This window comes from Diabrotica virgifera, chromosome 3 (genome assembly GCF_917563875.1).
Source record: "Diabrotica virgifera virgifera chromosome 3, PGI_DIABVI_V3a".
NCBI classification, from domain to species: domain Eukaryota; kingdom Metazoa; phylum Arthropoda; class Insecta; order Coleoptera; family Chrysomelidae; genus Diabrotica; species Diabrotica virgifera.
In genome coordinates, this window is record NC_065445.1 from 181,866,203 (window position 1) to 181,938,291 (window position 72,089).

The following is a 72,089-nucleotide window of genomic DNA, read 5'->3' on the forward strand; positions in this document are numbered from 1 at the left end:
GTGAATATTGAATCTGTAATTCATGAGTCATTTGGATGTGGTCAAGAATGTTTGGCTGTATTTTTTTATATAAAGCGTGCATATGATACAATTTTGAGATCAGGTATCATAAGAATCCTGTCAAGTTGGTCAATTAAAGGAAATATTATTAAGTTTATTAATAATTTTTTATATAGGTGAAACTTCAAAGTTCGAATAGACAACTTTCTTTCAGACTCTAAAATCCAATTAAACGGTATTCCTCAAGGGTCTACTCTTATGTTGCACTTTTCCTTATTGCCATCAATGACATCGCTAAGTCACTTAGCCCATTAGTCAAAGCCCGTCTATTTGCTGATGATCTTGTTATATTCTGTCGTGGTAAAAATATATCAACAATGACGACCCATATACAGCAAGCCATTTACAAACTAGAGAACTGGTCGAATACTACTGGCCTAGAATTTTCACCCACTAAAACGAAAGCAATGATCTTCAGTAAAACTCCAAAGAAACACATAAAACCACCGAAACTCTACCTAAAAAATTTACCAATAAAGTATTCAGAATCGATTAACTTCTTGGGAGTAAAACTGGATAGCCGACTATCTTGGCAAGACCACATTTACTCTCTCCGTCTGTCAGTTCAAAACGGCCTTAACTTAATGAAAAGTATCTCTCATAAACAATGAGGTGCCGATTTCCAAACTCTTATGACTGTATGCAAAACTCTAATTCGTTCAAAACTAGATTATGCTGGTGTTGCCTACAACTCAGCCAAAGGTTCACTATTGAAAGCGCTAGACACAGTTCATAATTCAGCAATTAGAATTGCACTGGGAGCACACTACACAAGCTCAGTTGAGGGTATGTATGTTGAATCAGGCGAACCATCCCTTCAACTCAGGAGAGAATACCTTAGCCTCATGTATGCCTCAAGAGTATCAACTAACCCACATGTACCTGTTATAAAACACATTTACAGATATATTTCCATCGACATTTAATTGTGGGAAAAGATTGGATCCTCCGTTTTATCATCGAGAGCAACGTTACAAAGCTTAACAACACACTAAGACACAATAATTCCACCCACTTACAATATTTTTAAAGTCAGCCAACACATGTTACCATGGACAATTGCTCTCCCTGTTTGTTAATACCAACCTATCTGCATTCAAGAAATGTGACACACCAGCAAAAATCTTCAATAAGAAATTATTAGAGATATTAAATGGTTTTAATGATCACATCCATATTTTTACCGATGCATCCAGATCTGCAAATGGAGTAGGAGCGGCATTCACAACAGATAACTATAACAATTCCTACCAGCTCCCTCCCCAAACCTCCATATTCTCAGCTGAACTCTTTGCTATCCTCCAGTCATTAACGTTTGTTAACACACATGACATCAAATTCTCAATAATCATTAGCGATTCCCGAAGTGCATTAACAGCCTTAAAGCAAGTAGGTATATCCCAAACATCCTGTCCTGCTTTTAATTAAGGCGGAACTCTTGATATGCCAACAAATCAAAGATTAGTTCAGTTCCTCTGGGTACCTTCACATTGCGAGATAAGTGGAAATGATAAAGCTGACACATTAGCAAAAAATGCGAGTGAGAATCCGTTAACAGACATCATAACTACTTGCGTTCATACTGATCTAAAGCAATATTTTAAGAACAAGGTCATGACAAAATGGCAAACAAATTAGAACAAATCAAACTCTACATTAATAACAATTAAACAAAGTATATTCCCGTCGAAACATCCTACAAATAGAAGAGACTAAGTGCTCATGTCCAGATTGCGACTAGGTCATACGAAGATCACCCACGACTTTAGAATAGAAATATGCTTTATTGTCACTGAAATTTTTACAATTTTATGGACAAAGCTTCCATACAGTTAAAAGAAAAATAATATCAACAACAAATATATGTCGGTTCGCTAAACTCAGACGCAACTGGCTAGATATTTTAGTCGATAATTTTTTTGTTTTTTGCCAATTTTGCATACTAACTATTTAGTGATTATTAACTATTTAGTAATTATTTTTTGTCAATTTTACTAAAATTGGCGATGATATAGAATATATGACAAGGAAATTAATAGAGGAGTACAAAAAAGGTGGTTTGGAAATAAACATAAAGAAGACCGAATATATGTGTATCGGTGGGACACAGCAGGACCTTACACTGGGGAATGGCGAAATTATTAAACATTGCGACGCATATAAATACCTTGGTATGACCATCACACAAGAAGGAAGCGTAGACCGGACGATAGAAGAAAGAAACAACCAGGGAAGAAAAGCAATTACCCTTCTCAATAGCATCCTCTGGGACCAGTCAATATCAAACAACAACAAACATAGAATATACAATACAATTGTTAAGAGTATAATCACTTACAGCAGTGAAGTATGGCAAATAAAAGAAAGATACAAGAGAAAACTTGAAGCAACAGAAATGGATTTCTGGAGGCGCTCAGCAGGAAAATCAAGATTAGAAAGGGTAACCAACAACAGAATTAGGGAAATAATGAATTTGAAACACACAATAGTAGATGACATTAGTACCAAACAGCTTAGATGGTATGGACACGTACAAAGAATGTCCGAAGAACGACTCCCGAAACAAATCCTAACGTGGACCCCTCATGGTAGACGAAAAAGAGGAAGACCCCGCCTGAGTTGGAGAGAAGGCATAAATCGAGAAATGAGAGAAAGAGAATTGGATGAAGACCTTTGGATGGACCGAAGTGAATGGCGACTAGGCATCGGAAGACGTAGGAGAACGTTTTAAAACCGATATATATATATATATATATATATATATATATATATATATATATATATATATATATATATATATATATACTAAAATTGGCAAAACTACCGACTGAAATATCTAGAAAGTTACGTCTGAGTTTAGCGAACAGACATAACAACTACAATTTACTAAAATTAGATAAATCGTCAATATACAGTAAATGAGATATAAAACCAAAGACAAAAACAATTAATTGCAAAATATATATAAATTGCAAATTGAACATATAGGTGTTAAAGTCCTCTATTCTAAATAAATTTTTTTGTTTCTACATAGAATTATAACTGCTGCTTAGGCTGTTCCGAAATTATCAAATTTTAAGAATGTTGATCTCCGGTACCGGCTGGCGGTTTTTTGTAATGGGTAACCTATAAACCTTCAATTTCAAATTTCAGCCTAAAATGTTAACCCTAACCCTTGTCTCAAGCCCCCAAACAAATTTTTTGGGTTTTTTTTTAAAGATATTTAATTATTTTTCTCTTCTCTGTTTTGATCTCCCCGGCTGTTGTATGGTTATGGGTAGCCTATAAACAATGGATTTCAAATTTCAGCCAAATTGTTAACCCTAACACTTGTCCCAAGCCCCGCAAAAAAAAATTTGGGTTTTCTAAAAATTTTTAATTATTTTTATTCTATAACTTTTTGTAAGAAAACACACAAGTAAACTCAGTTTTAAATATTATTTTGACATTATATACCTATGTTTAGAAAAAAATCATAGACCGTGATAACAAGTTTAATATGGGGATAAAAATAGAATATCTAAATATTTCGGCATTTCTCAAGATATCTTGAGTCATCATCATCAATGGTGCTACAGCCCTATGAAAGAGCCTCGACCTTCCCAAGTCTATTACGCCAGTCAGTCCTATCCATTGCCAACCGTTGCCAGTTTGCTGCGTCTATTTTTCTCCCATCTTCATCTACACCATTCTTCCATCTAAGTTTTGGCCTACCCCAATTTCTACTTCCCACAGGTTGTGACATAAGGATTCTTCGAGGAGGGTTGTTATGCTGTGATCTTGCTAGATGTCCTGCCCAGCTTAGTCTTCCTATTCTTATAAGAGATACTACGTCTTTACCACCAAATATATGTTTATATCTGTGGTATACCTCGTAGTTGTACCTCCTCCTCCAAATACCATTTTCACAGATGCCACCGAATATTCCTCTCAGGTTCCTTCGTTCAAATATAAGCAGAAGGTTTTCATCTGCCTTGGAGATGGTCCATATCTCCGATCCATATGTCAACACTAGTAGTATAAGGGATTTGTATATGGTTATTTTTGTTTTTTGGCTTAAGTTTCTGCTTCTCATATGTCTACTCAGTCCAAAATAGCATCTGTTCGCTAGGATTATCCTTCGCTTGATTTCTTCCGTCATGACGTTATTCTTGGTGATCAGGGAGCCTAAGTATGTGAATGTGTCCACCATTTCAACAGTGAATTGGTGATTGATGGTGATGTCTTTTATTGTTCTTAATATATTAAGCCGAAAGAGAAAGCAACTACAGAGTGGTGTGTACAAACTAACTTGTGGTGACTGTCCGAAAACTTACATCGGTCAAACTGGCAGAACTTTTGACAAACGGATAGCAGAACACAAAAGGGCTTTCAACAATAGAAAAACAGACACTTCTACATACTCACTTCACCTTCTAGATCATATTCATTCTTTCAATGAAAAGTTTCAAATTCTGCATATCCAAAATAAAGGCCTTAAGCTATCATTTTTAGAATCTATGGAAATTAATCAATTGAAAAATACAGATATAATTCTGAATGACCAACTCGAGACAAACAGCTCTCCACTCCTCAACCTCTTCAGTTAAATACTTAAAAAGGCAAACACATTGTAAATTATATCACTTGAGAAAGGCACTCTACCGAAACAGCTGTAGTCACTTAGTTGTAATAAATTTTGTGGAGGTATAGAAAACAAACGTTTTCAGTGTTTTATTGTTAAATATTTAAATTTTGTTTTTTTTTCGGAACAACCTAGCTGCTCATGAATACCTAGAAAAGTAGATATAGGTAGATACTGATATGTATTGAATTAAATAGCGTACTATGATGAAATTGACTTTATTTTACATCACAAGAGATACATGGTTCTTAACCTAAAAACTAAGAAGTAAGCGCGCTTTTCTGCCTTTCATCCTCGACATCTGTCATCTGCCACGACTCGCAAGGTGGGTTCCGTTATACACAACATTTCTCCCCTTCTATAAAGAAAGCTTGTTGGGTGGTTTCACAGCTCTCCCATATCTGGTAACCACTGGCAAAGGTGTCTGCTCAGATTCTAGAAGAGGGGAAACAGGGCTTCTAGATGTCGCATCAGTTTGACTATGCCTAGGTGAACTACTAGTAACAGTGTCATTATTACTAGAATGTGGAATTGCAGTATTATTTTCCTCCACCTGAAGGCCCATGTCATCACTTACATCAATATTAGGCAGGCGGGTGGGTGCAGATGTGCTCTCATCAACATTTAAAGGCGCTTTTTGAATCACTGCACTCTCACTCACTTCACTTCTAGGTTTTTCCTTAGCTAGACGTATGCTGTCAGCATGCACAAATTTTATAACATTATTAACATTCACAAGGTAAGTACAATAACTTAAAACTTTAACTACATTTCCCAAGTCCCATACATGTGTACGAGTATTTTTGACATATACTTGGTCATTTGTATTATACAATTTAATATTTCGAACTGGTTGATCAGAGTTTACAAAATTACCATTTTCAGATGGTCTTAATAAATCATACCTGGTTCGAAGTCTGATTTTAAACATACACTGGGCTGGAGAAATGCCTGTTGTAGTAGAAGGAGTATTGCGGTAGGTGAAGAGGAAATTAGTTAACTTAATTTTCACAACAGTTAATGTTATATTTTCTGAACATGAAAATAAATTGCGCTCTAATGCTTTCTTTACTGTTTGGACCCCTCTCTCTGCTAGTCCATTTGATTGTGGATGATATGGTGGGGATTTAATTGGTTTTATTCCATTACTCTGACAGAAGGAAACAAACTCTGCTGAATTGAATGGAGGCCCATTATCAGAGACTAGCTCTACTGGTAATCCAAAAATGGCGAAAACATCCCTTAGTACCATTATGATCTCCCTAGCTACTGTACCATTTTCCATTAACCTGACTTCTATCCATTTAGACTTATTGTCCACTAAAATAAGGAAGGTAAAATTTTGCTTCTGGAAAAAAGCAACATTTACCCTATAAAAATTATGGGGTGCTAATGCCCATGGTATGCCATTTGACCTATTAGGAAAATTCTGAGTAGACTGACAAACATTACACGATTGAACAAACTTCTCAATACTTTCATTCATTCCAGGCCACCAGCAATAGGATCGCATTAACATTTTTAGTCTTACTATGCCTGTATGTTGTTCATGGAACAAATTAAGTACTCTAACCCTGAGTGAGAATGGAATTACTACTTTAGTACCTAAAACCAAACAATCTCGTTCAACCGAAAAGTAATTTCTAAGTTTAAAATATGGTTTTAAATCATCTCCCTGTACCTAGTTTGGCCAACCAGATAGGGTTAACTCAACTACTTTGGACAATAAATTATCCTGCTTGGTTGCTTTGGCTACATCTTCAAAGTCCAAAGGGACTTCACTTAACATGTTAAATGAAAATATTTCACCAGACACCTTAGTACTATCCTTACAAGGTAAACGGGAAAGGGAATCTGCATTGGAAATTGAACTTCCCTTCTTATATTCTATGGTATAATCATATGCTGACAATGTAAGGGCCCATCTAGTTATTCTTGACGCGACTGTTACTATAATGCCTCTGTTAGCTCCAAAAATGTACTGCAAAGGCTGATGATCACTGACAAGGGTGAACTTCCAACCATATAAATATTTATGAAACTTACGAAGAGCAAACATTATAGCTAATGCTTCCCTCTCTATATTTGAATACTTTTGTTCTGCTGATGATAAGGTTCCTGAGGCAAAACAAACAGGCCTATCCTCCCCATCTACTCTGTGACTCAGTGCAGCTCCTACTCCAAAACCACTACTGTCACAAGTGACATATATTGGAAGTAAAGGGTTATATAAGGTGAGTACTTGGTTTGACAAAAGCAGTACCTTACTGCTGTCAAAAACCTTCTGACAATCTGTTGACCATACAAAAGAAACATTCGACCTACATCACTTGTACAACGGACCTAGTTCACAGGACAGCAGAGGCAGAAATGTAGAATAATAGTTAAGAAGACCTAAATATGATTTAAGTTCCGTTAAGTTATGTGGGGGCTTAGCTTTCTTAATACACTCTACTTTTTCTTCCGTAGGGTGTACCCCTGACTCATCAATTCTATGGCCCAAAAATTCAACACTTGTTTCAAAAAATTTACATTTTCCTTCATTAATTTTTACATTAAATTCTTCTAGACGTGAAAGAACATTAATTACATTATTATGACAATTTTCAAGAGATTTACCATAAATTAATATGTCATCGATATAGCATTTGGTGTTTGGTATACCTGCAAGAATATTTTCCATTACTGTCTGAAAAATTCCAGGTGCTGAACTAATGCCATATGTTAATCGATTAAAAGTAAACAACCCTAAATGTGTGTTGATGGTAAGTAATTCTCTTGATTTTTCACTAACTTCTAGTTGCTGATAAGCTCCCTTTAAGTCTAAGACTGTAAAAAATTTATTTCCCGACAATTCTGAAAATATGTCCTCTGGTAGAGGTAATACGCAGTGATCTGACTTAATAACCTGATTTACTGTTTTCTTGAAATCTACACATATTCTAAAAGATGTTTTCTCTCTCTTTGGAACAACCACTATAGGACTGGCCCACGAACTAATTCTAGTTTTAGTTAAAATTCCTGACTCTACCATCCGATTCAACTCCTCCTCTACCTTAGACTTAAGGGCATATGGCATATCATATGCTCTATGAAAAATAGGACGTACATTATCTTTTAGTTTAAATTCAACTTTAATATTTCTTATATGGGAGTTGGGGTCATCTTTAAATACATTGGAATACTGTGACTTCAACTCTGATATAAGGTGACTTTTATGCTGATTATAACTACAATCATTTACAACATAATTTAGTTTTGATTGCATGTCTGACTTTAACAAATTCTGATATATACCCATTAAACTTAAATTATTCTTACTTCCATTATTTTCACTGCTTGATACACTATAATCAAGTGTTAATTGATTAAACAAGGCTGTCTTCCAAGAAGGATTGAAAACATTTAGCCAATTCCTTCCTATCAAAGGCAAAAACCTATTTGAGCTTTCAATCACTAATAATGGCAACAAGGTTAACTGGCTTTTATACAAGACATTTACATAAATTTGACCTACAACTGAAATGTTATTGCCAGTAACTGCTCTTAACTTAACATTAGTACTGTTCATCTTGCATTTACTAAAATATTTTGAAAAATCACTTACGTGGATGACTGACTTACATGCACCACTATCGATTTCCATAACTAAGGGCACACCTTCAACTTGCACATTCACTTTCCAGGGCTTTTCCATACCCGTTGTGAGGGCTGCAATATGGCCTAATTGCAACAATTCACTGCTCTCTTCCTCTTCGGTCACTTCTACCTGATTAACTTTTTTTCTTTTACAGACTCTCCCACATAACAATTTCATGTTCTTAGTAGATTCATAGAACATACTTTTCAGAAAAAGTATATACTTAGAATATGCGTAATTACCATTGCGAATGTGCAGAGCATATACTGAGTATATACTACATTACAGTACTTAAACGTTCTATGTATATACTTAGAATGTACTACCGCACTTCTTTTCAGTATATACCAAGAACATACTTTTTAGAAGATTCTAAGGAGGTGCTATAAACCTTCTATTTATATACTTAGAATGTACGATCGCACATATTTTTAGTATATGGGAAAAATATTCCAAGGAAGTGCTATATACCTTCTAGTTATATACTTAGAATGTACTATCGCACATATTTTTAGTATATGGGAAGAATATTCCAAGGAAGTGCTATATACCTTCTATGTATATACTTAGAATGTACTATCACACATATTTTTAGTATATGGGAAGAATATTCCAAGGATGTGCTATATTTCTCAGAAGTATGTTTTCAACATCACCCAATCTCATCCTATAGGTTCTACCAAAGAATACTAACACACCCACTGGGTGTGTTAGTATTCTTTGGTTCTACTAATATATTATATTTACATATTCTAATTGCATATGAGAATGTAGTTATTACATTCTACAATATTACGTAAAAAGTAAGTATAAAATATATAAACTTTAGTTAGTTATATAGGTACCTATGTATAATAAATATTACATGGGTAAGTAGCCTATATATAAAATATAAGTAAAATATTTAGTTATTATGTGCACATCAAAATAAAAATGCTGCTTATATAATTATATAATAGCCAAATATATATAATATGTATGTAAATTACTAAAATTTATAGGTATCTATATACATTATACATACTTTTACTTACTAGGTTTTTAGGAAATATTGAAGTACCAATATGAATTTATTATTTTCAAACTGCTTTTTATGTTCTTAAAAATGTTTTAGTCCTTGTATCTAGAAATACTTGGTCCTACCTAACAGCGTAGACATAAATGCATAACTGTACTGGAAACTATTTTCATATTTTGCTCTTTTGTTACCTACCCCCTTCCCTTGTGCAGGTATAAAATGCAATGTAAGGGTCAGAATGACAATGAATGGCCGTTTCCGGATTCCCGAAAATTATAGGTAAAAATACTTATGGTATAAACTCAAATCAAAATGGTATATTCATTTCAACTGAAAACGAAACGAGAATTTCTCATTTTTCTACAATAGAATTAAGTTTTAAACTTTTTACCATACAATTAAAACGGTTTAAAAAAATGAATTAGATAGTTCACTAGTACCTACCAAAATACATAAATTTGATTAATTATTCTTAACGCGAAGTTGATAATCTATAGGCTAACATTATTCTTCTTCCTATATGTACATACAGTACCTATATTCTTTTTAAGATATTTTAAAAGTATATACAAGTATGTGTTAAGCATATACTTTTGCATATACTTACGCATATACTAAGAATATTCGATTAAGGTATATTCTAAGAATAAACTTTTACGAACATTCCGGGATACTACGTACCCGAATGTGCTCAGTATATTCGGTGCAAGAATATTCTTTGAGGCACATGCAAAGAACATGAAATTTAGAATGTTTTTTATGGTACATGCTATGCTTGTACTACGCATATACTAAAAAGGATATACTTCGACGAATGTTGGTAGGATATGCTTAGAACATGATGCGAACATCATTGTTATGTGGGCTACTGGTGTGTCCCACTTTTTGACAGAAAAAACATTCCCAATTAACTGCTGGGCATGTTTCTGGTTGATGTCGTCTTCCACATCGAAAGCATGGTTTCAACACTGACTGGTTCCTGGACTCTGACTGACTTTTTGACTGACTACGATATTGCTTACTAGACATTTGTAGTTTGCCTACTGATACTGCTGCCACCCCTTTAACAAGCTTGCTTTGACATTCAGCTGCTTCTTGACTTAAGGCTTTCTTACAAGCATCTTCAAACGTTAGGGTCTCAGCTTCGCTAAGTAACTTAGTCCGAATATTAGTATTACTAATACCGCAAACTAACCTGTCTCGTAGGGCTTGATCCAGGAATTTCTCAAATTTACAAGACTTTGACAGTGCTTTTACTTCTTTTACATACTGCTCTAGCGATTCTTCTGCTTGTTGGTTTCTACTATGAAATCTGTATCTTTCATAGATTACACTTGTAGCTGGTGCATATCTGGCTTTAAGTATCGTTACTAACTGATCGTATGTTTTCATTGCAGGGGTATCTGGGAATAAATATGTTTTCAACGTATCATACGTTTTCGCACCCATAAATGTTATTAAATTTGCTACCTTTTTTTCATTTTCAGTGTCGTTCACTATGAAATACTGCTGCAAGCGCTCTTCCCAGGCTTCAAACGATTCCTTCGCAGCATTAAACTCGTCGAACTTTGCCCTGAACACAAAATTTGCAATGACTTATTGACTTATACCAACGTGGCGTTCTTTCCGAATCGTCGCCAATATGATATGTATTGAATTAAATAGCGTACTATGATGAAATTGACTTTATTTTACATCACAAGAGATACATGGTTCTTAACCTAAAAACTAAGAAGTAAGCGCGCTTTTCTGCCTTTCATCCTCGACATCTGTCATCTGTCACGACTCGCAAGGTGGGTTCCGTTATACACAACAGATACCTTTAAAGAAGGGCCGGCGTTATGTAAGAGCTTTCCGTACTTTGATGACAAGGGGGTGGGGTTGATAAATAATTGTAATAAATCTACTTATAACTAACAGATTTAACTGAAACCTTCAGGTCACTTGCACTGCATCGACGAACGTCTCTTGTGTCTTGTCTTCGCGGTTGTAGATAAATATATTTTACTGTACGTAATACTCGAAAGGCTCCATTGTAGATACTGGCCATGTAACAATTCTCAATGAATACGTGAATACCACACCCAATATCTAGAAACCTTAACATGTGGGCTGGAGTAATGGGCGACAAAATAATTGGACCTTTTTTATTAAACGCTTTTCTTTAGTTCAATAGTTTGCGTCAAATCTTTAGACGTTATTTTGACTGCCTTTTCTTCAATGCAAATGAATGAAAATTTGCAGACATAGGTATTCATTCGGGGGAACAATACACGAATAGTCCATAATTTTTTATTATTATTAATTATTTAAACAAAAATGAAATAAATAATTATAAATAAATAATAATAAAATTTTAATGGAAAATACTTAAATTCTCTTGTCTTTTATAATGTAGAAACTTGAAATTTTTACGGATTGTAGCTAATGATATGAACCAGGGGTGGGCAAAGTAAAGCCCGCGGGCCGCATGCGGCCCTTTTGACATTATTTTTTTATTGCTAATATTAATAATCAAATATAGATAATACAGCTATTAACACTTTCGCAGCGAGTGATTTTTTTGGGCAATTATTTGGGTTTCCGGCACAGTTTTGTCGGCTCTCTCAATGAAATCCATGAAATTTCAACAAATGGAAACGATATTTTTGAAGTAGTCAGAAACTGTTTTTAAACTAACTCGTAACCACCTAGTAAGTGTAACCTGATGGAGCACCAAAAAGAGGAGCAAATATTGTAAACTTAAAGATTACGTTCATGAACAATCTCCAAAACATGATTTATTATTTTTTCACTGCATAATCCATCAGTATGTATTGTGCAAAAATGTTTTGCAAGTAGACATCGTCATGTCAATTATTATAGCTAATATTTTTGGTTTTATTCATTGAAGAGGAATAAATCGTCGTGCATTCATTTTTTTGGAAGCGTAATAGAAACAAAACATACTGATGTCTTATACCACAATCATATTCAATGGTTAAGTTTAGAAAAGGTTCTTAAAATATGCTGTGAATTAGGGGAGGAAATTGCTTTATTTTTAAAAATGAAAAACTGCGACAAATTTGCTAAATTTATAAGTTTTGAAAGCAAAATGAAGCTTTTAAAATGAAACTCAAACTATTCATGGATCATACAAAAAGGAAGAATTCGTTCAATTAGTTCCCTCATTAAAATCATTAAATAATGTACCATAAAATAAGTTTAAAATTTATGAAGAGAAACTTTGTAATTTGCTGACGGAATTTGAAAATTGTTTCAAAGATTTCGAAGATATATTTTTCATTACCACTTCTAAGAAATCATTTTTCAATTCAAATTGATTCAGTACCAGTAGTCCTGTCGCCAAGGGGGGTACAACGGCCTCCTTAATTCAGATGGACTTACCCAAGTTTTTCTTACATATTTTGAGCCGTAGAATACGAATTTTTTGGGTAACAGTTGATCCGGATGTCGATAAGATTGTTATAGACAAAGAACTTGAGGAATTACATAACAGCGATTTCTCGCAAAACAAAACATATTTTTGTATTTCTTGGGTCATTTTAAGCAAAAAATATTCCTACAAGTTTTTTCATAGAATGCATAGTTTTCGAGATAACCGCGGTTGAACTTTCAAAAAATCGAAAAATTGCAATTTTTGAACCCGAATAACTTTTGATTACAAAATAAAGTAGCAATTCTGCTTACCGCATTTGAAAGTTTAAGTCAAATTATATCGGTTTTGATTATTTGCATTGCTAAAAATTAATTTTTTTATTGTTAAAGAAAGCTATAAACACATAGTGTTTCCCGTGCCTAATACATGCGTTTTAACGCATGCTACGTAGAAATTGCCTCGCTTGCACTTGTAGCTACTCTACCTACTCGTTCGATTTTAAATGAGAAATCATTGAAAACATCACTCACGCACTAGGTGTTTATAGCTTTGTTTAACAATAAAATAATAAATATTTTTAGCAATGCAAATAATCAAAACCGATATAATTTGACTTAAACTTTCAAATGCGGTAAGCAGAATTGCTACTTTATTTTTTAATCAAAAGTTATTCGGGTTCAAAAATTGCAATTTTTCGATTTTTTGAAAGTTCAACCGCAGTTATCTCGAAAACTATGCATTCTACGAAAAAACTTGTAGGAATATTTTTTGCTTAAAATGACCCAAAAAATACAAAAAGATGTTTTGTTTTGCGAGAAATCGCTGTTATGTAATTCCTCAAGTTCTTTGTCTATAACAATCTTATCGACATCCGGATCAACTGTTACCCAAAAAATTCGTATTCTGCGGGTCAAAATATATAAAAAAAACTTGGGTAAGTCCATCTGAATTAAGGAGGCCGTTGTACCCCCCTGGCGACAGGACTACAGTCTACATTCAACCAGACAATAAACCACAATTTAAGTTTGAAATTAAATTTATTTGACGTTTCGATTTCCACTTCGCAAATCGTTATAAAAATAAAAACATACAAAACGATTCAAAAATATATTTAGGTGTTCATCACTTTACGATTTGACAGACAAAAAAGAAATTGAAAATAAAAATTGTCAAAACTTTAAACGCGTTTTTCTCAAAACTGCCTTTTTCAAAGGCGGTGGACATTGCAACTCAAAAGCTACCTGATAGATCCACCTGAAATTTTTTATAGATTTTTTTAGACATTTCGTGAGGTAAAGCTGTCGAGATATTTTTTCTTTAACAATAATAAATAAGTTTGTTATGCACCCATTTTTTACAAAAAATTTTCTTATTTTGACTTTTGAGTGATATCAAAATCTCAAAAATCATTAAAACTAATAAAACTTCACAGCGTTACCTCGATAAACTCATAAGCTAATAAAATATTTTTGAATTTTTTGTTGATGTTTACTGCAAAATCTTTTTTTTTGAGGTGTCTGTAAAAATTTGCCACCGTTAACTTAGTTTTCAATATTTTTGGTCTTGAAATTTTTTTGAATATTCTTTGAATTGTACCGAATATGTTTATTTCAATTCACGAAAATTCACAAAAATATGCTTGAAATGTTGATTTCAAACCATATTCTCCCCCCTCCCCTTAGACAAAATTAGTAAAGAGTTAAAAATTCGAACATGTTAAGGCAACAAAAAATTTTGTGGCCCGCGGGTAATAGGCCAAAAACATTTTGTGGCCAGTGGCCCTTACTAAAAAAAGTTTGCCCACCCCTGATATGAACTATACATCATTTCACTTTTTACGTTAATTGTTTACGTTATGCTTATAGTCCAGAAAGCCACTGCGCATCCGATAGGAAAAATATTCTAATTCGGATTTTTTGCACAATCTTACTTAAAAACGACTCCTTTTAACAAATTTGCATGTTGCCAGGACCAAAAGGTGGTCAAAATTTTTTTAAACGTTTTTTTTTGTTTTTTTCCTAAAATTATTTTTTTTTGCATGGAACAAAGTTTTTTTAGGTTTTTTGGATCATTCCAAACAGAAAAGGTCTTTAGTGACTTTTCTCTAAAAATAATAGTTTTTGACATATAAGCGATTAAAAATTGAAAAATTGCGAAATCGGCCATTTTTAACCCTCAAAAACTATGTGAAAAACTGAAAATTTGAATGTTGCCAAGGTAGGTAGATATTATTTAAACATCGATTGATGAAATCCCGAAGACTTTTTTGCAATATAATATTCAAAACTCCTTTGTTTTTTAATTGATAATCAAGCGTGCGCGACCCTATTTTCCACCGACAGTATGGTGCAAATGAAAGGAATAAATTCATTTCGTAAACCGGCGACTTTAAAGAAAAATCCCGAAACAGGTCGATTTGTATTTTTATATATATATATACGGGGTATCATATCGGCTGACGCCGCATCCCCACACCTAACCGCCATCTATTTCTATCCTGGGCGTCTTCCTCTTCCAAATCTCGGTGTTCCATGGCCTTCCTTATCGTGTCATTCCAGGATAGTCTTGGTCTTCCCCTTTTCTTCCTACCTGGGGGTTTCCATTTCAGGAGTTTCTTTGGCCATCGTTGGTCGTCCATTCTAAGTAAGTGACCGAACCATTTTAGGCTTCTCCTCTCGAGCCTGTCTACCGCTGTATCGTGTGCCTGCATCCTTCTTCTTATTTCTTCGTTACGTATTCTGTCCAATCGGGAGATTCCAGCACTTCTACGTATGTAGTCCATTTCCACAGCATTGATCCTTCTTCTGGACTCTGCTGTTAATGTCCAGACTTCGCTTCCATACATGAGTACCGATTCCACAAATGTCTTCCCTATTCTTAATTTTGTATTTCTGGATATATTTTTATCCCACCACACGGAATTCAAGCAACCTACTACCTTCCTACTTTGTTCAACTCGCCTTTGAATTTCTTTGTTGCCTAGGCCTTCTTTGGTTATTACAGCTCCCAGATATTTGAATTCTTCAACCTGTTTAATTGATGTATTCTCTGTTATTAGGATTTCAAATTGGGCGTCAGAATTCACGACTAGATATTCTGTTTTTTCTATATTTATATTTAAGCCCCATTTTTTGTAGGTTGAATACAGGCGAGTTAACGGTTGAATACAGGCGATTTGTATTTTTAAGTTACGATATTATGGCATATATGGTATACTAGTGACGTCATCCATCTGGGCGTGATGACGTAATCGATGATTTTTTTAAATAAGAATAGGAGTCGTGTGCTAGCTCATTTGAAAGGTTCTCCAATTCTCTATTCAGTAATATAAACATTTATATAATTATTTATACAGGGTGTCCTTCTACTTCTTTTTTTGTCAAATAATTTAATTTAATACAAATTTTTTGGACACTCTGTATAAATAATTATGTAAATGTTTACATTACTGAATAGAGAATTGAAGAACCTTTCAAATGAGCTACCACACGACCCCTATTCTCATTTAAAAAAAATAATTTATTACGTCATCACTCCCAGACGGATGACGTCACTAGTATACCATACGTGCCACAATATCATAACTTAAAAATAAAAATCGACCTGTTTCGGGTTTTTTCTTAAAGTAGCCGGTTTACGAAATAACGAATTCATTCCTTTCATTTGCACCATACTGTATACACATGCAACAGTGAAAAATATTGTTGCGCACGCGTGATTATAAACAGGGCCCCCGTAAGAACTACTGGCGCCTGTGTGCAAAAAAGGATTTTGGCGCCCCTTGAGGCATTTTGATGTTTTCTTATTTATTTTTTGAAGGTAGGTGCTTTAAATAAAGCAAAATAGGTACAAATAACACCATAGCAAACCTTAATTGAATTGGGTTTAAGGGGCTTTATTGAACAAATTCTGCTGGACCATCTTGTCACACTTAGAGGGTTTAAACTTAACCCAAAAACATTTTTTTTTCACCCCATCCACAACATCCCACCTTTTTGTGGATGACGAACCCAGAGTACCGCGATTTTCAAATTTTGTCCATTTAGAGGTAACTATATCGTCGCCCACGTTGGCGAAATTATTCCGATTCGATTTTTTGTACAAACTTACTCAAAAGGAGGTCCCTTACAACAAAGTCACAGGGTGCCAAGCGGTGCTGTGGTCGAAAAATTGTTTAATAGTTATTTATGATATAAGTGTTAAAAGTACAATTTTAAGGCACGCATGTGAAAGTTTGCAGAATTAGCGAAGCGAATTCTGCAATTCACATGAGTGCCTTAAAAATGTACTTTTTAACACGTATATCATACAATATTTTTTCTACAAACGTTTTATATATCAACAATTATGATTTATTCATTCTCAATTACAGGACAATATCTACAAAAACTTTTACTTGAACTTGACCGACATTCCATTTTTATATTTCCTTGACATTACATCAATACTGCCTATACTGTCAATACGTAAATCATAACAACTATAGAATAACATCTTACTTTTATTGTTGTATATTCTAACAAATTTTAATAGTTTTTTTCTACAAACGTGTTAAAAATGCAATAATACAGTTATTAAAATTTAAAAAACCTTTTAAACCACCTTTTCCAAAATGCGCAAGTTGTACTATTATTATTAATGTTAATAAATGAAATATAAATATTTTCACGTTTCACACTTTGATAATTTTTCTTTTAATTTTAATTTTAATTCACTTTTAACTGCAGCGCCTTAAAATTTTTAAAGCACCAGTGCTTTAAAAATTAGGGCTCCTATAGAGTGCTAAAAATTGCATTTATCTACTCTATGTCATATTATGTATCAGTTTTTAGTTTGTGAAAACTGTCACTATAGATAGCAGTGCGTGAAGGGTTTAAAGTGTGCGTGAAGTAACAACGTATTTTAAATGGGATTTACTTTTTCGGACACTTTCAATGAGTTTTTTGGCATACTTTCATATAATCAAATATCCTTAACTTCCGCGTTATCATGGTGATGGCAATATGAGCAATGACTTACAACAAAATTTTTGGCAGTTTTGGGGTTTGAAAGTAGTTAGGATTTGTAAATGTCAAAGTTCTAAAAATTGTAGAATAGAAATCAATTCCAGTGACGAAGAGTTACAGTTTTTTTTATTTGTTTATCGAAGAGTAGATAAAATATTGTATGAAATTGTGTGTGAAGTACTTTTTGCGAACTTACGCGATGTATAGCACTCTAAATATGACGTGCGTTCGCAAAAAGCATACTTCACGAACTGTTTCATAAATAACTATTTTAACACGGTTGTAGAAAAACAATTTTTTTAAAACAAATTCCCAAAAAAAAAATTTTTATTTCGAACAACTTGTAGGCCTGGATCTCGCATACCAAAAAAAAATGATTAATAGCAAGCTGAAAATTTGTTAATAGCTTAATGGTCGGACAAACTTTGATGTAAGGGAACACTGGAACAGGGGATGTTTTAATTGTGGAACAGGTTAAAAATTTGGAACGTCAGACTATGAAAACGTCCCATGTATTTTGTCGGACAGAACTTCCAATTGATTTGTTGCCCTTTCATTAAAGTCTCATGCAAAAATCAGACTGCTATTTATCACCAACATAATTTCTGTCATTTAACATGTTCTACGTGTCGGACTTATTAAAATGCCCAGTTGGTGATAAATACCAGTCTGATTTTTGCATGAGAATTTAATGAATGGGTAACAAATCAATTGGAAGTTCTGTCCGACAAAATACATGTGACGTTTTAGTAGTCAGACGTTTCAAATTTTTAACCTGTTCCACGTTTTAAACTTTCCCTGCTCCAGTGTTTCCATACATCAAAGTTTATCCGACTAGGCACAGTTAAACAATTAACAAATTTTTAGCTTTAATCAACATTTTTTGGTACGCGGGATCCAGGTCTATTGGGTCATTTTGAGTAAAAAAGGTCCCTTGTCATTTTTCTCTAAAATTGATTGTTGTCGCGTTATACGCGATTTAAGATTTGAAAAATGCGAAAATGGCCATATAACTCGACAACAATCAATTTTAGAGAAAAATCACAAGAGACCTTTTTTGTTCAGAATGACCCAAATTATCTAAAAAAAAATTCAAAGTAAAAAATTTTTTGTGAATTTGTTTTAAAAAAAATTGTTTAAACAATTTTTCGACCAAGGTACCGCCTGGAACCCTCAGAATTTGTTATAAGAACGTCTTTTTGTGTAAGTTTTTGCAAAAAAATCTAACCGAAATAATTTCGCTAACGTGGGTAACGATACAGCCTGGACTATAGCGCTAATTGTTAATACTTAAAAACGAGAGCTTTGTAATAAAATAATGATAAAAATTTCTTCAGAATCTTCATGGAGGGGTTTTCAACTTTGATTTGACTTTATAATTCACCTTTTGACTTTCATAATTATAATTTTTAATCGAGTTATTAAGCCTTGAAAATGGCAATTTTCGCATTTTTTAAAACAATCAATTTTAATGAAAAATGACAAGAGACCTGTTTTACACAGAATGACCCAAGTGATCTAAAAAAATTGTTCGAAATGAAAACATTATTTTTGTGAATTCGTTTTAACAATTTTTCAACCACGGCAACGCCTGACACCCTGTGGATTTGTTATAAGGACCTCGTTTTGAGTAAGTTTGTGCAAAAAATCGAATCGGAATAATCTCGCTAACGGGGGCAACGATACAGCTCGGTCCAATTAGTTATTTGATAGGTGCGCGATTTTTAAATCTTGTAGAATTATGATTTGAGCACCACATAATCGTTCGCTTATCGATGAGCTAGAATTACCGCCCACACACTATTGCACTATGTCTGGAATTTTTCCACGAAATCAGGGTATAGTTAGGGTATTTGTTATCTACAGAATGGGTGTTTGTTATTTTTATAGCCGGATTTTTTATTTTATATCTATAGAGAGACTAAGAATGCTATATGCCATCCAAACAAAGTAAAACTGAACTATTTAATTTCTCAACTATTGTTTTAAAATTAATTTTTGCTTTTTGATTTTTTTGTAAATATTCTTGCAATTTTTGACCCTCTGTTTTGGCGCCCCTAAAGGATGGCGCTCGTGTGCATTGCACACTTTGCATATATGGGAGCGGGGGCCCTGATTATAAATTAAAAACAAAGGAGTTTTGAATATTATATTGCAAAAAACTCTTCGGGATTTCATCAATCGATGTTTAAAGAATATCTACCTACCTTGGAAACATTTAAGTTTTAAGTTTTTCACATAGTTTTTGAGGGTTAAAAATGGCCGATTTCGCAATTTTTCAATTTTTAATCGCTTATATATCAAAAACTATCATTTTTAGAGAAAAGTCACTAAAGACCTTTTCTGTTTGGAATGATCCAAAAAACCTAAAAAAACTTTGTTTCATGCAAAAAAAGTAATTTTAGGAAAAAAACAAAAAAAACGTTTAAAAAATTTTTGACCACCTTTTGGTCCTGGCAACATGCAAATTTGTTAAAAGGAGTCCTTTTTAAGTAAGATTGTGCAAAAAATCCGAATTAGAATATTTTTCCTAGCGGATGCGCAGTGGCTTTCTGGACAATTAATAAACAAACAATAAGTTTCAAATTTTGAACGCTCATATATTTCTTTATATAAAAATCGGCGCTTATTCGTGTCAAATTTCAATACGATACGAAACAAAACTTCAACCAAAACTCGAATTAAAAAAATTCGTGTTTTTATAATAGTCATACAAAAACCAGCGGTAGAGACGTTATGTGCTACAATTAACATTAGAATTCGTTTTGGCGTATTAATTAAGTAAACGCTTTTCTTCAGTTCAATCGTTTGAGTCAAATCTTTGGACGTTAATTTGACTGCCTTTTCTTTATTGCAAATGACAATAGTAAAAAAAGTTATGTTTATTAATTGTTTAAATAAAAAACGATTTTAACGGAAAATGCTTAAATTCGCTTGATTTTTACAATGAAGAAACTTGAAACTTTTACAGATTGTAGCTAATTATATGAACTATACACATTTTCACTTTTTACGTTAATTTTTTACCTTATGCTTCATAAATAAACAATAAAGTTTCAAATTTTTTGTCGATTCCGACTACTTTTCATGTTTGTACATCATATGTTTTATACATATTTTAATCAACATCACGATATATTTCAATGTTTGAAAAGTGTAAAACTAAGAAGTAAAAAATAAAAAAATATGAAAAAAATTTAAGAAACGCTTTCCTTTAGTTACGAGTGACTAAAATTAAAAATATTATAAAAAAAATCAACTAAAAAGCAAAAAATAAAAAAAAATTGAAAAAATATAACACATTCGGTAAAGAAAAGCGTGGGGCGAAAACCGTTTATTCGATGAAGACGCGCCACGCTTTTCTTTGACGAATGTGTTAGATTTTTTCAATTTTTTTTTTTATTTTTTGCTTTTTGATTGATTTTTTTATAATATTTTTTATTTTAGTCACTTATTTAGAAAGATTTTTGATGTTTTCAGACTATAACAATACCCCAAACAGCAGTATTTATTGCATGACGGTTCACCTCACTATGCGTTTGAGAATTAATAATACCTACAAATTATGTTTTCCCAACAGATGGATTCGAAGGCGAGGTTTTATCTAACGGCTCATGCGATCACCCGATGTGAATCCTTTAGACCAGCGGTTCTTAATCTGTGGTACATGTACCACTGGTGGTACATATCAATATTTGAGGTGGTACCTACACAAAACGCAAAAACAGCCAAAATGAGCACCACTATTATTTCAGTTCGTTGGTACCAAAAATAGCAAAAAGTATTTGGTGGTACTACCAAAGACTTAAAAATATTGAGAATCTCTGCTTTAGACTATTTCCTTACCTTTTAAAAAGCAGAGCCTACTAATTTTCAGGAATGAAACGATAAAATTACGGTAGAGATACCTATGTAAATTAAGTGCAAACCGTTTCCGAGTTATCCGAGGAATTATTAATAATGATCTTCTTTAAGTACCATCTCAGCGACGAAGGTTGGCAATCATCATGGCTATTTTGACCTTCGAGGCAGCTGCTCCGAACTGTTGCCTTGAGCTGCAACCAAATCATTCTCTCAGGTTCTTCAACCAGAAAACGAGTCTCCTTCCTTTATTTTTCCTTGAATTATGAGTCTTAAGATGTTTTATCTTTCGTCTCTCATCACATGTCCGAGATTTTGCAATTTCCTTTTCCTTGCCTTTCTATTCTTTCCTATCTATATCTATTCTCCTTAACACTTCTATATTCGTGAATCTATCTACCCACGAAATCCTTAACACTCTTCCAAATATCCACATTTTAAACGCGTTAAGTTGATAAGAATTACAAACAATTTAAAAAAGAAATGAATAATTAAATTTAAATATCCATATACAGATGCTACACTAATAGTCCGTTCTTTAACGGTAAAATATTGCAAAACCTCTAAATTTTAAAGAACCGCTTGGATTGACGTAAAATTTGGCACACACATAGCTAATAAGTCAAAGAAAAAAAGTGATATTGTGCCGATATGTGCTTTTGCCCTGGGGGTGGTTTTTACCCCCTCTTGGGGGTGAAAAAATATTCGTCCAAAGAAAGTCAGGAAATGGATAAACTGGCTAATTTTAAGTAACTTTTGTTCTATAGAGTTTTTTCACTAAGTCAATACTTTTCGAGTTATTTGGCAGTGAATATGTTCATTTTTTCAACAAAATAACCACGCTTTTAGACGGTTTTTCCCAAATAACTCAAATAGTAAGTATTTTGTCGAAAAAACATTCTTAGCAAAAATATAGCTTGTAAAAAAATTTAAAAAAATGGTGTATATATCACGTCTCTACACCTAGTAGAAGCAGAGTTATAGCTATTGAAAAATAGGTTCATATTCGTCAAATTCCAAATGGAATACTTTAACGTGAAATAACCAAAAATGAAGCACATTTCGGGGAAAACTCATAACAACTTATTTAAAGTGTTTAAAAAGAGCTTCATTTTTGTTTTATAAAAAAAATTCTATCATCAAAATTAAACAAGTTACGCTCAAAATAAAGTTAGTCCCTTTTGGTTTTGGTAAAAAAATCGAGAAAATCACCCCCTAATTAGTATCTTAAATGAACTTAATCGTTACGACTTCACAAGTTTCTTGACTTGTGTATATATTGTTTATATGATCTGTAAGTTTCATCGGTTCAAAGTCCTTATTATTGAAAGGGCTGTAGTTTAAAGGGGTTGAACGAGTCACTGATCACGAATGTATGCAAATTTAGAAACACCAAATCTCAATCAATTTTTGTCTAACAGAAAAACAAAAAAATACATGATATTCAGAAAAGCACATCTGACTTTTTTTTATTTTTCGAGATTTTTGGTATCTCTAACAATTTTCAAGTTATTTTGAAAAAAAGCATATTTTTCAAAATTTAAATTTTAAAATGAATTAACTTTGAAACCAAATTTTTTCAAAAATAAGCACTTTGAATCGATAAAACTTACAGATCATATAAACACAACATAAGTAAAATAATTTGTGGAGCGGTAACGATTAATTTCATTTAAGTTGCTAATTAGGGGGTGGTCTTCCCGATTTTTTTTGCAAAAACAAAATGGACCATCTTTATTTTGAGCGTAACTTGCTTAAATTTAATGCTAGAAACTTTTTGTAAAAACAGAAATAAAGCTTTTTTTAAATACTTTAAAAAAGTTAAAATGGGTTTTTCCCAAAAAGTGCTTAACTTTTTGGATATTTCACGTCGAAATATTCTATTTGAAATTTGGTGAATATGAATCTATTTTTCATTGGCTATTACTCTGGTTCTGCGAGATCCAGAGACCTAAGGTGTACACCATTTTTTTTACTTTCTTATAGGCTATATTTTTGCTAAGAACGTTTTTTTGACAAAATACTTACTTTTTGAGTTATTTGCGAAAAACCGTCTAAAAATGTGGTTATTTTGTTGAATAATGAACATATTCACTCGCAAATAACTCGAAAAGTGTTGACTTAGCGAATAAGCTCTATAGAACAAAAGTTACTTAAAATTAGTCAGTTTACCCATTTCCTGAATTATTTTGGACATATATTTTTTACCCCCAAGAGGGGGTGAAAGTCACCCCCAGGACAAAAGCACACATCGGCACAATATCACTTTTTTTCTTTGACATGTAAGCTACGTATGCCAAATTTCATGTCAATCCAAGCGGTTCTTTAAAATTTAGAGCAAAAACCGTGAAAGAATGGACTATAACAACTGTCAAGATGATCGCCAGAAATAAGTACTACATGATTCCTTCTTAACCAAAAGTTTAATACGAATCAAATAATAAAACAAAAAATATATTTCAGAATAAAAATAATCAGTGGAGGAAAATTAAAAGGACAAAACAGTAGAGCCAACAAAGAATGCTTAGAAAGTTGTAAGTTGTACCTATAGTCCAGAGAAATAAGATTTTTCTCGTGACACATCCTCCTCCAGACGAAAACTAAATTTTTTGAGTAGTATGGACATCTATATTAATAACCTATATGTTTCCTGCAGCTGATTTTGATGATATACATAAACTCCTGGACAAATTTTTTTTTATTAACCCCACGTTTATTACAATCTATCTATACAATCTAAACCTAAATGTTTAGGTAGATAAGAGACAATAAGTAATAGGACTGACAATAATTAGGAATGACATGTAGGGAGGCATCCAGTGATGCACCCCTTTTTAAAACTTAGCCTACAACGCTGACTATTTCTGACATAAACTTATACACATTAATTTAGTACCTATTGTTCACTTAACTCTAACGGAACTTTTCGTTTTAACCTACGAACAGTACGCGGTTTATTCACTAAATTTTTTGCTAACACGTTTGGATGCACTTTAAGTTTCTCTGTATGTTTTTTCGCGCACTTTTTGATGTCATCTTTGACGTATGGTAGTCCGGCGTCCCGATGGATGGCTTCATTGGTTATGAACCATGGAACTCCTAGTATTGATCTCAATATTTTGGACTGAAATCTTTGTATGATTTCAATATTGGAATGTGCAGCGGTTCCCCATAATTCTATCCCATAAGTCCATACTGGTTTTAGGATGGATTTGTAGATTAATATTTTATTTTCAGTTGATAGTTTTGATTTTTTGCCCAACAGCCAATATATGGTTCTTAACTTATGACCCAGTTGTTTTCGCTTAGTAAATATATGCTTCCTCCAGTTTAATCTTCTGTCCAAGTACATACCTAGATATTTGACTTCATCCCCTTGTGGGATTCCTTTACCGTTTAAGTATACAGCCGGACATGTTTCCCTACGTGTGGTAAATGTTAGGTGTAGCGATTTGTTTTCATTAATTTTGACTCTCCATTTTCTACGTGTTACCTTAGCCATAAATTCCATCCATAAATTTTTTTTTCATATTTTCACAAAAATTTGGTATAAATTTATCAAAAATGAATAAAACAGATAATATTGACAAGAAAAATGTTATATATGATATATATGTTTGGAAAAAAAATTTAAACGGGCGATGTATTGACGGTGAGTAGATAATGCCACTCAAATTCAAAAATCCTTTATGGATGGTACGTTAGTCAACTTTTTTTCTCAGTTTTTTGTTAAATTCTCAAAGTAAATATAATAAAGCATATATATATATATATATATATATATATATATATAACAGCGCTAACAGGCCTTATAGGCCTACGGCTTCTAAATTCTGGATAATATTTCTCCATTCTGTTCGGTCCTCTGCACTCTTTCTCCAGTCCTTCACCCCGATTTCTTCCAAATCCCTCTCTGCAGCCTCTAACCATCTCTTCCTTGGTCGACCTCGTCTCCTTTTTCCCAATGCTCTGTCATTCAATATTCGTTTGACGTTTCTAGTTTCTGGCATTCGAGTAATATGTCCCAGCCATCTAACTCTTTGGGCTCGTATTTTTGTCGTTATTTTTGGTCTCCCATACATCCTCATTACTTCTTCATTTGTTCGTCTCCTCCAGGTTTTCTCCGCTATCTGTATACCTCCAAAAATTTTTCTCAGGATCTTCCTTTCCCATATCTGTATCTTCTTCTCCTCTTGTTGATTCATTACCCACGTTTCGCTCGCATACAACACTGTGGGCCGTATTATCGTTTCATACATTCTGATTTTCGCGTTTATTGATACATTTTTTGCTTTTAATATCGTGTTTAAGGCACCCACAACTCGACTTCCCTTCAATAATCTTTTATCTATTTCTTTTTCTTCCCTTCCAGTACTGGTTACAGTCACTCCCAGGTATTCGAATTCTGCTACTTCCTTAAATTTATATTCATCTCCTTCTCCTTTCATTTTTATATAGTTATCCTCTTTATTTATATCTCCTTTCATTACCATGTATTGTGTTTTTCCTTGGTTGATTCTTAATCCATACCTTTTTGCTTCCGCTTCGAACTTTTGGAATATTTTTTGGAGATGTTCCTTTGTTCTTGTTAGGATGACTAGATCATCAGCGTAAGCTATAAACTGCTGTCTGTTGTTAAATATGGTACCGCTTGTATTAACATTATTGTTTATATAATAAAGCATAACATATAAAAAAATCGTGATGGAGGTATTTTCCAAAACAAGCGAAAAAAATTCTGAAACTTAGATGTATTGCGCGGTATTCGTTAATACGTCTCAAATTCAAAAATCCTTTATGGATGGTACGTTAGTCAACTTTTTTTCTCAGTTTTTTGTTAAATTCTCAAAGTAAATATAATAAAGCATAACATATAAAAAAAACGTGATGGAGGTATTTTCCAAAACAAGCGAAAAAAATTCTGAAACTTAGATGTATTGCGCGCTATTCATTAATACGTCTCAAATTCAAAAATCCTTTATGGATGGTACGTTAGTCAACTTTTTTTCTCAGTTTTTTGTTAAATTCTCAAAGTAAATATAATAAAGCATAACATCTAAAAAAAAAACGTGATGGAGGTATTTTCCAAAACAAGAGAAAAACATTCTGAAACTTATATGTATTGCGGGCTATTCGGTAATACGTCTCACATTCAAAAATCCTTTATGGATGGTACGTTAGTCAACTTTTTTTCTCAGTTTCTTGTTAAATTCTCAAAGTAAATATAATAAAGCATAACATATAAAAAAATCGTGATGGAGGTATTTTCCAAAACTAGCGAAAAAAATTCCGAAACTTAGATGTATTGCGCGGTATTCGTTAATACGTCTCAAATTCAAAAATCCTTTATGGATGGTACGTTAGTCAACTTTTTTTCTCAGTTTTTTGTTAAATTCTCAAAGTAAATATAATAAAGCATAACCTATAAAAAAATCGTGATGGAGGTATTTTTCAAAACAAGCGAAAAAAATTCTGAAACTTAGATGTATTGCGCGCTATTCGTTAATAAGTCTCAAATTCAAAAATCCTTTATGGATGGTACGTTACTCAACTTTTTTTCTCAGTTTTTTGTTAAATTCTCAAAGTAAATATAATAAAGCATAACATATAAAAAAATCGTCATGGAGGTATTTTTCAAAACAAGCGAAAAAAATTCTGAAACTTATATGTATTGCGGGCTATTCGGTAATACGTCTCACATTCAAAAATCCTTTATGGATGGTACGTTAGTCAACTTTTTTTCTCAGTTTCTTGTTAAATTCTCAAAGTAAATATAATAAAGCATAACATATAAAAAAATCGTGATGGAGGTATTTTCCAAAACTAGCGAAAAAAATTCCGAAACTTAGATGTATTGCGCGGTATTCGTTAATACGTCTCAAATTCAAAAATCCTTTATGGATGGTACGTTAGTCAACTTTTTTCTCAGTTTTTTGTTAAATTCTCAAAGTAAATATAATAAAGCATAACATATAAAAAAATCGTGATGGAGGTATTTTCCAAAACAAGCGAAAAAAATTCTGAAACTTATATGTATTGCGGGCTATTCGGTAATACGTCTCACATTCAAAAATCCTTTATGGATGGTCCGTTAGTCAACTTTTTTTCTCAGTTTCTTGTTAAATTCTCAAAGTAAATATAATAAAGCATAACATATAAAAAAATCGTCAGAGAGGTATTTTTCAAAACAAGCGAAAAAAATTCTGAAACTTAGATGTATTGCGCGGTATTCGTTAATACGTCTCAAATTCAAAAATCCTTTATGGATGGTACGTTAGTCAACTTTTTTTCTCAGTTTTTTGTTAAATTCTCAAAGTAAATATAATAAAGCATAACATATAAAAAAATCGTGACGGAGGTATTTTCCAAAACAAGCGAAAAAAATTCTGAAACTTAGATGTATTGCGCGCTATTCATTAATACGTCTCAAATTCAAAAATCCTTTATGGATGGTACGTTAGTCAACTTTTTTTCTCAGTTTTTTGTTAAATTCTCAAAGTAAATATAATAAAGCATAACATATAAAAAAAACGTGATGGAGGTATTTTTCAAAACAAGAGAAAAAAATTCTGAAACTTATATGTATTGCGGGCTATTCGGTAATACGTCTCACATTCAAAAATCCTTTATGGATGGTACGTTAGTCAACTTTTTTCTCAGTTTCTTGTTAAATTCTCAAAGTAAATATAATAAAGCATAACATATAAAAAAATCGTCATGGAGGTATTTTTCAAAACAAGCGAAAAAAATTCTGAAACTTAGATGTATTGCGCGGTATTCGTTAATACGTCTCAAATTCAAAAATCCTTTATGGATGGTCCGTTAGTCAACTTTTTTTCTCAGTTTCTTGTTAAATTCTCAAAGTAAATATAATAAAGCATAACATATAAAAAAATCGTCAGAGAGGTATTTTTCAAAACAAGCGAAAAAAATTCTGAAACTTAGATGTATTGCGCGGTATTCGTTAATACGTCTCAAATTCAAAAATCCTTTATGGATGGTACGTTAGTCAACTTTTTTTCTCAGTTTTTTGTTAAATTCTCAAAGTAAATATAATAAAGCATAACATATAAAAAAATCGTGACGGAGGTATTTTCCAAAACAAGCGAAAAAAATTCTGAAACTTAGATGTATTGCGCGCTATTCATTAATACGTCTCAAATTCAAAAATCCTTTATGGATGGTACGTTAGTCAACTTTTTTTCTCAGTTTTTTGTTAAATTCTCAAAGTAAATATAATAAAGCATAACATATAAAAAAAACGTGATGGAGGTATTTTTCAAAACAAGAGAAAAAAATTCTGAAACTTATATGTATTGCGGGCTATTCGGTAATACGTCTCACATTCAAAAATCCTTTATGGATGGTACGTTAGTCAACTTTTTTCTCAGTTTCTTGTTAAATTCTCAAAGTAAATATAATAAAGCATAACATATAAAAAAATCGTGATGGAGGTATTTTCCAAAACTAGCGAAAAAAATTCTGAAACTTAGATGTATTGCGCGGTATTCGTTAATACGTCTCAAATTCAAAAATCCTTTATGGATGGTACGTTAGTCAACTTTTTTTCTCAGTTTTTTGTTAAATTCTCAAAGTAAATATAATAAAGCATAACATATAAAAAAATCCTGATGGAGGTATTTTCCAAAACAAGCGAAAAAAATTCTGAAACTTATATGTATTGCGGGCTATTCGGTAATACGTCTCACATTCAAAAATCCTTTATGGATGGTCCGTTAGTCAACTTTTTTTCTCAGTTTCTTATTAAATTCTCAAAGTAAATATAATAAAGCATAACATATAAAAAAATCGTCATGGAGGTATTTTTCAAAACAAGCGAAAAAAATTCTGAAACTTAGATGTATTGCGCGGTATTCGTTAATACGTCTCAAATTCAAAAATCCTTTATGGATGGTACGTTAGTCAACTTTTTTTCTCAGTTTTTTGTTAAATTCTCAAAGTAAATATAATAAAGCATAACATATAAAAAAATCGTGATGGAGGTATTTTCCAAAACAAGCGAAAAAAATTCTGAAACTTAGATGTATTGCGCGCTATTCATTAATACGTCTCAAATTCAAAAATCCTTTATGGATGGTACGTTAGTCAACTTTTTTTCTCAGTTTTTTGTTAAATTCCCAAAGTAAATATAATAAAGCATAACATATAAAAAAAAACGTGATGGAGGTATTTTCCAAAACAAGAGAAAAAATTCTGAAACTTAGATGTATTGCGGGCTATTCGGTAATACGTCTCAAATTCAAAAATCCTTTATGGATGGATCGTTAGTCAACTTTTTTTCTCAGTTTTTTGTTAAATTCTCAAAGTAAATATAATAAAGCATAACATATAAAAAAATCGTGATGGAGGTATTTTTCAAAACAAGCGAAAAAAATTCTGAAACTTAGATGTATTGCGCGGTATTCGTTAATACGTCTCAAATTCAAAAATCCTTTATGGATGGTACACCTGGTTCCAAAAAAAACTGATACGACTCTTGAAGCGTATGTTGTAGAAAATTGAGCAGTGTATTTTGAAGGATAAATACTTAATATTTACATACTGTCAATGTCACTGCCAAATCTTAAAATTTGTCAGATAGCTTATTTTGTTCCACGGTTATTAGACTTTATTATTAATCTTTATTATTAATACTTTCTCCGCAACTGAGGGTATCTTATCAACTGTATTGTTTTTAAACAATAGATGATAAAATAAAAATATTGACAGTTCAAAAATGTGAACATTATTGCATTGTGTGTGGCCTAAGTTTGGGCTGAAAACTGAAATGTATTACATTTTTACAAAATTTTGGAATATGTTTAATTACGTAGACCAATTTTAACAGTTGTTTTCAATACAGATTTCAATCCTCTACAAATAGTTTCTAATGTTTTTGATGTCAAATAATTAGGGAAGCTGGAATTCAACAGTTTAGAATTTTACATTGAGTTAATGCAAAATTGTGACGCATGTCAAAATTCTCAATGTATTTTAATTGTATTCATAAATATTTTTGAAAAATTTAAACTCAGAATGAAAGACCACATTATTACCGAGGGCTGAAAGTCCCTGAAAACTTCTATAATATTTATTTTAATAAGTTACAGGGCTGAATTGAATATTAATTTGTTTTGTTGTATAATCCACGTTTACAATAATTATGTGATCTATTTGATGTAAAAACTATCATTTATATACTCTTTATAAAATACAGGAATTCAAAATAATATAAACATTTAGACCTTAATAATTAGTACAATTTATGAATTAACATAATATGTAATCAGTTGTTTGTTGTTTGGTTATTGTATTATTTGTCTGTCATAATAAATCTAATGTCAGATCAATCAAATACACTGCTAAACATGATCAAATCTTACTAAGAGTCGTATCAGTTTTTTTAGGAACCGGCTGTACGTTAGTCAACTTTTTTTCTCAGTTTTTTGTTAAATTCTCAAAGTAAATATAATAAAGCATAGCATATAAAAAAAACGTGATGGAGGTATTTTCCAAAACAAGAGAAAAAAATTCTGAAACTTATATGTATTGCGGGCTATTCGGTAATACGTCTCACATTCAAAAATCCTTTATGGATGGTACGTTAGTCAACTTTTTTTCTCAGTTTCTTGTTAAATTCTCAAAGTAAATATAATAAAGCATAACATATAAAAAAAACGTGATGGAGGTATTTTTGAAAACAAGCGAAAAAAATTCTGAAACTTAGATGTATTGCGCGGTATTCGTTAATACGTCTCAAATTCAAAAATCCTTTATGGATGGTACGTTAGTCAACTTTTTTTCTCAGTTTTTTGTTAAATTCTCAAAGTAAATATAATAAAGCATAACATATAAAATAATCGTGATGGAGGTATTTTCCAAAACAAGCGAAAAAAATTCTGAAACTTAGATGTATTGCGCGCTATTCGTTAATACGTCTCAAATTCAAAAATCCTTTATGGATGGTACGTTAGTCAACTTTTTTTCTCAGTTTTTTGTTAAATCCTCAAAGTAAATATAATAAAGCATAACATATAAAAAAAACGTGATGGAGGTATTTTCCAAAACAAGCGAAAAAAATTCTGAAACTTAGATGTATTGCGCGCTATTCATTAATACGTCTCAAATTCAAAAATCCTTTATGGATGGTACGTTAGTCAACTTTTTTTCTCAGTTTTTTGTTAAATTCTCAAAGTAAATATAATAAAGCATAACATATAAAAAAAAACGTGATGTAGGTATTTTCCAAAACAAGAGAAAAACATTCTGAAACTTATATGTATTGCGGGCTATTCGGTAATACGTCTCACATTCAAAAATCCTTTATGGATGGTACGTTAGTCAACTTTTTTTCTCAGTTTCTTGTTAAATTCTCAAAGTAAATATAATAAAGCATAACATATAAAAAAATCGTGATGGAGGTATTTTCCAAAACTAGCGAAAAATATTCCGAAACTTAGATGTATTGCGCGGTATTCGTTAATACGTCTCAAATTCAAAAATCCTTTATGGATGGTACGTTAGTCAACTTTTTTTCTCAGTTTCTTGTTAAATTCTCAAAGTAAATATAATAAAGCATAACATATAAAAAAATCGTGATGGAGGTATGTTTCAAAACAAGCGAAAAAAATTCTGAAACTTAGATGTATTGCGCGGTATTCGTTAATACGTCTCAAATTCAAAAATCCTTTATGGATGGTACGTTAGTCAACTTTTTTTCTCAGTTTTTTGTTAAATTCTCAAAGTAAATATAATAAAGCATAACATATAAAAAAAACGTGATGGAGGTATTTTCCAAAACAAGAGAAAAAAATTCTGAAACTTGCGATGTATTGCGGGCTATTCGGGAATACGTCTCAAATAAAAAAATGCTTTGGGGATGGTACGTTAGTTAACATTTTTTTTTAAATTTTTAGTTAAATTCTGGAAGTACATATAATAAAATTTCTGGAAGTACGTGTAATAAAGCATGAGATATAAAATATCGTTATCAAGGTATATTCGAAAGCGAGGGAAAAATTTTTAAGGGGCGTGTAGGTAATGCGTCTCATTTTCAAAAATTTCTTATGTGTGTGGGCTGTTGTTTGTGTGATCAGGGACTTCGTCAATTAGCCGAATTTGTATTAGAAAAATTGAAATTATTTTTTTTTAATTTTGAGTTATTATAGAAGAATAAGTAGGAGTATCAAATACATTCTTAACAATTGTTTTATAGACAGATCTAATATTCTTATATTTTGTGTAAATTTTTGGAAAATACCGTTCTTGAGGGATTAAGATAATATGATTTTATTACCTGGGATTGTGGTCATTAGTAACGACTAGTTTTTCATTTATAGTTATTTTAGTAGGGTTTTACCACTGAAAGTGAATATTAATTAGCCCTAATTATCGGGTAAAAGTTGTTTAGAGATTATGATAACGAGTTCTTTGTCTAGTTTTCAACGTGACTTTTGTAGAATGTCCTTTCAGAAAAATCAGTTAACTTTCTAGTTAATGGCTTTTATTCTTCAATAACTTATATATGGTTGTCAAAAGAAAATAGGTTTCAGTTGATTGAAGTCCGTCAAGTGCGACAGTCAAAATAAGTGTTTAATGCTAAAAAGTGTAAAGTGTGTTTTTCTGTCTTCTAGTTTTTGGTAAGTATTTGTTAATATTTTAATTTTTATTCTTAAATTTTTATTAGTAATTTTGTTTTTTTTTTGCAACTTACCCAACTATATTAATCGTTCTCTTTATCATTTTAATATTTTACTTTTTTTATTTGTAGTATTTACTTTTTAAAATGGCAGAATTAGTAGATAAATTGTGTAAATTCTTGAACTCACAGGAGTTAACTCTTGTCCAAATTAGACGGCTAAAACACGGTGATAAAATAATTGCGGATGCATGTCTAAAATTGTTTAATAATAAATCAAGTTTGTCTCGTAATAATTTGCTGAAAATAATTAAACGTAATTCTCATAACTTTTCCCAAGTTTTTCTTCACTATACAAATGATACAAATAATTTGAATTGTTCACCAACAGACAACAAATTTTATAATAATATTGATATAAATAAAGTGCCAAATTCAACTGTTTTTATTCAAAATGTGGAATATTCGGATAAACCTGAACCATTAAAAGAAACATTTGAAAACGTAAGTTTTGACATTAATACTGAAATGCCTGATAGTTCAGATCAAAACCTGCTAGAAACTTTATCGGAAACAAATACAACTATGGACGTTACGCCCGAACAACTTAATATTGACCCCGAAATAAAAAAATGTTATGAAATACAACCGGAGTTAAACGTGTTACCAAAACATTCGCGAAATAACTTTCCAATAAAACTAAAATTCCACAATAAATTAGTGATTCGCGAGGGTGAGTTCTCCCTTAGTGTTGACGAATTAAAATTAATTTATAACGCAAAAGAAAATAAATTCCGTGCTTGTAATTATCCTTTTATTATACGCGAACATTTCCAAAAAGCAAATACTACTTGCATACTTTGTATTAAACAATGTAATTATAATAAGAAAATGGTTGTTATATATGGGTACTGCTGTCATGATAATTGTAAAAGTTTTAAATTACAATGTAGCATTAAAGATGGGCTACACTGTGAAGTGTATAGTAACAGCTTCAACTATTTCCATGAAAGGGAGTTAACGCAACAGGTCAGAGGAGTAGAGAGAGTATTGTTGGGTCAGCGATTACGTTGTGATTTAGCGCGTAATGTACGGGATGAAGACATTGAAAGGTGTCATAAAGTAGCTATGGTCACTAAAAATTTAAAGCGTATTAAGAGCGAATGTGTATATCGCAGAATAAAGTCTGAAAGTGAGGCTTTTCGTGATAGATCCAACGACGATTTAAAGGACATGGTGGAGATGAGGACCGATAATAAAAATTATATTTATAGGGTATCTAGTCCATTTTTTAGTCCATACTATTTTTAGTAAAGAGCAGTTGCATTTACTTAACTTTGCGAAATGTAAAACCGGTGAGTTACCGGATGTTCATATTGATGCAACAGGGAGCGTAGTCCGAAAACCATGTCCTGCATCTAATAGGATTTTGTATTACACTGGTGTTATTCAGGTACAAATGGAAAGGGTGGTTCCAGTCTTTGAAATGGTAGCTGAAAAGCATGACACCGTTACCATATTAAATTGGTTACAGGAATTTAAATACTTTTGTGTGAGGAATAATCTAAGGTGGCCTGTATTTAGAACAGCGACAACGGATTTCAGTTTAGCTGTTATAAATTCCATTTGTGAAACTTGGAATTTAATGACTTTGCAACGGTACTGCACACTATTTTTTGAATCTAGGTATTCTAATAAAATAGTGGATAGGTTAGTCGTGTTAAAATTGTGTTGTGCCCATTTGATGAAAATATTCGTTAGATGTGTGGATAAGTATTTTTGTTCGCAAGACAAGAACGTAAGGTCTTTTCTGAAGGAGGTTTTAGCGTCGCTGTTTGATATTTCTGACTTTGGATCTGTTGAGGAAGTTATCATATCGATGTTTCAGTTATTGCTATTAAAACATGAAAGCACTGAGAGTAATGAAATGAGGACAAATTTATTAAAAATAACATTAATCAATACTGATATAAACACAATAATTATTGATGATACGGAAGAAATGACAACAATTCCCGAATTTCATTTAACAGCTAAGCACACAGCTTTTTACAAAAATAACGATTTCTTTATACATTTCGAACATATTTTAAAACATTCCATATTTGAAAAATGTGAACTTATAACGAAACTAATAAACGTAAAAATATTCCGTTAAATTCTATGTATAATCAAGATTTCGTATATTATTTTTTAAAACATTTTGTTCCCTACATTCCGCTCTGGACGGGAATTTGTAATTACAAACGAAGCAGTAATGCACCGGTAGAAAATTTTTTCGGTTTGCTTAAAAACAATATATTAAACAATAAATTACACAGAAAATGCTCGCGCTTTATTAGAACTGTAAGAAAATATGTTATTAATAGATATAGAGAACAAAAGTATAGCATAAAAAAAAACGGGCTGCGCCACAAGAGTTAATAAAAAACAACCGCGTAATACAATAAAGATAAACGAAGAAAAATGGTGCAAACGGATAAAAAGAAATAATACATATTTTAAAAAACAAACCTTAAAAAAATACTTTAAGACTGAGTACGAATGTTCAACTATTAAAAAACATACTACAACCGAGTATTCTAATCCAACTTTCAAAAATAAATTTGAAAACGGTCTTCAAAACAAAATTGAATTTTACAATTCAATAAATTTAAATAAATACTTTGTAATTGCGAAATACAATTATATTTTAGGAGATCTAACATTATACAATGAAGGTTTTGAAACGTTAAATCCCATAAAATGGTTAAGTGACTCTGTAATAGACGCTGCTATTCTTAGCACAACAGATATAAAAAATTCAAAGGATGATTTATATATTTATGCAAGTTTAGGATATTGTATATTAAGCCATAGTAATAACAACGTAACCGAAAATTTCATTGTGAATAAAACAAATATTTCAAATTATAACAAAATTTTAATTCCCGTTAACCATAATCAAAACCATTGGATCTTGTGTGAAATAGACTTTATACATTATCAGTTTAATTTATACGATTCATCTAGACTTGTAAACAAAACTCAAGCTGTCCGTTATAGAAATTTGTTTTCCTCTTACTTTTTAGACCGAGTTCATTTGTTTAAAGTAGATACTTTGAAATGTAATATGCAAAATTTGAATGTTAATGTGCTAAGTCCCATTATTCAGAAAGACCAGCACAATTGTGGTGTTTGCGTAATTTATGTCAGCCAATGTATTATTGATAATAAATTAATCAACGATAAAATAAACTTGGATAAATTCAGAATAGATTTACAACGAGCAATTCTACAGGGTTCATTGCCCATGCAACATCGCTGTTTAGTTTGCGGTTGCGATATTATGTTCTCCCCTACATCTTCCAAGTCATTTCAATGTGTAACATGTGACAGGTTTATACACGACAACTGTGCGGATAACACATATTATGTAGTAGCTAAAAGTCAGTGCTTTTTATGTAAAGGTAGTAGTATAGGTACTACAAAATATAAAAACTAAAAACGTGGCTCTGGTCGATCCTATAAGATTGAATTAATATTAAGAGGGAAGAATATTATATTTTATTGTCCCGTATCTGTAAACTCGTCTGAACAAGCCTCTAAATTGGGTTCAATTACGATCGGGTTGATAGGCGGCAAAGTTCGATATTCGTTTTCTTCTTTTATTACATGACCTACGCTATTTTTCCGGACTTGTAAATATTTTGGATTAGTAAATATTTTCCGTATATTTTCAATGACCATGTTACTTAAGGATAGCGCACTATTAGTTTTTTTAATTTTTTGTTTTAAACAACCCCACACACTCGATCGGGTTGAAAATACAGTAATAAGGAGGTAGGCGGAGTACCGTGCGACCTTCATCTTTCGCCATTTTATCAACCACGTAATTTATAAGTTTTTATAATTTCCAACAATCTTGTTTTTATCGTCATTTTTTGAGGAATTGGTATACTTTTATGTGTCATAAATGCTATTATATCCGATTTTTTGGTATTTGAATTCGGTATTTTATTCATTTGACGCGAATGATACGACGCATTATCAAAAACAATAACATGGTCATAACGTGGTCATTGAAAATATACGGAAAGTATTTACTAATCCAAAATATTTACAAGTCTGGAAAAATAGCGTAGGTCATGTAATAAAAGAAGAAAATGAATATCGAACATTGCCGTCTATCAACCCGATCGTAATTGCACCCAATTTAGAGTCTTCTTCAGACGAGTGTACAGATACGGAACAATAAAATATAATATTCTGCCCTCTTAATATTAATTCAATCTTATAGGATCGAAAGCGTTTGATTTTCATTTTTTCCCAAAAAAACCCACAAAAACCCAAAAAGGGAGGAGTCCGGGCACCGACTTCTATTGAACTTGGGGTCTGGACTCTTACCACCCAAAAAAACCCCAGAAAAAAACCACAAAAACCCCAGGTAGCCGAGGCGCCGGTTCTCCGGGGCCTCGCCTACCTACCCAAAAAAAAACCACGGTGAAAAATCCAACAAAACGGAGGAGTAACGTCTCCAGTCGGGTAACCGGTCGGAGTCTTTACTCCAACACCAAAAAAACCAAAAAACCAAAAAAACCGGAAGGGCCTAGTCACCGACTAGAACACTACTTGGGGACTAGGCTCTCCCACCCAAAAAAAAATATAAAAAACAAAAATAATGTTTTCTCTTTCAGGTTATTTTTTTCAGGTCGACAAAATTGCGCGTCGGAACGAGTAGATGAAAGTGTGAATGCATGTACTGTTTGAATGACAGGCCGGTTAAGGTTCTTTGGATTGGATTCGTAACACCTGAACAAAGAACTTTGGCGACGAGGCCGGCACACAACTGACGACAACCCCCTCAGGGAAGTCCGAAGCACACACAGACGGTTTGCGTCACCTCTTACTTGGCAGAATGCACGCCAAACTTTCTAACAGCCCCTTCAGGGAAGTAAGGTAGTAATCAAATAAAGACATGAGGCCTCTGAGCGAATGGCTCAGGGGGGTGGTGGTTCGAAACTCTTTGCTCTCCAAGTGCACAGGCCGGCCTGGGCATTGCAGATCCAGGGGATTCGATATGGGCTCATTTTGCGCGCGCGCGCGCGTTTGTGTAGGTGTGTGTGTAGGTGTAGGTGTGTGTGTAGGTGTAGGTGTGTGTGTAGGTGTAGGTGTGTGTGTAGGTGTAGGTGTGTGTGTAGGTGTGTGTGTAGGTGTAGGTGTAGGTGTGTGTGTAGGTGTGTGTGTAGGTGTGTGTGTAGGTGTGTGTGTGTGTGTGGTGTGTGTGTGTGTGTGTGTGTGAGTGTGTGAGTGTGTGTGTGTGTGTGTGTGTGTGTGTGTGTGTGTGTGTGTGTGTGTGTGTGTGTGTGTGTGTGTGTGTGTGTGTGTGTGTGTGTGTGTGTGTGTGTGTGTGTGTGTGTGTGTGTGTGTGTGTGTGTGTGTGTGTGTGTGTGTGTGTGTGTGTGTGTGTGTGTGTGTGTGTGTGTGTGTGTGTGTGTGTGTGTGTGTGTGTGTGTGTGTGTGTGTGTGTGTGTGTGTGTGTGTGTGTGTGTGTGTGTGTGTGTGTGTGTGTGTGTGTGTGTGTGTGTGTGTGTGTGTGTGTGTGTGTGTGTGTGTGTGTGTGTGTGTGTGTGTGTGTGTGTGTGTGTGTGTGTGTGTGTGTGTGTGTGTGTGTGTGTGTATGTGTGTGTGTGTGTGTGTGTGTGTGTGTGTGTGTGTGTGTGTGTGTGTGTGTGTGTGTGTGTGTGTGTGTGTGTGTGTGTGTGTGTGTGTGTGTGTGTGTGTGTGTGTGTGTGTGTGTGTGTGTGTGTGTGTGTGTGTGTGTGTGTGTGTGTGTGTGTGTGTGTGTGTGTGTGTGTGTGTGTGTGTGTGTGTGTGTGTGTGTGTGTGTGTGTGTGTGTGTGTGTGTGTGTGTGTGTGTGTGTGTGTGTGTGTGTGTGTGTGTGTGTGTGTGTGTGTGTGTGTGTGTGTGTGTGTGTGTGTGTGTGTGTGTGTGTGTGTGTGTGTGTGTGTGTGTGTGTGTGTGTGTGTGTGTGTGTGTGTGTGTGTGTGTGTGTGTGTGTGTGTGTGTGTGTGTGTGTGTGTGTGTGTGTGTGTGTGTGTGTGTGTGTGTGTGTGTGTGTGTGTGTGTGTGTGTGTGTGTGTGTGTGTGTGTGTGTGTGTGTGTGTGTGTGTGTGTGTGTGTGTGTGTGTGTGTGTGTGTGTGTGTGTGTGTGTGTGTGTGTGTGTGTGTGTGTGTGTGTGTGTGTGTGTGTGTGTGTGTGTGTGTGTGTGTGTGTGTGTGTGTGTTTCAGAATTTTTTTCGCTTGTTTTGGAAAATACCTCCATCACGATTTTTTTCTATGTTATGCTTTATTATATTTACTTTGAGAATTTAACAAAAAACTGAGAAAAAAAGTTGACTAAAAAGTTGAACGTACCATCCATAAAGGATTTTTGAATTTGAGACGTATTAACGAATACCGCGCAATACATCTAAGTTTCAGAATTTTTTTCGCTTGTTTTGGAAAATACCTCCTTCACAATTTTTTTATATGTCATGCTTTATTATATTTGCTTTGAGAATTTAACAAAAAAACTGAGAAAAAAAGTTGACTAACGTACCATCCATAAAGGATTTTTGAATTTGAGACGTATTAACGAATAGCGCGCAATACATCCAAGAATTTTTTCTCTTGTTTTGGAAAATACCTCCATCACGTTTTTTTTATATGTTCATCAAAAAACTGAGAAAAAAAGTTGACTAACGTACCATCCATAAAGGATTTTTGAATTTGAGACGTATTAACGAATACCGCGCAATAGGTACATCTAAGTTTCAGATTTTTTTCGCTTGTTTTGGAAAATACCTCCATCACGATTTTTTTATATGTTATGCTTAATTATATATACTTTGAGAATTTAACAAAAAACTGAGAAAAAAAGTTGACTAACGATCCATCCATAAAGGATTTTTGAATTTGAGACGTATTACCGAATAGCCCGCAATACATCTAAGTTTCAGAATTTTTTTCTCTTGTTTTGGAAAATACCTCCATCACGTTTTTTTTATATGTTATGCTTTATTATATTTACTTTGGGAATTTAACAAAAAACTGAGAAAAAAAGTTGACTAACATACCATCCATAAAGGATTTTTGAATTTGAGACGTATTAACGAATAGCGCGCAATACATCCAAGTTTCAGAATTTTTTTCTCTTGTTTTGGAAAACACCTCCATCACGATTTTTTTATATGTTATGCTTAATTATATTTACTTTGAGAATTTAACAAAAAACTGAGAAAAAAAGTTGACTAACGATCCATCCATAAAGGATTTTTGAATTTGAGACGTATTAACGAATAGCGCGCAATACATCTAAGTTTCAGAATTGTTTTCGCTTGTTTTGGAAAACACCTCCATCACGATTTTTTTATATGTTATGCTTAATTATATTTACTTTGAGAATTTAACAAAAAACTGAGAAAAAAAGTTGACTAACGATCCATCCATAAAGGATTTTTGAATTTGAGACGTATTAACGAATAGCGCGCAATACATCTAAGTTTCAGAATTTTTTTCGCTTGTTTTGAAAAATACCTCCATCACGATTTTTTTATATGTTATGCTTTATTATATTTACTTTGAGAATTTAACAAAAAACTGAGAAAAAAAGTTGACTAACGTACCATCCATAAAGGATTTTTGAATTTGAGACGTATTAACGAATAGCGCGCAATACATCCAAGTTTCAGAATTTTTTTCTCTTGTTTTGGAAAACACCTCCATCACGATTTTTTTATATGTTATGCTCAATTATATTTACTTTGAGAATTTAACAAAAAACTGAGAAAAAAAGTTGACTAACGATCCATCCATAAAGGATTTTTGAATTTGAGACGTATTAACGATAGCGCGCAATACATCCAAGTTTCAGAATTTTTTTCGGTTGTTTTGAAAAATACCTCCATCACGATTTTTTTATATGTTATGCTTTATTATATTTACTTTGAGAATTTGACAAAAAACTGAGAAAAAAAGTTGACTAACGTACCATCCATAAAGGATTTTTGAATTTGAGACGTATTAACGAATAGCGCGCAATACATCCAAGTTTCAGAATTTTTTTCTCTTGTTTTGGAAAATACCTCCATCACGTTTTTTTTTATATGTTATGCTTTATTATATTTACTTTGAGAATTTAACAAAAAACTGAGAAAAAAAGTTGACTAACGTACCATCCATAAGGGATTTTTGAACTTGAGACGTATTAACGAATACCGCACAATACATCTAAGTTTCAGAATTTTTTTCGCTTGTTTTGGAAAATACCTCCATTACGATTTTTTTATATGTTATGCTTAATTATATTTAATTTGAGAATTTAACAAAAAACATAGAAAAAAAGTTGACTAACGTACCATCCATAAAGGATTTTTGAATTTGAGACGTATTAACGAATACCGCGCAATACATCTAAGTTTCAGAATTTTTTTCGCTTGTTTTGGAAAATACCTCCATCACGATTTTTTTATATGTTATGCTTAATTATATTTACTTTGAGAATTTAACAAAAAACTGAGAAAAAAGTTGACTAACGATCCATCCATAAAGGATTTTTGAATTTGAGACGTATTAACGAATAGCGCGCAATACATCCAAGTTTCAGAATTTTTTTCTCTTGTTTTGGAAAATACCTCCATCACGTTTTTTTTTATATGTTATGCTTTATTATATTTACTTTGAGAATTTAACAAAAAACTGAGAAAAAAAGTTGACTAACGTACCATCCATAAGGGATTTTTGAACTTGAGACGTATTAACGAATACCGCACAATACATCTAAGTTTCAGAATTTTTTTCGCTTGTTTTGGAAAATACCTCCATTACGATTTTTTTATATGTTATGCTTAATTATATTTAATTTGAGAATTTAACAAAAAATTGAGAAAAAAAGTTGACTAACGATCCATCCATAAAGGATTTTTGAATTTGAGACGTATTACCGAATAGCCCGCAATACATCTACGTTTCAGAATTTTTTTCGCTTGTTTTGGAAAATACCTCCATCACGATTTTTTTATATGTTATGCTTTATTATATTTACTTTGAGAATTTAACAAAAAACATAGAAAAAAAGTTGACTAACGTACCATCCATAAAGGATTTTTGAATTTGAGACGTATTAACGAATACCGCGCAATACATCTAAGTTTCAGAATTTTTTTCGCTTGTTTTGGAAAATACCTCCATCACGATTTTTTTATATGTTATGCTTAATTATATTTACTTTGAGAATTTAACAAAAAACTGAGAAAAAAGTTGACTAACGATCCATCCATAAAGGATTTTTGAATTTGAGACGTATTAACGAATAGCGCGCAATACATCTAAGTTTCAGAATTTTTTTCGCTTGTTTTGAAAAATACCTCCATCACGATTTTTTTATATGTTATGCTTTATTATATTTACTTTGAGAATTTAATAAAAAACTGAGAAAAAAAGTTGACTAACGTACCATCCATAAAGGATTTTTGAATTTGAGACGTATTAACGAATAGCGCGCAATACATCCAAGTTTCAGAATTTTTTTCTCTTGTTTTGGAAAATACCTCCATCACGATTTTTTTATATGTTATGCTTTATTATATTTACTTTGAGAATTTAACAAAAAACTGAGAAAAAAAGTTGACTAACGTACCATCCATAAAGGATTTTTGAATTTGAGTGGCATTATCTACTCACCGTCAATACATCGCCCGTTTAAATTTTTTTTTCCAAACATATATAACATATAACATTTTTCTTGTCAATATTATCTGTTTTATTCATTTTTGATAAATTTATACCAAATTTCTGTGAAAATATGAAAAAAAAATTTATGGATGAAATTTATGGCTAAGGTAACACCGGTCTCCATTTTGTCATCCATTGTTGAATTTTATTTAGATTATTTTGTAAGATTTCTGAGGCTATTTTGGGATTTTTGTTCGATGATAGTATTGCCGTATCATCCGCAAATGTGGCTGTAGTGATATGTGTATCTGTCGGTAAGTCAGCAGTGAATATAAGGTATAATATAGGTCCTAGTACACTTCCTTGGGGCACCCCAGCGAGAATTTGTTGTATGTTTGTGTATTCATTCTCATACTTTACCTGGAAGTTTCTGTTGGTAGTATATGACTTTAAGAGTATATAGTAAGTAATTTGTAGGTAAATTTTGTTTTAGTTTACATAATAGGCCTTTATGCCAGACTTTATCAAATGCCTGACTTACGTCCAGAAATACCGCCGAGCAGTACCTATTATTTTCAAAGTCCTCGTTGATTCTCTCTACAATTCTATGTACCTGTTGTATTGTTGAATGTTGTTTTATAAACCCAAATTGGTGTGGTGGTATTAGTTTTTTGTTTTCTACTATAGGCATTAGCTTAGTTGGACAAAATTAACGCACCACTCATATTTTTCTCAATAACCTTTATTTATTGATAATTTACTGTACGACAAGTTGCCTATAAACCTTGTTTGACAGTTACAGGTGTTATGTAAGCTAATATTAGTCGTGTTTTTAAACTTTTCATAAAAAGTGCCGATTAAAGCAAAGTGCTTATGAGAAACAAGCTTTTTATTGTCACATGCATGTTTGGAAGTTCATTTGCATAAAAATCAAATAAAAAAATTAACCGCCAAAGAAATTTGTCAATGGAGAAGGCAGTGCGAGCATCGACTCTCCTAGATGAAAGATATTCAATGCGATACGTTGCAGGTTTGTTAGGAAGACATCATTCCAGCATCAGTAGCAAGGCGAGGCGATATAATGAAACACGGTCGTACCATCGAAGACCAGGGCAAGGGCGAAAACGTTACACTAATCAAATTGATGATCGTTTTTTGAGACAACGTGCTCTCAGAGATAGGAAAGTCATCAGCAATTTGCTAAAAAATGAACTAGCAGATGTTCGAAATATCGCGATATCGTCTCGAACAGTTAGAAGACGTTTACATGAAGCAGAATTGAGCAACAGGAAACCAGCCAAAAAACCCTTGCTTACCAGAGAACACAGGGTTCAGATATTGAATTTTGCAAGATTGCATCAAAATTGGACCATCGATGATTGGAAACGAGTTCCTTTCTCCGATGAGACTAGAGTAAGCCTAAAAGCTCCAGATGGTCGTGAGCGTGTCTGGCGAAGGCGAGGAGAAAGGTTTGCCAGCTGCAATATCTCTCCTAAAGTACATTTTGGTGGTGGCTCTAAAATGTTTTGGGAGGGAATTTGTTTTGAAGCTCGTACGGAGTTGGTCCCCATACGTACGAGATCTATGATTAATAATGAGATCCATTATTACTTAGACAACATCATTGTCGAACATGTAATGCCTTTTGCTCCGTTTCTTGGACCTAATTTTTTATTCATGCAAGACAACGCTCGTCCTTATGTGGCTCGACAGGTTATTGACTACCTAAATGATGTTGATATTCCATTATTAGAGTGACCACCTAACAGTTCGGACATGAATCCTATAGAGCATCTATGGGACTATCTCAAAAAAAGATTCGAAGTCGTAGACCCCTATTGTCAATCACAACCAGCTCATTGAGGCCGTTATTGAAGAATGGGAGAATATTCCGCAAGCTTTTGTTGAACATTTGATATCAAGCATGCCTCGACGCGTAAATGCAGTCATAAGAAGTAGAGGAGGGCCTACACGGTATTAGTGTTGACCCAGATGCATTTTATTGTGTTACTTTACTGATTTTTTTCTTTTTGCAATTTGGAGTTATGCTAGCTTATTTACGCATTAAGTCATGTTGGACTTATTTGTCGGTGTTTATTATTATTTCACTGTAACTTAGTTTTATTTTGTGTTCGTATTGTAAATATTTAGATAAATTAAAATGGTGCGTTAATTTTGTCCAGGAGTTTAGTTATAAACGAATCAAAATCGAAAGATAAAAAAATGGTAAATTTTCGCTTTTTTCGTCTATTACTTTTTTTCTATTAAATTTCTATTAAATTTCCATAAGAAAAGCATTCTAAACAAATTTGAGAACAAGAAACTCATAAAGCATATAAAAAGCTTCAATATGGCTGACGCTGAATATTTCTATCCTTATTTGTTGCTTATAAAATTGCAAAATAAATAAAAAATTTTGAGATTTTGTAAATATTCATAACTTACGTAAAAATTAAGTTAGAACCTTCTTATTACACGAAATGCTGCGACTCCTTGTGCTTAAATTATATTTTAAATTTCAAAGCAATTGGTCAAATAGTTTAAAAGTTATTTAATTTGTCTAGCGCAAATTCATTTTTTTTGCAACACTGTAAGTCAGAAAATTATTAGATTACAGTAACACTTCTGACAGTTTATGAAAGAAGAACATTTATACTATTAACTTAATTAAAAAAAAATGACAAAAAGTATTTTTAAACAGTGTAAACTTATTTTGTGGTACTGTATTTAGAATTATTTTTTGTCATTTTTTTTTAATTAAATTAATAGTTTAAATCTTCTTCTGTCATAAACTACCTATCCAAAGTATTACTGTATTTATAAAAACTCAAAATTTATGATTTATTTTGCAATCTTCTAAGCAACCAATAAGGATAGATATATTCAGCGAACGCCATATTGAAGCTTTTTATACGATTTATGAGTTTCTTACTCTCAAAGGACCAGGCAACACTCCTTATGGAAAAGTGGTCCCGGTCAAATTTGATGAAAGTTTGGTCAATGATACTTCTTGATGTGTAGATTAAAAAAGTCCATGGCACCTGGGTCTGAATAACTACTATTCTCGAGTTACAGCCTTCTGAAGTTATTGGATTCGGGTGCTCGGTTTACGTTAAGTGCACTAATTTACGATCAAGTGAACGAAAATATTTATTATTAGAAGAAGAGAAACTCATGTTCTTCATACATACTTGCGTGTTGTATATGACTTTGTGGTCAAAAATAGTTGGATCGTATTTTAGTCTTCAGAAAACCTCCGAAAAGTCTTCAGAAAACTAAAGAAGTGCGGTATAAAATGTGCTGCTAGATCGATATAAGCATTATCATGTTTTCATGAATGCTTCTCAGTTATGCAATACCAGCAAAACTGCAGTTCGGCTTTATCTTTAGAAAACTACTGAACAGAGGCGGATCTAGGGGGGATAGGGGTAATTCCACCGGTAACATGTTCCAGAATTAATGAAATAACTTTATTTAACGAAAATGAACGAGATGGAGCCATCAAAACACATTTATAACCAAAGAGCGGATAGTGTGACGAAAAGACGTAAGCCCAGAGCACGGGCGCTCATATAAAATTTTTTAGGGGGGTGGCATACGTGAAGATGTTGCACATTATATTTTGTATACTTTGAATAACCATATATAATTCAAAGCACCCGAAAAGCCAGGGGTCACGCCCCCCCCTGCCCATGGGTATGGGCGCCCATGGCCCAGAGTACGATTTAAGGACCAGAGAAGATGAGTTATGGGTGTTAAGAGTACGAAATTGTAAAACCAAGGCGGAGGATAGAATGGAATGGAAGCTGATTCTCGAACAGACCGAGGTCCACCAGTGGTTCTACAGCCAATGATGCTGAGCTTTTTAATAAAAAATATTATGGAGAATAATTTTGTAGGGCTATTTTTATAACAACTATAATATTCATACTTAGGTATAATCATATAGAAGAAATGGTCAGTGGAGAAGGCTTCATAATCATTATTTTGCTAACTTTCCTGTTTTCGACTTAGAGTACCTAAAAGACCTTACGATTGGGATATATCAAATTAAACTGGCACCATCTTACATACAAGATAAAATAATAAGAGAAAATGACGAAGAGTTTCAAATTGATGAGAATATAGATAAACCGGGATTCATAAGAGTTCGAATATTTTCTAGGTTTCGACAAGCTACAAAACATCAAGTATTCATTTCCTATACGGTTGATGAAGATAGTGATAAAGATGAGCCTGTAGAAGAACCGATTAACGGGTAATACTGTACCTGTCAATCTGGTGTGAGAACTGTAGGTACTTGTGCTCATATCATCAGTGTGTTATGGTTTTTAGGCTTTGCAAGACATCAACCCAATGTTAAGTATCCTGATAAGTCGTTAGTTAACACGACATATGATGCATCTAACCGAATTCAGCAAAATGTTAACATACGAATAGTCGAAGATGATTTAAACCCGATTTTTCCATAGACAATTGTAATTAATATTTAGCATTTACAAACTACCATTTACTTTGTTTTTTTTTTGTATTGAAATCAAGTGTATGTTCTCTACCTGTCTTATATCTGATATGCGGCACAAGTTTCATGTCAATTAATGTATTTTTTTATGTTTCAACAATTTTTTCTTTAATTATTCTGGAACATGTTACGAGTGGAATTACCCCATCCCCCCCCAGATCCGCCACTGTTCAGTAGTTTTCTAAAGATAAGGCGGAACTGTAGTTTTGCTGGTATTCCATAACTGAGAAGCATTCTTGAAAACATGATAATGCTTATATCGATCTAGTAGCACATTTTATACCGCACTTCTTTAGTTTTCTGAATTCTTTTCGGAGGTTTTCTGAAGACTAAAATACGATCCAACTATTTTTGACCACGAATAATGTAAAATTTTTATTTAATTATTATTAGTTATGGTCTTTAAAATTAAAAATTTTGGCGGTATTTTAGTCTACAACATGCAAGTATGTATGAAGAACATGAGTTTCTCTTCTTCTAATAATAAATATTTTCGTTCACTTGACCGTAAATTAGTGCACTTAACGTAAACCGAGCACTCGAATCCAATAACTTCAGAAGGCTGTAACTCGAGAATAGTAGTTATTCAGACCCAGGTGCCATGGACTTTTTTAATCTACACACCAAGATGTATCATTGACCAAACTTTCATTAAATTTGACCGGGACCACTTTTCCATAAGGAGTGTTGCCTGGTCCTTTGCTAAAAATGCTTAACTTTTTGGTAATAGACGAAATAATCGAAAATTTACCGTTTTTTGATCTTCATTTGTTTATAACTATGTATATTATCAAAATCGGCTGCAGGAAATATTTAATATATCCGCTGTGAGCTCGTACGTAGAGGGGATATTTACAAATTCTCGAGCGCCAGTAGTGGCAAGTCTGTAAACGTTTACCGGAAATTTGACATAAATGTCAAAGTGATTAATGTAAAATTAAAATTAAAATCATTAATTATAAAAAATATTAGTTGGTCAAAGCTGTGGTATACAGGGTGTTTCATTAATAATTGTCCATATAGTAACTGAAGAAACCTTAGCACAAAATACGAAGATTTAACCTAAAATACTTAAATAAAATGTGGTTACTTACTGAGTTACAGGGTGTTTTATCTAAAAATTTAAAAATTATTTTTGCTCAGCATTTTAAAACTATTCGACATATCCTTTTTATACTTGGCAGAAAGTGCGACTACTATACACACTACCAAATTATGATACAACAAACGTTTCTAGCTACTATCAGAGGCGTACGACAGGGGATAGTGAATGGTTGACCCTTCTCAAATTCTACGCCACTAGAGGAATTACTATTTTAGTACCATTTTTAGATTCTCCAATACTTTCTACGTAAATAATATACTCTTCATTGGTAACGATAAAGTCATTAGTTTTCGAGATATTTGAAGTTAAATATGAAACGGCACAGTTATTTTGACTAATTATTTATGATGTGATTCATATGATTAAAATGTAAAAATATCTGTAGCCAGTACTTTAAAACTATTTGGCGTATCCTTATCATACTTGACAGAAATTGTAGGTACTGTTCACCCTACTAAATTAAGATAAATAAACGTTTCTAGCTACTACCAGAGGCATACGACAGGGGATAGTAGATGGTTGACCCTTCCCAAATTCTACACCACTGACGAAATTGCTATTTTAATGTAATTTTTTGATTTTCCACTACCTTTTACGTAAATGATATACTCTTTATTCGTAACGATAAAATGATTAGTTTTCGAGATAATTGGAATCAAAAATGAAGCGACACACTACATTAATTAAAATAACCGTACCGTTTCATATTTAACTTCAAATATCTCGAAAACTAATGACTTTATCGTTACCAATGAAGAGTATATTATTTACGAAGAAAGTATTGGAGAATCTAAAAATGGCACTAAATAGTAATTCCTTCAGTAGCGTAGAATTTGAGAAGGGTCAACCATTCACTATCCCCTGTTGTACGCCTCTGGTAGTAGCTAGAAACGTTTGTGTATCATAGTTTGGTAGTGTGTATAGTAGTTGCACTTTCTGCCAGGTATGAAAAGGATACGTCGAATAGTTTTAAAATGCTGAGCAAAAATAGTTTTTAAATTTTTAGACAAAACACCCTGTAACTCAGTAAGGAACCACATTTTATATAAGTGTTTTAGGTAAAATCTTCGTATTTTGTGCTAAGGTTTCTCCAGTTACTGTATGGACAATTATTAATGAAACACCCTGTATATTTTTACCTTAAATATACTTACGTTTTAAATACTGAATTTAAGTTTTTTTAATGTTCCGTAATATGTAATTATAATTTAATCTAAAAATCTTAGCGCCATCTACACGATAATTGTGAAAGTATCCGAAGTAAGAAATTCATATTTTATCAATAAAACGTCAAAATGATTAGCAAAATCTTAAAAAAATCGATTACAATTTAATTAATTTTTTGCGTTGTAAATGTTAAGCGATAACAATTAAATAATAAATTTAAAAATTACCGGTGAAAGATAATTCCAGTAATCCGCTAGGAGCGCCACCAGCGAAGCTCAGAGCGTATAGGTTATTATTATAGATGTCCATACTACTCAAAAAATTTAGTTTCGGCCTGGAGGGGGTTGTGTCACCAACAGGATATTTTTTCCCTTATTTCTTTGAACTACTACACGACACAATTTTCAGGGCATATTTAAATAACAATTCTATACGGGGTGTTTCATTAATAATTGGAAATATTTTAACTGTAGATTCTTTGGCTCAAAATAGTAAGATTTAACCCAAATCACTTAAATAAAATGTGGCTCCTTACTTGAGTTCAGTGGCGTAACAAACTCCGTTGGGGCCCCCCCGCAGAATTTGAAATGGGGCCCCTTTTAACCCGGGAGTAGTCGCGCCGTTAGAAAAAATCCACCTTTTTATCATTTTTCGTGATAACTCAATGAAAAATTTTGCAACATAACTTTCCACTTGTAAGTGGCTCGAAGAAGATTGTAGTAATGCGTAGGATTTTTTTTTTATTTTTTTAATTTCATTTTTATTTTTTTTTGTGGAATTTATGGCTTTGGTGGGAACCAATTAGTTCTAAAATTGTTAGAAATAGATATTTTTAACATAACAAGCAAACAAAAATATTATGAAATTGAAATTTGTTTTAAATTCGTATTTCGGTAAATTTCGGTAGGCCGGGCCGGAAGGGATTAAGTTTCTAGATATTATGAAATGATTCACTTGACAAATACGTCTAGTTAGAAATTTTTACGTTTTTAAATTTAAACAGACAACGTAAAAATAATATAAGAATAACAGATTTTTACATAATATCAGATGACAAGATGGGGCCCTTAAGCGATTGGGGGCCCCCCTGCAAGCTTCATGCTGCGGGGCCCTCTGTTACGCCCCTGCTTGAGTTACAGGGTGTTTTATTTAAAAAATTAAAAACTATTATTTGTACTCAGTACTTTAAAACCGTTTGACATATCCATCTCATACTTGGTAGCAAGTGTAGGTACTGGACACCCTACTAAATTATGTTTAATAATCGTTTCTGACTATTACCAGAGGCGTACGAGACCCTTCCCAAATTTTACGCTACTAGCGGATTTACTATTTTAGTGCAATTTTTCGATTCTCCAGTACTTTGTATGTAACTAATATACAGGGTGTCCCGAAAAGATTGGTCATAAATTATACCACAGATTCTGGAGTCAAAAATAGGTTGATTGAACCCCACTTACCTATATACAATAATGCACACAAAAAAAGTTACAGCCCTTTGAAATTACAAAATGAAAATCGATTTTATTTTCATATATCGAAAACTCTCAGAGATGTTTTATTGAAAATGGACTTGTGGCATTTTTAGTTCAGCAACATCTTAAAAAAAAATTTAAGTAAAATTTGTGCACCCCATAAAAATTTTATGGGGGTTTTGTTCCCTTAAACCCCCCAAACTTTTGTGTACGTTCCAATTAAATTATTATTGTAGCACCATTAGTTGAACACATTGTTTTTAAAACTTTTTTTGCCTCTTAGTACTTTTTCGATAAGCCAGTGTTTATCGAGATATTTTGAATATTTGTCGAATCCACCACATATTTGTATATGGTTAATATAAGTACGATTATAGAGACCTGCTAATAATCTGAAAATTTATTTATAATTTACATTTTTAGGTACCTATATTTTGAAAAAGAAGCTACATCTCGATAAAAGGTGACTTATGAAAAAAAGAAGAGGCAAAAGTTTTAAAAACACTGTGTTTAACTAATGGTACCACAATAATAGTTTAATTGGAACGTACACAAACATTTGGCGGGTTTAAAGGAACAAAACCCCCATAAAATTTTTACGTAAATGTATTGAAAAAGAAGTCGCATCTCAATAAAAACGGGCTTATCGAAAAAATACCTAGAGGCAAAAAAGTTTTAAAAACGTTGTGTTTAACTAATGGTGCCACAATAATGAATTAATTGGAACGTAAAAAAAAGTTTGGGGGGTTTAAGGGAACAAAACCCCCATAAATTTTTGATGGGGTTGACAAATTTCACTAAAATTTGGCTTTAACATGTTCCTGCCATAAAATGATACATGTCCATTTTCAATAAAAAATCTCAAATAGTTTTCGATATATTGAAAAAAATCGATTTTCATTTTGTAACTTCAAAGGGCTGTAACTTTTTTATGAGCACATTTGTACTAAGGTAAGTTAGGTTCAATCGAACTATTTTTGACCCCAAAATGTGTGGTATAATTTATGACCAATCTTTTCGGGACACCCTGTATAATACTCTCATTTATAAGGACAAAGTCATTAGTTTTCGAGATTTCCGAAGTTAGAAATTAAACGACACAGTTATTTTGATTAGTATATTATGATCCTTCGTCTTTAACTTCAAGTATTTCTAAAACTAATGATTTTATCGTTACGAATGAAGAGTATATTATTTACGTAGAAAGTATTGGAGAATTTAAATTATGCTAAAATAGCAGTTACGTTAGTGGTATAGAATTTGGGGAGGGTCAACCATTCACTTTCCCATGTTTTATGCCTCTGGTAGTAGGCAGAAAGGATTATGTAATATAATTTAGTAGGGTATACAGTACCTACACTTTCTGCCAAGTGTGATAAGGATATATCTAACAGTTTTAATGTACCGGGTACAAATAGTTTCTAAAGTTTTAAATAATGAATAATTTATTTAAAAGAATAATATTTTAAAACTGTTTGACATATCCGTGTCATACTTGACAGAAAGTGTAGGTACTGTACACCCTACTAAATTTTGTTAAATAATAGTTTCTGACTATTACCAGAGGCGTATGAAAGAGGAAAGTGAATGGTTGGCTCTTCCCAAATTCTACGCCACTGACTGAACTGATATTTTAGCATAATTTTTAGATTCTCCAATACCGTCTATGTAAATACTATAGGTATAAAATAACTGTCCAGTTTCATTTTTAACTTCAGATATCTCGAAAACTAATGACTTTATCATTACGAATGAGGAGTATAATATTTACAAAAAAAGTATTGGAAAATCCAAAAATTACACTAAAATTGCAAATCTGTTAATTAGTAGCGTAGAATTTGGGAAGGGTCAATCAATGACTTTCTCCCATCGTACGCCTCTGGTAGTAGTCAGAAACATTTATTTAACATTATTTAGTAGGGCGTACAGTACTTACATTTGCTGCCAAGTATGACAAGGATATGTCAAATGGTTATAATAGTACTGGGTACAAATAGTTTTCAATTTATAAATAATACACCCAGCAACTCAGTAAGGAGCCACATTTTACTTAAGTGATTTGGGTTAAATGTTTTATAAGAATGTACAGGTAAAATATTTCCAAGTATTAATGAAACACCCTGTAGATTATAGATAGACTGTACCAAAATTATGCTATATAGTTAAAATTATTCATCACAGATTCAGTATGTCAGAGAACTACTCAGCTCAGTCATCGACTAGAATTAAACTGGTCTAATATTAAGAATATAAAATAGTCCACGTGGTGAGACCGCTCCCGTCTGAAAAACATTTCTAATTCGGTTTCTCTGTGGATTCATATTCAAAAATGTCCCCTTTAAACAAATCTGAAGGGTGCCGGACGGAATTTTTGGGCAGAAATTGTTTAAACAATTTTTTTAAACAAATACATAAGATCACCTTTTGTTGCTCCAAAAAATATATTTTTAGATTTTTTGGGTCATTCTAAACAAGAAAGGTATCTTGTGATTTTTCTCAAAAATTGACAGTTTTCGAGTTATAGGCGATTTAAATTCTAAAAAATGCGAAAATACGCATTTTCGAGGCTTAAAAACTCATTTAAATTAGTATTTTTAAGGGTATCAATAACTTTGATTAAAGTTTAAACATTCCTTTTTAAGCTTCTGAAAAGTGATCGGGTCTAACTTCAATTTAGATCATAGTTTTTTAATTGTTAATTATGCCTGTCCATACTGTCCATCCGGTTCTTTCTAGGTATGACAAACTTTAAGGAACAATCCTGCATGAAAAAATAATCATATTTTGTTCTATAAACGTATGTCCGCATATGCTTCGTTTCCAAGATACGGGGTGTTAAACTCTTACAAACCGAAAATTTGTTTATTGCGCTTAAACCGGTTGAGAAATGCAAATGAAATTTGGAGGGTTTTTAGAAGTGTTTATTGCGCATTTTTTGACATACAATTAATATTCCATATTTATCACTTGCGCGCAGACGGTTAATGATTTGGATATTTTCAATAAAAAAAAAAAGTACGCCACTGAGATATTTCAATTTAAAAATCATTTTTGAATTCCCCATTCAATTTATAGCAAAAATATATCTTCTCTTTTTTTATATGAGGCGCAGTTTTATGAAAAAAAAATAAAACAGCTTAATGCTTAAGTATTCGAAGTAAGTTTCCATATGTATAGAAACTTATTTTACTTAGGTACTACTACTTATTTCAAATATTTTGTAAGCATTAAGATGTTTTGTTTTTTGCATAAAAATGGCGCCACATATGAAAAAGCGAAAGAAAGGTTTTTGTCTCAAAAATTGAATAAAGAATTTAAAAATCATTTTTAATTTAAAATACATCGGTGAAGAACTCTTTTCTTTTTCTTTAAAAAATTCAGACCATTACTACATTAATGATAAATATTTAATTATAAATTGTATGTCACAAAATGCACACTAACTAGGTAGGTACCTCTTGAATCCCACCAAATTTCATTTGCATATCTCCGCCGGTTAAATTTTCGGTTTTTAAGAGAAAAGAAACTTGGAAACGAAACATTTGCTAACACACGTTTATAAAAAAAATTGAATTATTTTTCATGCAGAATTATCCCTTAGTTTGTCATGCTTATTTAAAAAACACTCCGTATACTACAGAATAGAGTGAAATAACTGGCACGGTTTTAAAAACTGCCTCCATGCAACTTTTCAATTTTGCCTATGTACTTCTATATCTGTAAAGAACCAAAAACTGAATTTTTATAATCAATAGTAAATTGTTTAGTACCTACTACATAACAGAAAATCAAAAGGAGATACCAAGTACTGAACGTAACACCAGAGGGAATCCAATGTACCCATGTTTCAAAACTCATTTTAAAAGTTGAGAAAAAGGGACAGTATGACTAAATCAAAATACACGTTTTTGGTTGTACAGTTATATAAGTTTTGTGGTAATAAAATTACCTAGATAGATCTCTTTGTATTTCTTCAAGACTCTTGTCTTTCGTCTCAATCACATAAAACTTTGTAAAGATTGTGGCAATAATACAACATATGGCACTGAAAAGAAAATAACCTTGCATGCCTATAGTTCTTACAATGTGCATATAATATTTGGTCATTAAAAAGGCACAAACAAAAATTGTGAAGCCGTTCACAGAACTAATAACTGTCTTTACTCTGGTTGGAAATAATTCTCCCGTTAGCATCCAGGGTTGTGGTCCAAGACCTAGACTGTAACCGATAATAAATATAATAAGACAGAATAGAGGTAAATACCTAAAAGCTGGGGCGAACCTTACAAATCCATTGAAATAACTATCAATAGTTAGAACTATTTGTGACAGCGCTGTTAATACTCCTGAGATAAATAATAAAGTTTTTTTGCCAAATTTTATGCTTACACAAGGAGTTATAAAGCTCGCCACCAGTTGAACCATTCCCAGTACAATAACAGATAACTCTGGAGATAGTTGTATACTGCTTTTCTCGAAAAGTGTTTGTCCATAAAAAGCTATTGCAACAATGCCAGAAAATTGCTGCAAAATCAGTAGTACCGTACACATAATAAACGCACTTTTTAAAGACCTAGAAGTTAAAATATCTCTTAATGTCCCTTGCCTTTCTTCATTATATCCATTTTTAATTTGCGCAAATGCTTCGTCAATATCTTCGTAACCACCTCTTAATCGTTCTAATACTGCCCTTGCTTGAAACTCCTTATTTCTGGTTAGGTAAAATTGCGGACCTTCCTCTCCCAGAGTCGCAAAATATACCAAATAAATTGTAGCCAGAGCGGCTTGTAGCAAACTAAACGTTTTCATGGAGACAAAGGGTCCCAACAAGTTAGGAAATACACTACCAAAACACGTAGCACAACAAATTAAAGGTCCTAATACATTTCTATGATTTTTGTAGCTGATTTCGCTAATATATACAGGCACAAGAGCAACAGTTCCTAAAGTAAAACCCATTAGAAACCTAGCTATATAATACAGGTACACCGATGATGCATACGCAAGAATAATGTTGCTTAGTAGATACGGCATACCACCTATCAACAAAGTACATTTCCTTCCTATTTTATCTGCTAAATATCCCGAAATGAAGACACTGAATATGGCACTTAAAATCAAAATAGATGAAATCCAACTTTCTTCTTCCATGTCCACCATTCTTCCGATGGGACTTGTCTCAATATTTGATAATTTTGGAAGCACCACTGTTGACCATGATATGGTTGTCGTACTTATGAAGCAGAAAAACGTTGCTAAAAATAGAAATACATATCATTTATATGTATGTACCATGTACCTATATTTATATACAGTAATAAGCGCGCTAATAACCGGCAAAATGACGCAAAAGATGGAAAACATAACACGTTGTGAAATACATAAAACGAAATGAAACCAGTAGAGGTGGGAAATTTAGCGTTAGAAAACTATAAATTGACATTATATTGATAGTTTCCCACTTTTAGACCTATTGGAGGAGTATGTCAACTAAAACTGTCACTGTCACAGTGGTAGTTACCAAATTCGTCCTAGACGTCTGAAGGTGGGAAACTATCAATTCTTCTTAGAATGCATGTCCGTTCCTAACGTTGGCGATCATTCTGACAATAATGACTTTGTTGGTTACTATACGCAATAGTTGTGTTGAGGTCTTTCCATACTACGTTCACAGGTTAGCAAGCCAGGATATTCTTCTTCGTCCTGGGGCCCTTTTTACTTCAATTTTACCTTGTAGAATGCACTGGAGCAACTCATAGCTGCCTTGATTTCTCATTATATGTCCCAAGTACTGCAGCTTACGGCACTTCACGATGTTGCCTAAATGTGGTTGTGTTCATTCTCCGTAGTTTTTCTTCATTAGTGACTTTGCCTGTCCATGGTATCTTCAGGATCCTTCTGTACAACCATAGCTCAAAAGCCTGAAGTTTTGATAGAGTTTCTGCCTTCAATGTCCACGTTTATATTCCTTATAGAAGCACTGAGTACACGTAACATTTAAGGAGCCTTATTTTTGTTTTTAGGGTGAGGTTATGTCTCTTGAACGCACAGCCCATAGTCAAGAACGCACCTTTTGCCTTACCGATGCGACATCTAATCTCTTGAGTATTAACCCACGACTCATTGATTATAGTTCTCAAGTAGATGTATTGAGAGACACGTTCAATTCTCATTTGCTTCACATATAGATTTACTCCAGTTATGTTTTGCTTTATGATGGTCATTAGTCATTAGCTTGGTTTTGCTGGTTTTTATATCTAGTCCATATGTTTTACTTGTTTCCGTTATTTTGTTTATTAAGTTTTGCCCTTCTGTGGTATTGGAAAACACTATTGTATCAGCTGCATACCGCAGGTTAGTCCATTTATTGAGATGCTTTCATCAATATGTTTTAGAACCTCTTCAAAAATGTGCTCTGAGCATGGGCGCTCATACCCAGGGACAGGGGGGCCGTGGGCCCCCTAGCTTTTCGGGTGCTTTAAACTATATATGGTTATCCAAAGTATACAAAATATAATGTGCAACATCTTCACGTCTGCCCCCCTAAAAACTTTTATATGGGCGCCCGTGGCTCTGAGTACAGGTTGAATATCAGCGGTGAAATTATGCATTACTGTCTCACTTCCCTTAAGATTTTGACCTGATCTGTTTTGACCTGACTCTCCATCTATTCAGAGGACTGCTGATTGACTCCAATACATGTTAGCTATTATTTTCAGGTCTCTTCCGTCAATTCTTGTCCTCTTCAGCATTCCATTATTTGTTCATGCCTGACTCTGTCGAAAGCCTTCTTGTCAATCAGACATGCAAAAACTATCAATATAATGTTAATTTATAGGTTTCTACTGCTATATTTCCCACCTGTACTAGTTTCATCTCGTTTTATTTCACTTCGTCTTATGTTTTCCATATTTTGCGTTATTTTTCCGGTTATTATCATGCTCAGCACTGTATATGTAAGGCTACTGCCAGACAAGCGATAATTTACGGCGCTGTAAGAGCAGTAAGCGCAGTAAAATGAAGCAGCAGTAGCTGCAGTAAAAAGCATAGCCATACGGGGATGTCAATTACGGCATGTCGCGAGATGTAAATACAGTGTTTTGATCGTTGTTATGACTAGATGAGCTACAAATTTGGACCCAGGTCCATTCGTTTGCGACACGACTCCGAAGATGGGCCCGTTCGATGTTGCTGCGCGATAATTTACAGCACCGTAAATTGTCGCTTGTCTGGCCCTAGCCTAAAAATAAAACTATGTTTATTTTGAAGAAAACAGCATGTGGCTATTTGAGAGTGTAGGGACGAATATTTTACGAAGCCATATCTACTTTTTTTTTACACGGCAAATTACGTATAGTAAAATTATCACTGGTATGGAAACTGTAGATATAAATATTAGTAGTTGACAATGACATTGTCATTAGCATTATAGAGATTCATTCAGTGTTTAAATATTTCTGGATAACCGTTACTTCTGTAATCGCTTAAATTATAGGATACGATATAATAAAAACTAACACTTAATAGAGAAAAGAGGAAACGTGATAAAGTAATCTTTTTAATAATATATTGTTACTATGGAACGCTTATATAAATTTTGAACCTATTTAACAACATAACATAACATAACATAACATAACTAGTTTGTTAAAAAATAGATAGGTATATCCTTAGCACACTTATAATAGATACCGTATGTTTTTTGACCAAACAAGAATTAGCGTTTCGTGGTCATTTTGAAGGCGACGACTCTGACAATCGAGGCAATTATAGGGAATTGTTAACATTAATTGCCAAAAAAGATCAAAAATTTTGTCAACATTAACTGTTTTTTCGGACCATATGCTAGTGATTGCAAAATGTAAAATAAAAACAACAAAGAATGAAAGACGAAAAGCACAGGGAAGATGGGACGTAGATAAATTAAAAGATAAAGGAGTAAAAAGAAGATTTGTAAAAGAAGTAAATGTAGAGATGCAGTTCAAGGAGGAACAAGAAATGGAGGAGCAGTGGAAAAAAATCAAACAAGGAATAAACACTGCAGCAGAGAAAGTAGTTGGAAAAATGCAAAAAGAAAGAAGAAACAATTGGTTTGACGAAGAGTGCAAACTAGCAGTGGACGAAAAGAATAAAACAAGATTGAAATGGCTAAGCACAGGTAAAGAAGAGGAACGAGAAAAATACCAAGATCAAAGGAAAAAGACAAAGAAATTGTTTAAATCAAAGAAAAATAAAAAAGTAGACGAAATTATGAACGAGATCGAAACAGAAAATAAGAGACACAATTCAAAACCACTGTACCAATACTTAAAGCTAGGTAGTAGAAAACGGACAGCTAATGTAGCCATAGAAGCAGAAACATGGCAGAAGTATTTCGAAGAAATGTATCAAGAAACGGATGTAGAAGAAGAAAGAGAAACAATAATGAACCCGGAACAAGGTGAAGAAGAAGAATTGACCTATACAGAAGTAAAAGATACAATAGGCAAACTGAAAAACGGGAAAACAGCGGGAGACGACGGAATATGTGCAGAACTTATAAAATACGGGGGTGAAGCACTATACAGAAAGATTTATGAACTAATACAGAATATATGGAATAAGGAAACAATGCCCGAAGAATGGAAGAAAGGAATTATTGTGACAATCCCAAAACAAGGAGACCACAGGATATGTAAAAACTACCGAGCAATTAATTTACTGAATGTAACATATAAAGTACTGACTGGTATAATTAGAGACAGACTAACAATATACACAGAACAAAGCATAGGAGACTACCAGTACGGTTTCAGAAAAGGAAGATCCACGATAGATGCTATCCATACACTAAAACAAGCGATAGAGAAAACATACGAGTACGACGGAGAAGCACATATACTTTTTCTAGACTTTAAACAGGCTTTTGACAAACTAAGTAGAAGAAAAATGATCCAAGACTTACAAGAGAGCAAAATACCAAATAAAATTATAAGAATGATAGAAATGACAATGCGAGATTCCCAAGCAACAATAGACACCGGAAGAGAGAGAACAGAAATAATAAAAATTAAAAATGGAGTAAGACAAGGAGATGCGCTCTCAACTGTACTATTTATTCTATCATTAGATAAGATAATAAAAAAGTTGTCAAACGCAGGAACTATAAATAAAAATACAGTACAAATAATTGGATATGCGGACGATATAACCATAGTAGCAACAGATAAAAAGGCATTAAAGAAAACCTTTCAAGAAATAGAAAACGAATCCAAACTAAGAGGACTGGAAATAAATGAAAATAAAACAAAATACATGAATGTAAGTAAAAAAAAGAAGACGCAACTGACAGAAATGACAATAGACGCACACAGCTTCGAAGAGGTTGAAACATTCAAATATTTGGGAGTATTAGTCAACAGAAGAAATGAAAGTGTAGATATGAAAAGAAGAATTCAAGCAGGAAACAAAGCATTCTACAGAAATAAAAAAATTTTCAAAGATAAGAAGATAAGCCGAAATACAAAAATGAAAATCTACAAAACGACCATAAGACCAATAGTGCTATATGCTTTGGAGACATTCACATTAACAGCAAGAGAAGAAGAGCAGCTGAAAGTTTTTGAGAGAAAAATTATGAGAAAAATTCTGGGACCAAAGAGGGAAAACGAAGAGGATGCAAGGCAATGGATGAACCACGAAATACAAGAATGGATGGGTCAAGAGAACATAGTAAGAGCAACAAAAGCACAGAGAATTAGATGGTATGGACACATAATGAGAAGAGAGAAGAACAATCCGTTAAGAGTTATAACCGAATGGATACCACCAGGTACAAGAACCAGAGGCAGGCCTAAACTCAGATGGAGACAACAAGTGGAAGAAGACTTAAGAAGTATGGAAATTAGAAATATAGGAAGCAAAATCAGAGAGAGAGAAGAATGGAGAAAGGTAGTGGAAACAGCGAAGTCACACCAGCAATTGTAAAACCAAAGTCAGAATGGGATGATCCCCCACAAAAAGGATCTTCAAGTGAAAACAGCTTCAGCTTCCTCGGGAGCGTACAGCTTGTATATATATATATATATATTAGAGCGGAGTAATTTTTTTTGTCATCGGGTCACAATCAGTTTCTGATTCTACAATGAATTCTGTGAAAAAAAAACATTACACCATAGGTATCTGATGAATTTCGAGGCGCCACATTTTTCATTTTAGTTTTGAGGTACATCAGAACTCGTCATTTTACGACTTCTGATGTACATTGAGGTTGATTGTGGACAAAATTTCAACTTTTTTTATTACGGAAAAGTGTATTTTTGTAGCTTTTGAGACGAGGAATCCATTTTTGATATCTATTTTTACCAAAAACACTCACCAGGGGGCGCTACAATGCAATTTTATGAACATCAGAATTTGTCATTTTATGACTTCTGATGTACATTGCGGTTCACTGGGAACATATTTAAACATTTTTTTACGGAAAAGTGTATTTTAGTAGCTTTTGAGACAAGGAATTTATTTTTGATATCTATTGGTCACAAAAGTACTCACCAGGGGGCGCTACAGTGCCATTTTTGTCATTTTACGACTACTTTTTTGGATAAAACAGTGTTTATATTATTTTTTCAACGTTTTTATTTAATAGGCCCTGATTTTATGTTACAAAAAATAGGTAATATTAATTAGTTTATTATAAACTTTACTAAACCATATTTTGCTTAATTAAATTTATTTGAAATATAATAAATTAGATGTTTTTGAGTAACCAAACCACTCAATTTTGGATCAAAAAAATTTTGGATCTTCGATTTTTCTAAAACTTGATGTATAGCTTCTGAGGAACGTAAAAATAAGCTCGAGCTGAAACATCTAAGCCCGAACAGTCTTCTTCTTTTTTTCTCAATTTGTATATTTTATCATAAAGTATCAATGGAAAAATAAGGTATTAATACGAGGGACTCAAAAATGTCATTATAAGGCATTATAACAAATTAATATGATTCAAAACGAGGGTTTTGGTCAAATTTTGGTGTAGAAAACGTTAGAATGCCGTTTCTTACATTTTCCTCCATTCCCAAAATATTGTATATTTCGATTTTGCTGATCATCTTGGCAATATTTTGCCAAGCATAATTCCTGTCATTTGACATGTTCTACGTGTCGGACTTATGACTTATTAAAATGTCCAGTTGGTGATAAATAGCAGTCTGATTTTCGCAAATGTGTGTGTGTTTAATGAAAGGGTAACAAATCAATTGGAAGTTCTGCCTGAAAAAATATATTAGACGTTTTCGTAGTCTGACGTTCCAAATTTTTAACCTGTTCCCCAATTAAAACTTCCCCTCTTCCAGTGTTCCCATATATCAAAGTTTGTCCGACTAGACACCCTTAAGCTATTAACAAATTTTCAGCTTGCTATTAATCAACTTTTTTTTGTACGCGGGATACAGGCCTATCTTAATTGTAAGATTTTTATACCTTTTTGTCTTGGAGTTATATGACTCTACAAGATGTAATACGTTCGTATTAGTAGGGGAGGCAGGTGTGCTAAATTTGCCAGTTACTCGAGCGTTATAGTGACCTAATGGATTGTGAAAATTAAGTCCGAAAACCAAAAAAAACTTAAGTCAAGTTTTCCATTTTACTGGAGACTTTCCATTTTTTTATTTTAAATTCCAGAAATCATTTTTTCCGATTACAGTGCCATCTATCCATAATTCGAAAAAATGTCTCGAATAAAAGTTACTTATGTTTACCTAAGAAATCCAAATCTGCAATAAAAAAATGGAGAATCCTATTTTAATGTTTTAAAGTAACCCCCCACCTCACCACCGTGGGTGGTCGTGTTTGATGTCATTTGATAGATTTTTAAAAAATATTGAACACGTAGTTTTCAGTTTTTCGATCTGACGTTCATCTCCGACGATGAAAGTTGTGAAACTTTGTGACTCATCCATTTCCTTACGGATCCGCTCAAATCGCAAGATTTTTTAAATATACTGCATGTACTACTTATCTTATCTTAATCTGATGCAGTGGCGTACTGATAGATCAGCGGGCCCTGGTTCCAGTTGGGATGCGGGCCCCCGCCCAAAACATTCAATATAAATAAAATACTTCATAAAAACTCCAAACTAATTTATAGTCCATTTACTCACGGTTTTTGCTGTCAATTTTAAAGAACTGCTCGGATTGAGATGCAATTTGGCATACAGGAAGCTAACATGTCAAATTAACAAAAAATTAATACTTTAAAAAAAAATTTTTTTCAAAATAACTCAACTTCAAAAATCTCAACTACCTAGTATAAAAAAATATAGGTTTTGCTATTGTGAATATTTTGGACTTTTTGTTTTCCTGACGACAAAAATTGGTTATAAGATATGTCTGTTCAAATTTTGCATACACTTGTGATTAGTGACTCGTTTAAGCCATTTTGACTACAGCCTTTTCAAAAATAAGCACTTTGAACCAACGAATCTTACATATCTTATAAACAATAAAGTAAAGCAATTTGTGAAGCGGTAACGATTAATATCATTTCGGATGCTAATTAGAAGGTGATTTTGACGACTTTCTTTACCAACCAAAAAAAAGATACTAACATTATTTTGATCGAAATTTACTTACTTTTGATGTTAGAAACTTAAAAAACAACAATAGGCTATTAAAACAGTAAATTAATATTAATCCTATCGTTCTTCATACTCGCATGATTCATCACTTTACGCCAGCCGTTTTTATAAATAATGAAACTCAAAAACTTTCTACATCCAAAATTACAATCATAATTAAAAACATTAATACCGGAAAACTAACACAGCATTTAAAAATGAACATTGGAATAGAATTTATATGAACAAAATAGATTCTCAAATGGCATAATATGATACATTTATAAATAAGTTAAATAATTTCATACAAACCCCTAGGGAGATAAAACGGTTAAATAAAAAAACCTTGGATAACGGTAGGGCTGATATATTTTATCAAACGACGAGAATTTCTTAAAAAGAAATTAGTGTCTAGTTATCCTTACCACTATTGTCTATATTTAGAATTTAATTTAAATTTTTAAGAATCACCTACCTATATAAAAGTACAGGCTGAATGATAACGGTTCTATAAGCACCAGTATCGACCCTATTGTTTTGGGATTATTGCAATAAAACTTGCAATGCATATTTACAACTTTGTAGTATACCGACATCTTATTCATGAATCGTGCTAATATACAAGTGTTTGAGTTATCACGTGTAGGCAGGCCCTGGCGGTTAGTCTTTATCAGTTGAAACATGTTTGGAAAGCAGGTAAATAAAATGTGTAGGGAACCTTACAACAGCATTCCCTGTATTTCAATAAAAAATTTTGTTTTCAAAATTTTTGAGGAATAATTATTCTTGTTTTTACCTACAAAAGTACCTACACAAAAATGAAAACCTGTTAAGCAGTTACATTTCTTATCTATGTACTTGTGTAGTTCAAAATGTCCCTATCAAATTAGAAACAAAAGAAGCAAAAAGCGCATTAAAGCGGGCCACCCACGGGGCCCGGGCCCTGGTCCCGCGGAACCATGCTCAGTACGCCACTGATCTGATGATTTCGAGATTTTCTAATAATAAATTCTTTCGGACCCTCCTTAACGAAATCCCCTGTAGTCAGAGTCCATATATGGTAGGGGCACATTTACAGGGTACAATGTTTCTCCCCATGTGATATTCTGACGTGCTCGAGAAACTGCAGAAATCCCCGCTTGGGCTCCCCTACTATTCCAAGTAATGAAGCTTAATATAGGACAAAACCTCGCAATTTTTACAGAATGGATCGATTTGCTTGAAAATTTGAGAATAAGTAGTGGATAGTCCAAGGATCAAAATCTATATGATGCCGAAAGGCGCTTTTACCATGGCGGTGTTTGACACCCCATCTCGGGGGTGGAAATTTTATATTATATTTTGACTGCAAAAGTTGATAAAAACATTCATTCTAAGCAAAAAATATCCTATACATTTTTTTGATAAAATTAATAGTTTTCGATTTATTCGCTATCGAAAGTGTTAGTTTTATATCGAAAAAATCAATGTTTTTTGATATAGGCTCATTTACGATTCACTCAATTTTTGCGGTAGAAAAAATGTTTCAAACCAGCTTCTTGGAAATTAAATAACCTACAATTTCATATTTAAACATTTTTTCGTATCTCTGTTGCTAATCTTTCTATTCTGAAGAAAATGTGATTTTTTACCAAACTACAAATATTCGTTATTCGCTTTTAACTCCAGGTTTATAAAAACTAATCATTCTAAGCCAGTCAAACTTCTAGAATCTATTAATAATACATAAACAAAGAAGAGTAAATAAGGTCAATGACCAAAAACACCGCTAACTGACATTATTGTGCTGACATTATTGTGCTTCCAACTGGATTTCTCCTTTTTTTTTCAAAAAAATATATTGATTTTTTAACCGTAACTTTTTATTTTTTATCTTAGCAAGTTTTGTAAAAAATAATTTTGTAGGTTTTTGCATGATCTTTAAGCCTATTGATATTAAATCTTTTTAAAATACTCAGTCGCAAAAAGAGGTGACTTTGAGAGGGTTGGTAAAGGTGGTTTTTGCATGTTGTTACAAGTTTTAATTGTCAATAGCTCACTTAATTTTTGCCGTGGAAAAAATTTTTGCAAATCATTTTCTTGGGAATTAAATAAGCTACAATTTCGTATTTAAACATTTTTTGTATCTCTGATTCTAATCTTTCTATTCTGAAAAAAAAAACCATTTTTTCCAAACTACAAAAAATCGTTATTCGCTTTTAACTCCATTTTTTTTAAAACTAATCATTGTAAACCGGTCAAACTTCTAGAGCCTATTAATAATACATAAATAAAGAAGACCAAATAAGGTCAATGACGAATTATAATTAGCGTGGTGATTAGGGAGTTGCTTCCTATCACTTTTTCGCTGAAAAAAATAGGGACTGACATTCTTTTCATTATAAGTCACTTAATTTTTAAGCTAGAGACCTTTGTTTCATTTCTAGAGATAGAGATTTTTAAATACTTTAAATTAGTTTAAACAAGTTGTCCTCAAAAAATGCATAGTTTTCCCGTCTTTTGACTTTGAAACTACAATATTTAGCATTTGACGAAGAAGAGCTAACATAATAAACTATAGCTCTATTAGGTACTATTGGTCTTAAAGAAAATTAAGAAAAACGGTTTTATTTATTTTTTCAAAAGGTACATTTTTATTAAGTAAAGTTGTTTTGATAAAACGAAAACTTTTGGAGTTATTAGCAGAAAAATAAATAAAAACATTGATTTTTTCGATATAAAACTAACACTTTCGATAGCGAATAAATCGAAAACTATTAATTTTATCAAAAAAATGTATAGAACGTTTTTTGCTTAGAATGAATGTTTTTACCAACTTTTGTGATCAAAATATAATAAAAAATTTCCACCCACAAAATGGGGTGGCAACCACCCCCATGGTAAAAGCGCCTTTCGGCATCATATTTACATTCTGTAAAAATTGCGAGGTGAAAAGCTTCGGTTCCTGGACTATACCTAATATAAAAGTAATCGCTTAAGTTTTAGTTATTTATTATATTTTAATTAATTTCATTAACAGAATTATTAATTTTTTAAAATTTTATAATTATCAAGTTAATGTTAAATATTTTTAATAACACAGAATTAATATCTACTAAATAAAAATAAAAGAAAGAATAATAATATTAACATTTTTTTACTCACAAAATGACGCAAATTGCACTGTAGCTCCCCCTGGTGAGTATGTTTGGTACAAATAGATAAAAAAATGAATTCCTCGTCTCAAAATCTACTAAAATACACTTTTTCGCAAAAAATGTTTAAAATTTGTACACAATCACCCGCAATCTACATCAGTAGTCAGAAAATGACAACTTCTGATGTTCATAAAATTGCATTGTAGCGCCCCGTGGTGAGTGTTTTTGGTAGAAATACATATCAAAAATGGATTGCTCGTCTCAAAAACTACTAAAATACACTTTTGCGTAAAAAATGTTTAAAAGTCCACAATCAAACGCTATGTACATCAGAAGTCATAAAATGACAACTTCTGATAATCATAAAATTGCAATGTAGCGCCCCCTGGTGGGTGTTTTTGGTACAAATAGATATCAAAAATGGATTCCTCGTCTTAAAAGCTACTAAAATACACTTTTCCGTAAAAAAAAGTTTAAAATATGTCCACAATCAACTGCAATGTAAATCAGAAGTCATAAAATGACAATTTCTAATATTCATATAATTGTATTGTAGCGCCCCCTAGTGAGTGTTTTTGGTAGAAAAACATATTAAATTTAAATTTCTCGTCTCAAGAAATACAAAAATTCACTTTTTAGTAAACAAAGTTTAAAACTTGTCCACAATTAACCGCAATGTGTCTCATATGTCCTTAGAACTTATTTCAGCGGCTCTGCAATATTCTTCTGCCTTTTTTAAAGTTAGATTAGTTTCACGAAGGAATCTTTCTTGTAAGGACAAGTCTCTTATGCCACTTACAATCTTATCTCTTATTAAGGAATCCTCCAGGTCCCCAAAGTTGCAAGGAGATGCAAGGGTCTTTATATCGGTGATGTAATGGTCAAAACTCTCACCTTCTTGCTGCACTCTCGTGAAAAACTTGTATCTATCATAAGTCTCGTTCCTCATTAGCTTACAATGATTTTGAAAGGCCCCAACAACTTTAGTAAATATTTTTTGGTCTTCATTTGACAACTTAAATGTCTCGAACTTTTTCTGGGCTTCTTCACCAGCAAGGTTGAGTAATATTGCTACTTTGATTTCATCATCTTTTTCGCTCAAACCGGTCGCCTTCAAATAAATGTCCAAGCTTCTTAAAAAATTATCCAAATTCACGTGGACGTTCCGGTCGAACACCAGGTTTTTCGGCGGCTTGAAGTTTCCCTCCATATTAAGATTTTTATCTATCTGAATTTTTAATAACCTGACACCATGTCTTATATTTAATGTTCTTGAAATAATATACTTTTTAATATTTTAGTATTTTACTTTATGTCACATGTTACATGTTCCTCAAGAGAGGGTTATGTTCCCGTTACCTGAAGTTGGCCATGGTGGTTGTCATAGTCTTAGAACATAAATAAGTTCTAAGGACATATATATGTATAGGGAGATATATGTATATAGCAGACTTACTCTCTAGGTCATTCATACAAACCAAGAGTAAAGTTGATACAGAAATGTTGGTAACAGTGCATTCTCTTGAGATAGATTTGCCCATATCTGAAGAGAGATTAAAAGAATTACAGATTGCGACTAAAAATGACCCAAATTTGTCTTCAGTTAAAAACTTTCTAAGCAATGGCTGGCCACAAAATTCTCAAAATTTTAATTCTGAATTAAAAACATTTTTTAAAATTCAAAATGATTTATATGAAAAAAATAACTTAATATTTTATGATGACAGACTAGTGGTTCCCAAAAGTTTACAAAGCCTTATGCTCTCTAAATTACATATTGCACACTTGGGAATGGAAAAAACTAAGTCAAGAGCCAGGAAAATTTTCTACTGGTTAGGTATGACCTCAGATATTGAAAATTATATTTCAAAATGTAATACTTGTCTAAAATTTTCACATAAACCAACAAAAGAACCTTTAATTACACATGATAGGCCTAACATACCTTTTTATAAAGTTGGATGTGATATTTTAACTTTTGGTGGTATAGATTATTTGGTACTAGTGGATTACTACACGAATTGGATTGAGCTAAAAAAGTTAGAGTCAAAAACCTCTGGTGATGTGATTAATAAATTAAAACAGATATTTTCAACTTTTGGTATACCTATGATGTTGATTGCTGACAATATGCCATTTTACAGTGCCGAATGTCACAGTTTTGCTAAAGACTGGGAATTTAAAATTCAAACATCAAGTCCGCTATATCCAAAATCTAATGGTCTTGCAGAAAGGGCAGTAGGTATATGTAAAAATATTTTGAGAAAAAGTCTAGAAGCAAATACAGACGTTTTTAAGGCGTTACTAGAATATAGGAATACTCCTTTAGCAGGGTGCAATATTTCACCTGCAGAATTGATTTTTAAGAAACAGTTGCGTAGTGTCCTTCCCCTTTCAGGTAAACATTTGGAACCATCCTTGAATAATGAATCACAGAAACTAACCGAAAAAAGGAACAGGGATAAGATTCATTACGATCAAAATTCGAAAGGTAGGTCAGAGTTTAAGGTAGGTGATAGTGTAATAATCAGGTTAGAAAAAGAAAAACATTGGATACCAGGGGAAATAGTAGGGAAATGTGATACTCCTAGGTCATATATGGTTCGGGATAACTTTGGCAGAGTAAAGAGACGAAATACTTCATTTTTAAGACAATCACCAAATGAATGTCCTCCCATTCAGAAAGAAGATAATATGTTTCCATTCATTAGGTCTGAACCTAGCTCCTCACAAACAAAGTTAAATATTAATAACTTTAAACCTGAGATTTGTTCAAACGAACCAACTGTTTCAACCAAAATTGTAGCTAGTAACTCAAATTGTAATAGTAACTTGAATTTAGGTAATAGTGAGACAGTTACAACAAGGTCTGGTAGAGCTGTTGTTAAACCAGCTAGGTATAAAGATTAGTTATAAGTTAGACATAATATTTTGTAGATGTATTCCTATAGTATAGTCAGAATCGTTGTTTTTGTTAGTTTTTTTTTTTAAGAAATGTAAAGGGGGAGATGTCTCATATGTGCTTAGAACTTATTTATGTTCTAAGACTATGACAACCACCATGGCCAACTTCAGGTAACGGGAACATAACCCTCTCTTGAGGAACATGTAACATGTGACATAAAGTAAAATACTAAAATATTAAAAAGTATATTATTTCAAGAACATTAAATATAAGACACAATGAACATTGACAACTCCTGACGTTCACAAAATTGCATTGTAGCGCCCCCTGGTGCGTAATTTTGGTAAAAATAGATATCAAAAATGGATTCCTCGTCTCAAAAGCTACTAAAATAAACTTTTCCGTAATAAAAAAAGTTGAAATTTTGTCCACAATCAACCTCAATGTACATCAGAAGTCGTAAAATGACGAATTCTGATATACCTCAAAACTAAAATGAAAAATGTGGCGCCTCGAAATTCATCAGATACCTATGGTGTAATGTTTTTTTTTCACAGAATTCATTGTAGAATCAGAAACTGATTGTGACCCGATGACTTTTTTTTTGACATATAAATTACTCCGCTCTAATATATATATATGTATATAACTGTTTTTTCGAGGGTTTTAAGTGATATACAAAATGATATTATTGAAGCTATATATATACATTTAGCCATATCTTCATTTTTTTTAATAAGATTTTTTGCATCTGGTTTTGGTAACATTTTAGAAAAAGTCACGCGTCGCCATTGCTATCCTAGAGGAGACGTTAAATGAAACGGTAACTGACCAAAAAAAAACTGAATTTGCTGCCATTGATCAAGTAAGTATTATGATCCAGGTTTAAATATTACCGTTCTGAATTCGAAGGTAGCAGGTATGCTGGACTTAGTTATTCATAAAGATAGGAATATGTTTAAAACGATAAAATGCAGAACAAATTTTACAGGAAAACTAATTGCAAAAATGAAAATTAATGAAATTGAAAAAAATGTTAAACTTTTTGTATTTAATGATGAATATTTCGAGTATACGCTCTGAGCTTCGCTGGTGTCGCTACTAGCGGATTACTAATGCAACTTTCTCCGGTAATTTTTAAATTTATTATTTAATTGTTATCGCTTAATATTTACAACGCCAAAAAGTAATTAACTTGTAATCGATTTTTTTAAGATTTTGCCAATCATTTAAACGTTCTATTATTGAAATATTAATTTCTTACTTTGGATACTTTCACAATTATCGTGTAGATGGCACTTAGATTAATTTATAATTACATATTACGATATATTAAAAAACCTTAAATTCAGTATTTAAAACGGAAGTATATTTAAAGTAAAAATATACACCACAGCTTTGACCAACTAATATTTTTTTCTATTAATGTTTTAAATTAATCACTTTGACATTTATGTCAAATTTCCACCGAACGTTCACTGATTTGTCACTACTGGCGCTCGCGAAATTTTAAATATCCTCTCTACCTACGAGCTCACAGCGTATACGCTCTGAGCTTCGCTGGCGTCGCTAACTAGCGGATTACTAATGCGACTTTCGCCGGAAATTTTTAAATTTATTATTTAATTTTTATCGCTTACAACGCAAAAAAGTAATTAAATTGTAATCGGTTTTTTTAAGATTTTGCTAATCATTCAGACTTTCTACTATGAAATATTATTTTTTTACTTCGGATACTTTCACAATTATCATGTAGATGGCGCTTAGATGAAGAGATTCATTTATAATTACATATTACGAAATATTAAAAAAACTTAAAATCAGTATTTAAAACGTAAGTATATTTAAGGTAAAAATATATACCACAGCTTTGACCAACTAATATTTTTCTTATTAATGTTTTTAATTTCAATGTTTTAAATTAATCACTTTGACATATATGTCAAATTTCCAGAAAAAGTTCACTGACTTGTCACTACTGGCGCTCACGAACTATTAAATATTCCCTCTACGTAGGAGCTCACAGCGTATAATATTCTACTTGGATTGGATTAGATTTTGAATTTTCAAAGGAAACAAGATTTTGATTTAGAAATTTATCAAAGATTAGAGATTAGATATAAATATTGAAGAAAAGATTGAACAATTTAATCACAATATTAATATGATAGAATTTTTAATAAACTTAATGAAAGAATTCCCACAGAACTTTTTGAAGCAAAATTAGAATATTTACTGCCAGAGCAGAAAAGTAAAATAGA

The 72,089-nt window shown here is 32.6% G+C and overlaps 1 protein-coding gene across 1 annotated transcript; it reads right to left on the reverse strand.

The window, feature by feature from the left end:
• Positions 1 to 4,815: 4,815 nt before the first annotated feature.
• On the reverse strand, positions 4,816 to 57,414 carry LOC126882647 (facilitated trehalose transporter Tret1-like). The gene is made up of 4 exons (XM_050647621.1): positions 57,273 to 57,414; positions 55,140 to 56,445; positions 10,600 to 10,915; positions 4,816 to 4,833 (listed from the first exon to the last, which is right to left on the reverse strand). Exons 1-4 carry the CDS (start codon positions 57,412 to 57,414, stop codon positions 4,816 to 4,818), a joined length of 1,782 nt encoding a protein of 593 aa, XP_050503578.1.
• Positions 57,415 to 72,089: the final 14,675 nt, after the last annotated feature.

Bases quoted from the DNA above. Each gene is read 5' to 3' on its own strand.
- LOC126882647 (XM_050647621.1), bottom strand. From the start codon at position 57,414: ATGACCATCATAAAGCAAAACATAACTGGAGTAAATCTATATGTGAAG. The intron at 56,446-57,272 runs GTAAGGCAAAAG...TTCTATTTTTAG, and splicing joins AGAGATTAGATGTCGCATCG to CAACGTTTTTCTGCTTCATA. The intron at 10,916-55,139 runs GTAATTTTATTA...TTTTGTGTTCAG, and splicing joins ATACAAAGAGATCTATCTAG to GGCAAAGTTCGACGAGTTTA.